Here is a 72,089-nt window from a genome sequence, read left to right as displayed (position 1 = left end):
GCACCCAGACAGCCCCTCCACCCAGCCCTGGTTCCTCTAGCCAGCCTACATCTATCCCCCCGTGGACCAAGCAGTGCCAACCTTTTGATTTTTAAATAAGACAAAAGGTCAGTCCTGGTCCTGCCCTGCCATCATAGTGATCTCCTTCCATGTACGTGACAGTTCCTTTTTATTCATGATGGGTCCTAATGTCTACCTTATTCCTGCAAGCTGAATGAATGATGAGCAAAGTTTTGGCTTTAGGTAAGATGTAAAGGGGGATTCACAGAGTCAGTGGTCTGAATGACTGCTGCAGAGCTACAGGGAACTGCTGGTGTCAGTGTATACTGCATCTCATCTGTGTTGGCCTCTCACTAACGCTTCTTCACCCCCCCCCCTGAGCTGGAAGCGCCTCATCACCTCAGAACACGACTGTGTATGAGCTAGTTGCTGCATCCACCCACAGCACTCCTTTTCTTCACTTCACTCCTTTCTTAGCTTTCACCTTTTTGCATCTAAGTCCCTGTGAGCATCGCTGCCCTCAGCAGTGGTCAGACAGTATAAGGTTTCTGTCTATCGCCACAATCCAGGGACCTAGAAATGAGAAAATTACTGATAGAGGCGACAGATCCTTTTGTCGGGGTAAACATGTGGGATTCGGGGTAAGCAAACTAAATAAAATAAATATTTTTGCTCACTTCAAATTTAAATATTTTAAAACGCACCGAATGTGGAACATAAGTGGGTAACTTTGTTTTATGTTTATGATCAGTGACGGAGTGCAACGGAGTGAAATTACCACAAATTATACTTCAATGCTATTTTTCGTTATTTTTTTTGTATATTTAACTTTTTTCACTCGAAAGAAAAGAAAAATATTCTGAGAGTTAACACAATCAGAATAATTTCATGTATCAATATTAAAGCATAAAACAAACAGAGGCGGTTTGACTTTTTCTGCTTTAGGCTATATTGCACGTACACATGCAGGCATTCATACTAAAACAAATGTAAAGAGTCATATCGCTACCTTTTTCTTGTCACTATTGCTCAATGCAGACCTTTCCTTCAACATAAAGAATCTATATTCATCTAATTTGAAAAATGATCATATTTTTGCAAACTGATATCATTCATGAGATCAGTTTGTGTTACTGACTTGAAAATATGGATGAAAGGGATCCATTGATGTTAATTAAAGGGGAGGATGGTTGTGAAGTAGAGCAGAGGGTATGGATTTGGTTCATAATGCTGGTAGAGTGTTTCACATATACATCTCCGCCCAGCTCTCCTCTGCAGGATGCCCCTGCCAGGTGGGGGGCAGGCGTGGGACAGGACTCTGCCACCAAAGGGATTAATTGGTGTGGCACCTCTTTGGTGCAAATAGTCAGTGCAATTAAATAGTGGCCTCAGGCCTTCAGTTTGTTATTACTAAACCAAGGATAAAGCAGCAAATTGGGTCTTTTTTTTTTTTTTTTTTACTTGTGCTCACATATGAGTCCATATGCCGATGAGATAAAACAAATTCTCCCTGTGTCTGCAGGTGTGCATGCATGGTAAAAAAAAAAAAGAAAAAGAGCCGCAGGTATGGCAGCATCAAAGCCACGAGGGAGATGAGATAAAGAGTGAGTTTCTGAAGAATAAATTCTTTAAAGTTTTTACCCTGAGCATTTGGGTTTTTTTTTTCCATTTTATTTTATTTTCCAATGTGTTCCGGATTCTATGTGGACATTTAAATGTATATGTACCCAGTGTAAACTGGGTTTGGTGGCCTTCTTATCTCTCCCATCGTCTCTCCCACTCCCCTGCAGCCATCAATTAGTAAGCTCGGGTGTGCAGAGGCCTTGTGCTCTTTCACACAAGCCTTTGTTGCTTCTTTCTCTTGCACTCTGTCTCCCTCATGTTTGAAGATTGAGAAAAAGACACAAGGCAGGTTACTGTAGCGTCTCTCTGGGGTGCTGGTTGCTGTCTGCCCCTGTTTAAGCCTGCCTGGGCACAGAGTCCTTTGAGGCTTCAAACACAGGAGGTAAACGCAGGCCTGGCCATGGTGAGTCAGCCTCCCTAAGAAAAGAATGGCTGTGTCAGATCAATTCTTCCAGAAATATCTATCACTCTGCATGTACAGTATATGTGATTTGTGAAGATACAATGAGGAGTACGAGGCTGACAAAGAGTGGACAAGGATGAGGGAAGCAATCAAAGAAATCTAATGACTGCGAAGGGCTCATATAGAGCAGCTAAGATGGAGAGAGGAACAAAAGAGGGATGTGGAGAAATGAGATAAAGAATAGCTGAAAGGAGAGGGAATAATGCGAAAAGAAAACATGATGGGGTGACAAAAAGAAAACAGAATTAAAAAGAACTGAATATGAGTAAAAGTCAAATATTGTCAGATTTTGATCTGTTGATTGATATTTTGTTTTATGCTGTTTAAGAAAATCAGGTGCCAGTGGTCTGAAAATAACTCTTAAGAATAACCTCTTTGGTCCAACAATAATCTGCAAATTCATCTTTGGAAACAACTGATGTAAAATATGCACGGCTGTACCAGAGCACTCTCTTTATTCTAAATATGCAATCACTTTTCCAACAAAGCACCGGTGTTATGTAAAATGTAAATGAAATCAGAATTCATTGATTTGTATTTGAAGAGAAAGTTTGTGAACCCTATACAATTAACTGTTTTTCTACATTAATTTACCATAAATTGTGTTTGGACCTTCATCTAAGTCACAATAATAGGCAATCATAAAGTTCTTAAGCTGATCATAACAATGATAATTTCCTTTATCTTTATTGAATATACCCATTAAACATTTACAGGGCCAGAGGAAACAGTCATTTAACGCCTGCCAAGCCTCCTTTGACAGCAATGACTTCGGTAGCTCCAAATGAGCCCTGGAAGTTTCGGGAGAAACAGAAATGCTTCAGCTCAGACACATTTAAAGGATTTCTGGTGTGAACTGCTCTCTTGAGGTCATTCAACAACATGTCTAGGGGGTTAAGGACTCGGCTATCAGACGATCGGGCCACTCGAAAAGATGGATTTCTTTTTTTTAAGTTATTTCGTGGTAGATTTACTTTGATGCTCAACGTTATTGTCCTATTGCATCACCCAACTTCTGTTGCGCTTCATCAGGCAGACAGCCACAGATGGGAGGGGGTTTTGATGTTGGTAAGCAGTTCTTCCTGAACAATTGAGTGCACAAACCAGTTTCCCAGTACTGTTGTGGATTGGTAAGGGACTCACATTTTTTTCCGGATTGCAGATTATGTGGTTCCTATACAGTATCAATGTCGCCTTCACATACCATGTGGGCTATTGTAACCATCACAGATGCTGGCAATGAAGAACTGTTGAGTAGAAATTAATCTCTTTCGTCTGAAGGATGCAGAGTGCATGTTTTCAAAGATAAACCTTAAATGTTCATTCTTTACACCACATGGCAATTTTCTTAATTTCACCTTACTCCATCTGTCCAGAGAAGACGGTCAGCCGATTCTCAGTGGAAAACATGCACCACATATGTTTGAGCATACCCACAAAATGTAGTTTAGTCGGTAAACACAAATTTCATTTATCTTAACAAATCCATATCATTTTTTTGAGAGACAAATTGGAACCCTTTGGCTCCTTTAAATAGACCATTGAATGTAGCCGGTGATTGTAGAGGGGTATACTGAATGCAAACACAACATCTTGCTCTTGTGAGACGTCGTGAGATCACAATGCATCTGTGGACTGTTGTGTTGTGTGGGGCGGCATCACTTGAAATACTGGTAGCTGTTGTAGTAATACATAAAGGCACTCACTATGAATATTTTACGTACTAGTATGTACGTTTAACTTCTAGCACAACTGATTCATGAGTGAGAACAAAGTACAAAACTGAAACTTGGGAGCAAAATGAAAAATATTGAGGAAAACTGAGCGTTGCCTGAGTGCTGTTCTCTGATGATGTCAAACATGAACATAATCATTAGTTCATGTATTTTCACGTGCCTGATCTTAAAAAGGTGTTTCAAACATGATGCTTTATCTTGTACTATTTTCAGATACTTGGTTAAATGTATATTTTAATGTATTTTCATATTCAGTTTAGTTCGCAACAAAAGCTGTGAATTACATAGTCCAATCTCTGACTTTTTCAGAGGCCAGTAGATGTAGATGACACACACACACACACACACACACACACACACACACACACACACACACACACACACACACACACACACACACACACACACACACACACACACACACACACACACCAACATCCATGTCTCCACTATCAATAAGCTGTAAATCTCTAGGTAGTGTAAAGAGTCAGTAGTCATAGTTGCAGCTATAGAACAAGACTATAATAGTTAGTCTCAAATATAGCTTGGTGGTAGATATGCTGCTATAGGCTTATGCTGCAGGGGGGCACCGACATGATCCGCTGGGCGGTGCCTCTCACCCTTCTTCTCCTCTCCTCTTCCCTTCCTCTCTTCTCCATTTCCATTTTTATTTATTATAAGTATCTCATAGCTATCATTTTTGTCCATCACTCCTGTAGTTTTTTGTGCTGGCCCCCCCTTTTTCTCTTTTGTGCATGTTTGCACGCCAGAGCTTCGGGAGCTGCATGCTGGCCTGCAGTCCCGGTCCCCCCCACCCCCGGTCATCCCGCTGCTGCTTCCACATGCCTGTGCCCCCCCCCCCTCTGGTCATCCTGCTGCTGCTTCCACATGCCTGCTGTGTGCTGCTGATGTCCCCGACCCCCCCCCCAGTCTGGCCTTCGGCAAGAGGGTCCCCCCTTATGAGCCTGGTCCTGCTCAAGGTTTCTTCCCTCCTAAAGGGGAGTTTTTCCTTGCCACTGTTTGGCTTAAGGCTTTTCTCCCACTAGGGGAGTTTTTACCTGCCATGGTCTCTGGAAAGCGTCTAGAGACAACATCTGTTGTATTAGACGCTATACAAATAAAATTGAACTGAATTGAATTGAACTGTTAGTTTCTGCAGTGCAATACCAGGTGTTTCATTCAAAACCTCACAGATACATTCTAAAATCTAAATCAGTTCAATAAAAATGGTTGTCAATTAAATGCAGTTTGCCTTGAAAGAAGAACCAGTAAATCAGCATGTTTTTTGGGAGGGGGCTCAGACATCCTTTGTCTAAGAAAATCAGCTGTTTTAACTCCCTGCAGCCCAGCTGTTCACCCCGTGTCTCCAGACACTGGTCTGGAGCATGTAGGAGGGAGCCAGACTGTTAGCCATCCATCACCTCCCTCTGACTTGCCCTGCACCGTTGAAAAGACCACGGTTATCACTCACCCCTGACACTGCCATCGATGTTTGCCCTTAAAAGTGCATGTGTACATGCACAAAGACACCGGAGCAGCACACATATTGCAGTAAGTCCAAAATATTCTGTCACATCTTGTCCTTCCCTCCATTGAACTCTCGTAACCATCCATCAATCGTCATCATTCACAAAAATGCCAACGCTCTCAACAGATGGCTCTAAGCCAATAAGACCCTGACAAATGCCAGGTAACTCCCGAGCAGGGACCTATCGCAGTGGCTTGCCGTCTCAACGAGGAAGCAGTTATTTCCAGCCCTTGAAAGCATTTCCACACAGCCAGTGTCAGCTTCAATCTAGACTGGTGGGGGGCCATTCTGCTGATCTGAGTTGGAGCGGTTACAACAGCTTCTATTGTCCCGCTGCCTCTCAGCTTTATTACATATGTATGTGTTGATTGCTGCAAAACAACAATAGTGGTGCATGGCATTAAGCAGTAACAATAACAGTGATGCTTGCTGCTCCTACTCAGCGTTGGATGTTTATCCAACGAGCCTCTGTGTTGACGCCCAGCGCCCAGCGGTGTGAATGTCCACCAGAGGAGCCAGCTTGGGAAAATCATGAATGGAAATTGTATGTATTTCTCTACAAATGAGGAATGAGAACAGTTTATATGTGATTGGCTGTATTTCTTTTGGTATTTATGCAATAAAGAGATCAAATGAAAAAACTTATAATGTTGTTTGTACCCAGATGACTTTTTTGTTGAATGCTAAGCTTTGGACAGGAACCGAGTACCGTCCACGTTGTAAAGATGTGTGAAATTGATACAAGCACAATGGACACGAATGAGAGAGATCCGTGGGCCCAAAGGTCACCTGGCCCACCCACGTCACTGTGGTGTAACAAGCCTGTGCGGAATGCCAAACCTTGGGCTTGCAACCCGCCCAGCCCTCCGAGCATCGTGACACACCCGAGCAGGCCAAGCTATGCGCCACCCCCGCGGGGACCCTGTTGTATCAGAGACCTCGCCACCCTTGTGTCCCATTCACACAAAAACCACACATAGGCGTACGCAGACAACAGCCATCTCTGATGTCCTTCTGATTCCCTCCGCTGGCATTTAGCTGGAGAAGTTCAGTGCGTGTGCGCATACGTATGACGGCCTATGCGCAAGCCTTTTGTGTGTTCGTTTCAGCACGGCCATATGCAGCAGGGAAGAGGGGCTGAGGTGACAAGAGTTGTGGTGCAGATTTCCCAACAGCCAGCAGAGCTTCATGAATGGCAGCTGTTGTGATGGTGACGGGGAAACGCGTTGGAGGCCTGGCCTACGCACGTCAGTCATCTGAATGGCTGGAATTCAACATGGTCGAAAAGAAAAGCTCATGCGTGCAGATTGGAAACAAAGTGGCCCCTTTATTACTTTTTCTCTGTATCTCTGTCACTCTCTCATCTTTTATTTTTTTATTATTCTGTCTCTGAGTTGTAGATGTAATTTTCCCACATACATAAATGAACAAATGGTGCTATATAAATGACTACAATTGTGAACATAGGAGAAAGCGGAAGGAACTGAGATGAAAGATAACAGAAAATTAATGGATCCTTAATACATCAAATGTTGATTTCAGTTTTAACAGAAAAGGGAAGAACAGTCTGTTGAAACAAAGCAACAAAGATTGATAGGAAGTCACGGTGTAATTGATTTGAAGTGGAAATGTTATGATTGATATATTGATTCGCTGTCTGGTGCCTCAGTCTGTCTTAACAGCCGACACACGGCTTTACTCGGGGGACCATGAAGTGTGGGCCTCCGGAGAACACAGGCACGCCACGGGTCGGTGTATTCACCGAGTGACTATAAGAACTATGAGAGAAAGGAAGGACAAGAAAAGGCTGCCTCTTTGAGCTTTGTCCTATTAAACATCTGTTCAGCCGGTCAAAGAAGATGATGATTGGTCAAGCTTTTGTGGCTCTTGAGGCTTTTGAGGTTTTTGTCTTTGAATTTTCTGCAATAAATCAGCATTTTTCACTTGAACTTCAGCAAAGCTGCAAGACAGGAGGAAATTGAACAGTATTTCTGTTGAAATGGGTGTTTTTGTCAAAAGTTTCATGTATTTACATAATATTCTGAACATTTGTTATGTCACTTTGCTCTGGCGCATCCTTCTCGTATAATTGGTCATCTGAATTGTTCTACTTCTACTATGACTTTATTTGACATAGCTGCAGAGTGGTGTGGTGGCTGTCCAAAAGCATGCATGTTGGATTGATTCTAATTTGTTCTTAGGTGTGTATGATAGCTCAGTTTGTTTTTGTGTGGCTCTGTGATGAACTGGCAACCTGTCCTTTGTGCACCCCACCTCTCACCCACCGACAGCCTGGAGAGGCTCCACCCCCCTCGTGGCCCTGAACGGGATGAGGCACGTATAGAAAATGGATGTATCGATGGCTAATTGAAAATACCTGGTGTGCTAGGTGCCAAGGCTGTTGTTTTGTTTTGGAAAACCAGGCCACGAAAAAGAAACTGCCCATAGACCTGTGAGAGAAAGCGTTTCCAAGACACTATCTGTGGAAGGAAATGTGTCCAGCTTTTTAAGAGCCTGTGAGCAGAGTAGCCTTCATTGTCCAAAAATGGAGAAAGGTTTGAACAACCTAAAGACCTCCTGGATCAGGCTGCCAGACCAAACATCCCTTAGTCAGACAAGTAATCAACAAGTAAAAAGTTGCATTTATAATATCCAGAGGCTCTTTTTTCTCCCTTCTTTCTTTTAAGCAGATGGGGGGATCTCAGGGTCAAACAGATGGTAAAACAATAGTCGTGCAGAAGCAGAAATAAAAGGTTTGAGAGGCATCACCTCATACAATGATTCCTATGGTTAAACACGAGGAAGCATCACATATTGTTCCTTGACAAGGACTGCCAGACTACTCAGACAGATGAGAAAACTTAAGCAGAAAACTACAGCAATCATGGGTGAAGACATTTGGAAAAGAAGGAAATCTGTATCATGTTTTACAATGACTTGAAGCATAACACCAAGGAAAAACTGGAGCTCCTTTGAGAAAACTGGGAAAATGGACTGAGCCAACCAGAGTCTCGATCTAAACTAAGTGGAGCATTTCTTAAAAAGCTAAGCTCTTAAAAAGACTCCAAGCAGGAATTGCTACAAAAATCCTAAATGAAAAGATCTAATTTTTATGTATTGGATTTGTATTTTTGTTTGTTTTGTATTTTGTTTGGGGTTTAAAACAAACAAATGTTTGTCTTTAATAAAAGAAAAACTGGAGAGGAATTTGTAGCAGACTGAAGACGCTTGTATGTTTGTACTCAAGCAACTTTGAGTGTAAAATGAAATGAATGTAACCAGCAGCATTTAAAACAGCAATAAAACATCCATCCAACCATTACCTGTACCCATGTCCTACTGTTCAGGGTCACAGGGATCTTCTTCTCTCTTCGGGCTAAAGGCAGCGGTACATCTTGGACAGGTCACCAGATCGTCGCACGGCCACATTTTGATGAACAACCACACACTCGGTGCAGTTACATGCACATCTAAATCAGGCTATTGACAACGATCTAGTGTTTTCTGAGAAATCCAAGTATACATGTTGCAAGAAGACAATGAATTGTTGAGTGAGGTGCGTTCAACTCTGCAATGTTAGGTGGCGCCACACCGTGATGATGTTCTGGCTTCGAGGTGTCGTCACTCCCGTAAGGTGGAGTCTCGGGGCAGTCACTAGCTCGGCTAAGCGTGGGTTGCGTATACATGCCGAAATAACTAAAATTAGGACTGCATTATCTGGCACTAAAAGCTTGATCTCAAGACCAAGGGCGTAGGTTTGCATAGGGACGGTAGGGACATAACACTACAAACTTTTCAGGAGGCTCAAATTGTCCCCACCAACTTTTAAGCAACATTATTTGCATTATATAATGAGTTAAGATATATAGGTAATTTAGATTGTCTTCCCAAATGTTGTAAGGATAGAATTGACATTATTAAGTGAAATATTTTCATTATATTCAGACTTACATTTACCGCTTTTCACTTGCTGAATTTGCCGGCCCATTTTTTTTTCCTCAAACGTACGTTTGATTGGCTGATGGTCTTAGACAAATGTTTATTTTTTTGCATTCTGGATAGTTAAGAGATTATTAATAAGTACAATTAATACATTTATTGTGTATGTTTGTTAATATAATTTAAGTTATGTTAAAATATTGCAATTTAAATTGCTAATAAAATCCTGAAACTTCGACAGGTTTTCAAAATGTTTCTTTAGTAGTTTTTGAAAACAAAGGTTTGAATGGAACCGTGTACCAGGTGAACCAATACACATGAAAGTTAGTATAAGTCAATACAGATTTATTTTGCATTGATCATTTAGCCTATAAATTAATTAGGTTCATATTCGGGACAAATGTAGCCCTGACCCCCGTTCACCCAATCTGTTTGGTCTTATTAATGTCCCGTGCCCAGAAAAAAGTACATGCAGGTTATTCTGTTATATCGTCCCTACCAATGTGGAGACCAAACCTACGCCCTTGCTCAAGACCTTCAGTTCGGTTCGACTACAGCCCAGCTAAGGTGTATACATGGCTTTTAAAAAAATCGATATCAGTTGGATTAAGACAACAATTCGACACACTCACTCTTAGGCACTTTAGAATCACTAAATAGCCTAAATAAAATAACTAAATAACATTCACACATTTTCACTGTAGGAGGAAACCGGAGTACCTGGAGAAAACCCATGCAATCACAGAGAGAACTTGCAAACTCCCCACAGACAGATTTTTGCACTTAATAGACCCACAGAAATAGTGTCTACAATTTCTAATTCTTTTTTTTTTAAATACTTGTAACAACTGAATTTATTTAAATTCTCAATATGTTCTTGAATTCATTAACAATTAATATCATTCTTAATGAATCGGGATATATAAATCTAACAATAATATTCAAAAGACAGAATTGGGCACAAGTAGAAGAACTCCAACAGACAATACACAGACAAACTTCAAAGCTTATTTTGAACATACACAGTGAGACAACAACAGTTGCGTTTCATAATGTGACGTATTAAAACCTTAGTTCCAGTCAATGTACACAAAGCCTCCTTATTTTCCTGTGAAGTAGACGGCCAGACGACACTGAAGCCCTTTATCCTGACTGACCAGCAGATAAATCACACACAGAGGAGAGATATACAGTAAACATCTGACAAGAGGGACTGAGAAAAGGATTCTTGTTTGAAGCAGGAAGGGGTTATTGTTCACTAGATGCCAGGGTGTGGGCATTCAGGGACAGATTAGCAACAGAGAAACATTATCTCTCTGGGCCGGTTTACAAGACCCAGTCTGGCCAGGCCTGGCATCGTTTTAGCCATCTAGGTACTTCATGTTCTGAGTGGCTCTTGTCTCCATTAGGAACAAAGTGAATGCTTGTTGGAGAGACCCAAGGGGTGAGTCCCGGCTCTCCTCCCACCTCCTCTCATCTTTTCTGGCCCCCAGAGCAACTTCGAGGCTGCCGGAGTTCAAGCACGGCCACGTGTTGCCCATTACACCCCCACAATGACCTTGTTGAGCTCAACATTTAGAGTCCCATAAAAAACATTATTGTCCGGCTCCTGAGATCATTTTGTCCACTACCACAAAGGCTCGGAGAAAAGCAAAATGTTAACTCCCCCCACCCCCTCACACGCACCCTCCCTCCTCTCCCACCCTCAGGGTTTGCGGAGGAACATTTTTCAGATTTTACCCCATCTTCTTGCTACCCAGCCACCCTCCTGGTACCACATTTCACCCACACTGACGTACTCGCCAGCGTTGCCCACGGGGCACTCCGACAGCAGCACATTCAGATGGGTAGAAGACAAAACGTTCCCCGAAAAATGAGCCATTTTGTGTTTTGCACTCCAGACGAGAGAAATTAAAAATACTACCCATTCTCTGTTGCATGTGTCACCCTCGTGTACGCTCATTTTATTAGCTTTGACAACAAACACTCCTATCTATCTGTCCTTCCATCTAGCCCTCCCTTTCCACATGCACAACTATGCACCCATAACAGCTAAAAGTCCCTAATGGTCATTTAGTCCCTAAATATGTCCATTTCACATCCTCTGAGTTCATGTACCTGCTTAGAGAATGGACAAGGTCGTGCCAGTCTATTAACCATATTAAAAACCAACCCATTATGATAATCGGAGAGGTCTAATGCATGTACAGGTTGCTTAGCACTCAGATATTAACTCTGATAGATGAGTCAGTGATTAGCATTGAAAGGTACGTTCTACTACAGCGCCGATGCTCGCCTCTGAGCTCCGAGTGCTCTGATCTGCGCTCTCAATGTGACGACCTCATCTGAGGACTTTTCTGGTCAGCTATGCACGAGCAAATGGTGGGAGCAGGAAATCAGGGGGACGGCTTTTGACTGAACCTTCATTATTCACAGTGACAATGACACAATCTGAACTTGAAAAAACTTTAAAGGTTCATATGGAGTCAGCTGGGAGACAAGGCAACGGTATCAGACTAGAAAGAGATAGCAACAAGGTGAAAAAATCAAGAAATACAAGGGAAGCTAAATACTAATGCCCCTTTTGCACTAGTACCACCTCAGCTCGGTTCTACCCGTTTTGCCCTTTTGCACTAGGGCTGAGACGGGTAGAGCCGCTCCAAGCCGATACTTTTTTCTGTAACCATTTCAGCGAGGTTCTATACGGGGCTGAGCCGGGACTATTTCCGACGTCACCACCCTCCGCACCAGTGATTGGTCGGGGGGCGGGGCCGTCAGACGTTTGAATCAGGAAGCGGGAGTCAGAGCGAGGCGACTCGCGACTCGCGGCTCGCTGCGATTTTATTATACAGCACAAACGTCTGTTTGGTGATCCAACTCTGAGGTGCAGATGTTCATAAACCTGGGGGCTGTCGATAAAAATTAAAAAAGGGATGTAGACGGGCTGTTTTTTTCTCAGCCGCTCGCGGCTCCAGCTGATTTCTTATCTGCGCCGACACAATCAAAGGTGCTGCGCAATCGAGTACGTCACAGCAGCTTCACCCCAACCCCCCCCACTTCTCACCTGGATGTGGAAAAACACACGGGTGGAGCCGCGTCGAGCCGCGCCGGGCTGAAGCGAGACTAGTGGAAAAGTGCCATAAATGGTGGAAAGGTTGGAAGACCTGATATTGATGAACTGGTTGAACCTGGATGAACCTGGATATACAGCACGATGCAGGATTTGGACTCTCCTTGATGAAAGATGACCGATGTGAGAGAACAAGAGTGATATCTTTGGTGGTCCTTCAGTGAAGTTGAGGCTTTGAGAATATTTTCACACAAATACCTGGAAGTTCATCAATAAAAAACTAAAATAAAGTGACATATAGTGGCATATTATAACCTATTTGTACACCCTACGTCACACCATTGCTCACCATGCTTATAGACTCCTATAGAGGATAAAAGAAATGTAAAAGGCTGCTAGGAGCGACTGTCTCTTATGGGCTACTGGGTCTTAAATTCTCGCTCAGTTTGCTAGTTATCAGGTAGTTTAATTGATTGACAATACTACACAGTTTAAAAAGCAGACAAATAATTGAATGGGGAAAGTTAAAGTTGTTAAATAGTAGAGTTGATACATGTGTTTAATTAATTAAACTCATAAGAGAAGAACCTTTCCTTGAGTAACCAATCGCATGTGGTTATATTTTACCAGCTGTCTTGAGCCGCCAGCATCCTCCCAGATCCTTGTCTGACTCCCAGTCTGGATATCCCACTCAGGCTCTGAGCGCCGCTGACTTGATCTCTCAGGGAAGGGAGCACATTCTCCTTTCATCCCCTCTTAGAGGACAAACATCAGTCCCATCTCGCTCCCCATCCATATTCATGAGCTGCTTATAAATATCTGATAGGAGCCATGCAACAGCTGTTTCGCAGTGAGAGCAACGTAAACCGCCTTTCATTTTACACACACATCTTTTTTTCTCCCCCCTGCACTTATCCACACGCTTAAACATGTATGCCAGAAGTCGTACTCTGTGTTCGACACCTACGTGTGCTGGTCTGGGGCCAGATCTCCATCTCATCTCCGAGGGACTCCAACTGGCTGGCCCCCTGATAGCATCGGCTCATTGCAGGGCTATCGCTCTCTCTGGTTCCCTCGCTCTCAGGGTTTTAATTAAAGCATAAGTGTGACCACAGAATGAGAGAGGAATCCTTAAGTACTGTATTTACCTTCCACCTGACAAGTCTCATGCTTATCAGTGGGGCTGGAGCTCTGGAGCCAAGAGTCAGGGACTTCTCAAAGGCCAGAGTAATCGCCAGGGTTCCCTGCTCTCCAACACGCACATCCACAGGCAAGCACTTACTCAGTCTCAGCATCATCAGTCTTATCTCCGTTCTTTTCCCGTTTTTAGGCAAATGGGACTAACATGAGTTCAACTGGCTCTCAATTATTGTAGAAGTTCAAATCATCTCATAAAACTTACATTTGCGTATAGAGTCATTGAGTTATATCAGCGTTAATCGTGCCTCATTACAACAAAAGTCTGCAGTTAGACAGCTATATTGATTTATTCCAATTGTTCCTCTCTTAAATCTAAACAAGTTCTGATACTTGCACTTTTTCCTTTGTCCCTAGAAATGTGTAACTGACAGACTGCGATTGTTAAAGCGCAAAAACTGTGAACAGTATCTTGAATGTATGACATAGACTGTCACAGGAGAAAGGAATGATAATGTTATGAAATCTTAGATGTTAAATTTACTAAAGAACTGGCAGGAAACTTCAAGGACAGAAATGTTGCAGCACAGTAACAGATCATTCCTTATCACCATCATATCTTTGCTGTAAAACATCATTCATTATGCCATGATTACATTAGTGAAGTCAAACGCTGGACTTCTAAAAATGACTATCTTTTTTATTGCTTTGATCAAGTTAAATCATATGCTTTGTGTCTCCAAATAAATTACCTGAACATTTTGATAACTGGTTAAATATGCATATTCGCCATGGAGTGGAAATCGATACTCTCATTTCTGTCTGGTAATTATTAAGCTGGAACCAGGAGAAAGTTTACATTAGCAGCCCAGTCACCCCACGGGCGAGGCGTCAAAACTGAATCTAACCACTGAACAGATATTTAATCAATATTCAAGAGATGTCTGTCGTGTCTCCTTTTCTGTACTTGTTCAGCTGTTTTATCCAGTAAAGCACTTTCAGTTGCACTTGTGTTTGAAGTTGTAAAGCGAAAAATTTGCAAACCTCTCTTCTCCAGTCTAGACATTACAAAAATCCCGACTTGATGTCATTTTAGTGTTTATGCGAGAGGAAAACCACATTTGATATGATGCTCCGAGTTGATATACTAAGTTGTCATTCTAAAACACAGGACAGGACGCTGCTAAAGGCTGGTGTGAAGACTTTGCTATGTAACGCACAATTAAACATAATTACATGACATATACTTAATTTCTACATTTAGATAAGGCACATTAAGTAATGCTGTGGGGCAAAGTAATCACGACCTTTGTATAATCAGAAATCCTTCATCAATCAAATGTCAGCGTTATAATATATGAATTTTTGAAACATCTTTATCTGTTTTGAGTGTGTATGTGTATGTTACCTTTTAAATTTTGGTGGTTTTTGCTTGTTTTTCTTTTGTCACCATATTTAATGCAATGTATTTTATCAAATTTGTATTTAATTTATTCACCATTAAAGGTCTAAGATTTATATTATCTAAATGTGAAGCAATACTCCTTGTTGTTTTGTTGGCTTTGTATTAATTGGGCTTATTTAGAATGAGTTAAACTGTATTATTGAAGCGCCTTGGGATGATATTTTTCAGGATTTGGCACTTTATAAACAAAACTGAACTGACGTGACCTGAAGGAACACACTTCTGCAGGATCAAGCATTGACTCGTTTATGTTTCCACAGCATTTACTGAGAAACACAGGATTTATTTCAGCTGTTAAATGCTTGTATCAATGCCTGGCTATACTGGCTCTGTTCAAATATGTGCTTTTTGTGAGCTAGAATAAGTCATGGAAAGCTCCACTAGCTCTTATCCATTGTTTCCTGCACCGAAGTTCCTCTCTATTTCTTTTTTCATTCAACACACTTCCACAAAAATCCTATTTGCATTCTCATCAGACTCCCTTGGAAAAGGCAGTTATGTGTATTTTATGAAAACACTCTGTGTTTTCTCTTATGTTCGACATGAAAATGCCTCCCCAAATGTTTCCACATATGAAGAGAAGAGTTACCTTACAGCCATTTACGATGCAGAATCCCTGGCAGTTGAATACAGAAAGGGTCTTTTTTTTTTCCTGGAGCTCCAGATTAGAGTGGTGATATGTACACCCCCTATCACTGCTAGTGGCTTCCTAATCACATCCCTGCGACTGATACTGAGGCAGAGACAATGTGAGAGAGCAAGTGAGAGAGAGGACAATAGGAAGATATAGCAGTAGAGAGAAAAGCAGCTAAAGGGACAATCTTGGAAATCAAATACCACGATCCACCACCAGCTCAGTGTGGCACTGATAAAGCAGCAATATCTAAAGGTGACATTGCAATAGGTGGACAATGCTGGCACAACTTTATTGCACTTCTGTGGCAATAGAAAACCCCAAACTGTGCTTCCGAGCACCGTTTCTGGTATTTCTGTTCTTACATTACATTTTTTTTCCAGTCATCCCTCTTTTCCTCCATCTCATTAGAAACATTAGAATTGCTGATGCCGGCAAGAAAACACTTTTGCTTCGGTCTGAAGAATGTCTTTGTTCTGTTTCCAATACAAATACACGGAGATTTAAATATTGCTCCTCTGGAGTGTGCCTGTGTGGCTTGAGAGGATGAGGAAGAGAGTCTGTGCATCTGAAGTTGAGCCGCGGCTGCTTGTGCGCACGAGGGCGAGCTTGTATGTATGCGTGGCTGCATATGCGTTTCCGGAGGGTATTTCTGTTCCTTGTGGGGAGTACAGTTAAAGTGAACAATAGGCAGGCCTGCGCTAGATGATCCTACAGCATATAAACAAAAGAAAGACTCCTGTTTTGTAGATGAATCTGAAATGGCTCTTGGTCAAATAAGTTGTCAAAATGTGAGGTTTTTCTTTTCTTTTCTTTTCTTTTTTGCCACCGAGATCATATAAAACTCACAGGAGTGACATAAAAAAATAAAAGAGTGATGGAATCAAACCTACAGAGATTGAGCACATTGAGGCCAAGAGAGGTGAAATGTAATAACTCAAAGGGAAAATGGTAAATAGAAGGTGGGGAATTGAAAACACAAAAGGGAAGCGAGCACTAAATCCGGATAACAATCTTCATTAACCATGCAGAGCATCTTGGCTCCTCTCCCACACCTCCCGGCTCATCATTGCCTGGGCCCTGGCTTCCAGCACACCCCCACCTCCGTGATTCCATCCCTCCTGCCTCATCCTTCCATTCCCAACTTCCCTCCCCTCCCCTCCCCTCCCAGCCCCTATAATCACACCCGCAATCACAGTCCCTAATTAGGTTAATTAATTTGTATCAGCCCTTATAGGGACTTGGCTGTGATGAGGCAGCCATGATAGCGCCTGTGCAGCCTTCCCGCAAGAGAAAGGACGGGGAATATGGCTCTGATGCAAGCCCGTCTTTGGCAAGACAGCACCATAAAGCACGGGGTCACGTTTTTATGCCCTACCCCCAAACATCTCCCTCGGCTACTATTTTCTCCACTCAAACCCCCACACGCCGCTTCCCCCTGCTCTTGTTATTCAATAGTGGTGACACTGACACCTAAACAGTGATATATATCCCATCATGTCACAATGGGTAACTCTGTCTACTGGAATAAAAACATTCTGCGTAATGATAATTAAACCTGCCTCTTGCCAGTGACGTGCCACCCCCACCCACCCTGCATTTTGAAGTGCTGTTTTCTGCTTGTTTGTTTAGGCTTTGTCGGTATGTCATGGTGTTCCAGAAGTGGGGAGACAGGGGGGGGGGGACGAAACAAAACATAACTACGATCGTGATTCTCCCGGCGGTTTGTCTCTGTGTTCTTCTGAGACGCAGATCGAAGCATCACATTACAATCAGCGGCCCTCATCGCCCCTCATCAGGCCACTGACGAACAAACTGATTAACGCCCCCATCTGATTACTGCAATCACCCAGGCTAACCACGCAAGAGCGCCGCGGCCTCCCAGAGCACACACACACACACTCATCCTAACACCTCAGTCTCAGTCAGACTACATATGAAGCAGTCGTGCACACACAAAGTAGTTCTCATCATGCGTCGTCACGGCGTTGCCATTAGAGAAGTCAGGGTTAGTAAAACACACCAGCAAATTTGATATGGGGAAAAAAAAAGTGCCCTGCCCAGGGAGAGAGTGTTTGTCTGAATTTTTAAAGAGTTTTCCAGCACTGAAAATCTAACACAGAAGTCAAAAGGGAATGTGGCGATGAAATGGAGAGTTGTCTAAGACTCACGGTTTACTGTATCAAACAGTCCACTTTGTGTGTTGTCAGAATGTGACTCCAATATGTTTCCAAATGCACAAATACCCACGCTCTATGCGTGAACTGGGAGCTCTTTATTTTGATCCGAGAAGACACATGCATAAATATACGTACGTGCAATCTCAGACAGACAATGACACAAGGGAGCTGTGCGACAAGGACAGATCCGGTAGTTAAAGCCTAATGAACACGTCCCCAAGGCATGCGCCTGGCATTCCCCTGAATGATGGACTGACAGTAATACCGGGGCAGATGGGTGCGCTCCACGCCCCGCTCAGCACCACACACACACACGTGTACACACACACCCTCCCCCTGGTGTATCTCGGCCCTCTCTCCTGCAGAGAGTTACCCCCCGTAGGTCTGATGTGGAGGTGGGGAGGTGGTGGGGGGTTGGGGGCCTAGCAGGGGTCCTGTGTGTGTGTGTGTGTGTATGCGTGCACCTAGAGGTGGGGTGCACAAGTATGAGGCCCCTATCATGATTTAGGCTTCCATGCAAATTTAATCAATTCGAGTACCTCTCGCCAGCCTGGGCTCATTAACAGCAATTTAAAAAGGAGGCTCTGTGATCCCCACCTCATTGCAAGAGTCAGACTTTCAACTCGCGCAAGCGCGCATACTCACACAAACACGCTAAGATACACATAGATATCCACAAATACACAAAAAAGGCATGCACATCAGGGGCACTGTCAAGGCTGTAAAGATTTTCCTTCAGACATCTTCCCCCTGGCATGAAGGAGACAGTGCCTCTCACCATCCCCTCCTTCCTCCCTCCTCTGTCCCTCATCTCTTTCCACCACTTCAAAAGCGCCATGACACCCGGCTTCAAGTTCAAGGAGAAGGGGGATCCACAGATAAAGACTACCTCTCATCCACCCAACCCCAGCATTTGGAGATACCCTCCCAACACTCAAACCCCAGGCTACCTCTCTCCTCTCTCCAGCTCTCCAGCTCTCTGTAATTGGGGGGTATCGATTAGCACTGTCCTTAACCATCCTTAACCCCGGATCTGTATGCAGCACAAGTTGGTGAATGAGGTCTACGGAGGTGCGGTGCTTGTGAGAGAGATCAAATACAAGGTTAAAATGGTGTGGGGGAGAGGCACATTTGTACTAATGTCTAATACAAGGAGAATGCATGTTATATATGAATAGTTTCTGATCAAATATTGTATACATACGTAAAAAAAAAAAATCTACCGCACTTCTCTCAAACATCACTCAGGTTAACCCACTGTGAACAGTTCTCACAGAGAGATTTCTGCAGTATGAGCAGTGTGGTCTCTAGAGGTCTCTCAAAAAGAGCTGTCCCTTACCAGTTTCTTATTTTCATAGTTTATTTTATTCTTTCCACACCTGCCAGCAGTAGAGATGATATTTACTTTGGTCTTATTACATTGGGATGGTGGACCGATTAAACTAAATACATGTATGTGCATAGGTCAAAGACACTTACCATAAACAGCTAAAGAAAAAAGGAACATTTCTTATTTGTAAACCTGAAAGAATGTACGTTGATTTCAAATGTATTGTAGTAACAGACAGCTGGGATTCAAATGTCCAAAATATGCCACTTTTGAAGAGATTTGTTTTTTCCTCCAGTCTCACTACTTAACTTGGAAAACAAAGCTCTTTTGTGTTAATTTCGCCCTTAACTAGGCTACACTTTCACTCTCCGACAGTTTCTACATATCAGGGTCAATGTCATCCCCTGCAGCTGTGCGACTGCCACCCAGAACTCCACGTCCAACCCCCCATTCCAAAAGTGACTATTCGTTAACAAACTTCAAGGGCCATTAAGTTTAGAGATGGCACATGGGGGGGACAGGATGGCCTGTGTGAGTAGTCAAATGAATTATGAGGCTTTAGACAATAGAGGAATGCCTGTCTATATCTTTAAAATCAGAAGGTCACCCACTGCCCACCCCGGAGTCCTGCCACTGCCCCCCAGCGCAAGAGTCCCGTTGCTGGGGGGAATGAAAGGAGAGCTTGAGGAGGAACAGTGGCTCGTCTGTGCTTGGGTTGCATAGTCAGATAGGGGTCCCGGAACTGCGCACACAGTGTTTCGACCCCTGGGCTCTCCTCGGTGACCCAAGCCCCCTCCGCTTACGGACCGTGGGCCTCGGGGTCCGAGTACACGCACTCTCTCTCAGTGTTGTGACGCAGTAGCGGAGGGCAGGGTGGGAGGAAGGCAGGAGGAAGGAGGGAGGAGGGAGGGAGAGCTGGCTGAGGATGTGAATCACTAATGTACACAGGATACAACACAGTTCTGACATGAACGGTCAAACACTGAAACGCCACAACAGGGTATTCTTGTGTGACTTGCACACATAAACATGCATTGTACTGTAAAGGCCTACTTGTGTGTACTAAGTGATGTGTCTCCAGATGTCTAAATAAGCATCTCATACTCAGAGGTGGGTAGTAACGAGTTACATTTACTCCGTTACATTTACTTGAGTAAGTTTTGGGAAATTTTGTACTTTTAGGAGTAGTTTTGAATCACTATACTTTTTACTTTTACTTGAGTAGATTTGTGAAGAAGAAACTGTTACTCTTACTCCGCTAGATAAGGCTACGTTGAGCTCGTTACTTTTCTTTTATCCCTTTTATCCGCGTACGCATCAATCTCATGACATCACTGGGTGATTCTTTGGGAAAAATGTTTGTTTTTGCATGTTTTGTCACATTTACACAGACTCAAACACACACAGAGTTTCTATGAGTTCATGGGCTTGTTTTAGTTCTGCCTGGTTAAAAAAGAAAAGTACAAAGGCTTGAAATTTTGTGCTACTTGCGCTTAATTTATTTTTGTATTCTGTTATTTTATTTATTTTATTATGTATTAAAGTACTTGAATTTACTTTAAGATTATTTTAATTTAAGCCATTTTTTTTATTAATTTTAATTTATTTTATTATTTTATTGATTTAATTTGCCTGAAGATGATTATTTTGTACTTTTGTCTGTTTGAATGGTTGTGTTAAAAAAAAAAAATCAGACGTTACTCAACAGTTACTCAGTACTTGAGTAGTTTTTTCACAAAGTACTTTTTTACTTTTACTCAAGTAATTATTTGGATGACTACTTTTTACTTGTACTTGAGTAATATTATTCTGAAGTAACAGTATTTTACTTGAGTACAATTTTTGGCTATTCTACCCACCTCTGCTCATACTAGAAGACTTTTCTTTCACCAGACTTTAGGCAGTTGGAACTGTTAGCCTTAATGCATTTCAAATGAAAGTAAGTAAACCAAAAGGACTTTAAGTATTAATCTTCCCGTTTTGGCTCATTCCGAGCTGTTGGCCCACCTTTGCTCTGGTCAGCAGTGTGTGAGCCAAGGCCCCTGTTCCCTCTCCCGCAGCCCCTTCCAACCTCGCTCTTCTCCTGTTGACACATTCATCCGGTTATCTCTCCCCGTTCCTCCCCTTCAGCGTCTCCCAGGAGAAGCTGATGGATGAGTTCTGTTTATGAAGCTGCTGCCACCGCAATGATCAATCAAGTGCGGGTCACTGCGATGTGCCGTTCGGAGGCAGATCCGGTCTATCCCAGGGTACGGGTCGAAGGAAACGCGCGCAGACGTCCACGTGCATGGCCACACAGGGGCTGATGGAGCGATACAAGCTTATTGGCTCACTGTGATTAACGCAAGCTAATGAGCAAAGAATTGTGTTATTGTTATCAGTGCTTGTTAATTGACAATTAAATCATACTTAATCTTAAGGTGTGCATCCAGAGAGCAGAAGTGTGCTGTGAGAAGGGCCTGTTAAGGGTCTGCTGCAGCAGGCCTCCTGCAGATCTGAGGGCTGAGCTGAATCTTTGCCAGAATGCCAGCTGTACCACATCCCCACATGAATGCCTCAAAACTATTAGGTTAATAATAAAACATTTCTTAAACAATGCATCAGAACGGTCAGTCATATGTTTAAATCTGAAGCCAACATTGACCAGTAAATATCAAGGTGGTTTCAGTTACAAATAAACAAGATGTGCGCTGAAAATATGAATAATAGAAGAAATGTGCATCTGAAGGAGCTCTGAAACGGAGCATCACAGCTTATTTCTGATTTCAAGTGCAGATTCAACATCACACTTTCTCCATCTACACAATCATTGACCTGTAGCACCCAAATGACCGATAGTTCATTCACATTTTAATAACCACAACGTACACTTTAGGTCTAAATGTCAGGTCACACGAGTTACCTCGAGGATTCTCTTTAGCCTTTTATAATTGTCCTGCGTCCCAGCGAGCATTTTTCTTTGGTATCAAAGAGCACCAATGCCCCCTAGTGGTTGTTAGAGGAACATGTTAAACCGTATCAACCACAGCGCAGCTCAGACGCTCAAAACACAAACTACAAACGGATCAAATCACAATTCAACTCCATTGCTCCCTGCTGGCAAAAAAACAAAAAATCCTTAACTCGTTAAACTATTGTTGAAATGCAGAAATTATACCTACATCGAGAAACCACATCAGTTTGTCAATTGTTGTTTTTTTTTATTTGAAAGAAATACAATTGCTTGAATATGTACAAAAATGCACAGCTGCAACAATGATGAGAAGCAGCCATCATCTGCTGACTTTGAGGATCAAACCGGTAGAAGTCCATGATTTTACAAGAATTCCAAAAATGATTTATTCTTCCGCAGTCTGCCCAGTAGTTCCTCAGCGTTTCCTCTTGGCCTCAAACTTGTAGTGAGCAGCAGTATTAGCAGTCTCTTTTTTTACCTTCACTTTCTTGGTCTTGTCCTTAAGTATGGGAAAAAAAGTTAATCTTCATCAAAAATTCAGACTGGTTTTAGCACAGAAACAAGAAAACATTTGTGATGAAGAATTCTGACCTGCAGGTCCTTCCGGGTCTGAATTTTCTGACTGATGACGAACATTTTCTTTTCTCTGTCGATCCTCTGGGACAGGATTTTATACTGATGATTCCTTTGCCTCGCCAGCTTCTATGGATGCAGCAAAAACACAACCCTCCTATCAGTGACTTCAGCCAAGGAACTTAATGAGCCATTATTGTGCTGATAACTTTTTGACCGAACGGTACGTTTCTCCCTTTTAAATTCAAAGGCTGCATAAAGATTGCAGATTTGCAACACTAACAAAAAAACAAAAATACTGTCATCAATGCCACAGACCTCTATTCTGCGTGGTTCCACAGCACCCTGGATGCTCTTCGTCTCCAGAGTTTTAAGAGTTGGTCTGTTGAACACTCTGTCCACCAACTCTGGAGCTGTGTCCAGGTGGTTTGCCAGGTCAAAAGTCTGTACTGAGGGCACAAAGGTTCAAAACATAAATTAAACCCCTCTCAGAGAAATTAAATAAAAATGGTTGCATTTATTTTCACTCAGAAGATTTTCTCCAGTGAAAAGTCATTCTGAATAAACACCAAATATTTGCATTTACCCTCCTTTTTGGAATCCACGAAAAAAGTGTGTTTGTTTTTTTCTTTGCTTTCGGCATCCAGAAGATGGAGCTCCCCTTTGAGTCTCTCAATTTTCTGAAAGCACAAAATGTTCAACAGAACATTACAGAACAAACTGTCGTGGAAGTTGTCAGTTTTGTTAAACCATTGTACGGTAGACACACGACGGAGCTCCTGTCATGTGTCTAACTACTATCGGATTCATCACTGCGGGCAACTGTGTGTGGGTCTATCATCATCATCATCGCCACCATCATCATCATCATCATCATGTTTACAACAATCAACATTAACTCCAAATTGTTATTGGTTAAGTCGCCCAAGTGCAACACAAATGGGTCTAAGCAGTCATTGGGAGGAGGGTCACGAGGATGTTGGCAGCAGAACTTTTCTGAGCTTTTTTGATATTTAGAATGAACTAACAGTGAGTCTGACTTCCTCTTGCAATCAAGAGGGAATTTGAAGAGTGTACAATTTATTGCAAAGTGTTTCTTCCAAAACAGATCTCCATCTAACAATGACACCTTGAACAAATACAGCTCGACTGCCTGAAAGAGGACGCGTTTGGTCAGAGCCTGCTTTGCTTTCTTTTGCTGCAGAAATAAAGACCAACATGTACGTCTGTAGAAGTACAGTCTTGATGTAGAAATCTTTTCATACCAATTCCAGCACTTTGGTACCGGCCGATACCGAGTTCTGTTCTGATATCAGTCTTTTGATTTTGATTAAGATTAAGAGTTACTATTAAACAGTTTTAGAACTACGGACTTGGGATACTACCACCCTCCAGATGTTCAATTACACAGTGAAATTCAACATTTTCAATGAAGAACAGGCGCTGGTAATCTGGGGAGACTCGTTCTACAGTTTTGCTCATCATCGTCGTCGTTGTTTTTAATTCAAAAACCACAGCTTTGCACAAGGAGCATGTCACAGTTTTCTTGGTAGGATTTTCCAACCCATAACGCCATAAAAGGTACTGGATGATGCACAAACATAAATACTGACTGATACCCTCATTTTTTGAAGTATCTGCAATTATTTCCGATACTGGTATCTGAGCACCTCTATTTTGATGCAGTCACCAGCATTTAGAGCTAAATCTTGTTCAGAATAAATCCAGTTTTATGGTGTTTTTGTTGGGTTTTTTTTTTAGCAGTTTTTGATTCTTATCCTTTTGTTTGCTTTTAGAAGTTAGTTGTTTTTATTTTATTTTTATTCTGTAGCATTTTGAGACTATTGTCAATGAGAGGTAGTTTATAAATAACCATTAGTTGCCTACTTACTTCAGAGTTTAAGAGGTAGTTTAGGAACCCAGGGAAGTACAAGATCTGTTGTTATTCATGTGTAAACAGTCTATTTCATACATCACATGACAGTAGAGTCCAGGGACATTTAACAAACCTTTGCCTCTGCGACCCTTTTCATCTCCACATATTTGATATCCTGCGTCCTCATCACTTTCTTCTGTTCTTCTGTCACCTCCACCTCCTCGTTCTTCTTCTTCATTACATGAACTCCATCCTGTCAACATGAACCATTAGAAAAAGGACAAAAATTAACTTCTCAACTAAAGTCAACACAGAGTGTAACGCTTATGATAATCATTGATCATCACCTCCAGTTTTGAGCTGATCATGTTGTGGTAAAACTCATCTGGGTTCTTTTCCAGGGCTTTCTTTCGCAGAGCAGAGAGGGTGTTTTGTTTCTTGTGGTAATCACTGTAATCACAGAAAACTAAATTAAAGCAAGTATCCCCAACCAACATTTGACATCAACAATGAAAACATTGAAATCTTGACGTGTACTCACTCTGCACGCAGTTTGTAGTCTTTCTTCTTCTCCAGGAGTCCCAAATGCTTCCTAAAACCAGGCTGCAAGACAAAACGTAGAAGTATTGTGATTATTATCATCATCATCATCATCTCTGGGCTGACTGCTAAGCTAACAAGCTAACCAGCAAAACAGTGAATAGTTTACCTGAGATCTTTCATGGTGGTTTCGCTGACGCGATTTCAGCGCTTTTCTGAAGGACGACATGTTTGAAAACCCTCTACACGCGTCGTAACGCCAGGATAGAGTCAAACCAGATGATTGTGAAGCTTTTCTAACACACACAGTCACTGAAACTTGACTGTAGCTTCCCTGAGAGTTGAACACGTGGTTTTCTCGCCGGCTTCAGAGCGTCACGTTTTTTTTTCATCAACGCAGATTCGCCACTCAATACTCACTGAAAACACTCCAGGAGCGGCAAACAACTAGTGAGTAATATTATTATAAAACTTAAAAATTATGTAAGTTATTTAAACAACACAAAAAATACATTTTCCATTTATTTAAAAGTCCTGGATGTTATTCTGCGAGTTTAATATGAGCACATGAACGCCAGAGGGCGCTGTTGCAAAGAAAATGTTTTCATGGAGAAGTCACTGACCACAGTCTGAGCAACTTCTTATGTCAACTCATCAAAAATTCTCATTATGGCCAAACAGTTCAATTTTAGTTGCATCAGATCACAAGACTTATCTCCAGAAATTAAGGTCCTTGCCCATGGGTCCGCTTGTAAACTGTAATTTGTATTTTTTTAGATGCCTATTGGAGGACAGGCCTCTTCCTTGTTGAATAGCCTTCAGAATCAGAATCAGAATCAGAATCATGTATATTTGGCCAAGTCAGGTAAAACAAGAAGGGAATTTGACTCGGTTATTTTTGCTCACTGTACAGTAAATAGACAAATGGCAGCTCTAATTAACATATATATATATATTTTTTAAGTGAAAGTTGCAGCAGTATGAGGTAGACATGGTTATTGAAAGAAATCAGAATCAGAATCAGAAAGGGGGTTTATTGCCAAGTTTGTTAACACACACAAGGAATTTGTTGTGGTGATTGGTGCAATACAGTAAAAATAAAAATAAAATATAAAAGCAAACAAATATACGGAGATAAAGTAAGAGATATAATAAAGTAAAATGTATAAACAGAAATAAACAGAAATGTACAATATGAGGATTAAAAAGTTCCGGATATGAGTCTTTACAAAAAGTGACGTAGGATGACAGATGACAGATAAAAAGTATAAACAGAAATTAACAATATAAACAGAAATGTACAGTATGGGGGTTTTAAAGTGTCGGATGTGCATTGCAAAGGTGCATTGTTATAACATATGATTGAATGATGAGAGTTCATCAGAGCAACAACTTGGAGGAAGAAACAGCCCATGTCAATACAGGGATTCACTGTGGATGACACTCTCTTTCCAGTTTCAGGCAGCATCTTCACAAGATCTTTTGCTTTTGTTCTGGGATTGATATGGACATTTCACACCGAAGCAGGTTCTTCTCTGGAAAACAGAACCAATTTCTTTCCGGAGCAGCCTGATGGCTCGACATTCACATGGTTTTTAGACATGCGTGTTATTGTTTGAACAGACGAATGTGGCAGCTTCAGGCGTCTACAAATTTTACCCAAGGATGAAACAGATTTGTGGAGGTCCACATCACTTCTTGATATCTTGAGACTCTCAAAACTGTTTTGAGACATAGTCATCTTAGTGTATGTCAACTTCTGACTTTGGAGAAAGGTATATCAAATTTGTTTTCTCTGTCATTATTCTGTCATTTAGCAAACAGACATTCATTTGGTAATTCTAATTGACCTAACACAGAAACGTTTAGTCTAATTTAATGTCAGACAGTGAGTTATGTGTCTTTTTATAGTATTTTTATAGTGTATGTAAACTTCTTTCAACTGGTAGAGGACAAAGTTAATGAGAAACAGTGATGAACTGATTGGTGCTAACACTATTGCAAAACATATTTCATCAGTTCTTCTTAAGTACATTCACATGTACTTTATTGTTTTGTTATTGAATTAGCACTTTCAGTTCATAGAAGGGGTAAACCACTTGGACCGTCACTGGTATTTTGAAATGAAGCATTGAGTAATGAGTTAGAAATGCATTTTGAACAGCTAAGTAATTTAATTTCATGGTAATATATCCTATTTAGTAATTTTATATGATTAAGATTCAAAGTTCTTCAGGTGACTTTAGGTACTATTGACTAAACCTTGCACGATAGGGCTTGCTGACAAGGGAAAATGGGATGAATCTTATTCAATTAGAACATCAATGCTTTTAGTGAACTGACTGTCTCAAACAGGGCACACTGCAGGCACGACACACGAAAACTAAAACAACCTAAAACAAGTGAGCATCACTGCAGTCCCACTGGCTTAATGTTCACTAGCTGCACACTTTAAGCATTCAATTATTTTGGTTGTTAGAATGAAGGATAGTGATTGCCAGATTGCACAATAACACTAATTGGTAACAAGTTTATGTTTTGTTTTATGTCAAACTCTTTGTTTTGATTTGTGTCCAGGCCAAAAAATCCTAAAAGAAACTAAATAAAGCCTTGTAATATGTCATAAAGAAACTCCCACACTGTCAAACAGAAAACAAATTGCAAATGTCTTTATGAACTCTAAACATTTTGTCATGTAAATCCCACAGGTCTGCAAGCGTCATAATGACTTGAGTCACATGAAAAGAAGTGCAATGCATACACCAAGAGTCTCTGTGCTCTTTTTTTTCCTCGTCTCCATTTGGTGAGTGCTGCAGGACCTCAGAGGACGAGGGTCACTGCTCTACCCTGGGAGAAAACACTGTCCACTTCCTGAGATGATATTTACAGGCGAAGAGAGACAAAGCCCAAAACCACAGCGGCACCAGTTCCGTGATCTCACCCAGACTCCCAACTCTTTGGGGATGTGAGTAGCAGGCAGTCGGATTGATTGATATTCCACTAAACAACCAGTTTCCCCCATGAAAGCTCACTATCCCTCGCCGACCACAAGGAATTTGTTTTATATGTGTGAGATTTGCCTGGCATGCACAATGTTTTGTGGGCGTTGAGACCTATGAATGGGGTCAATGTTTCCACTTTATGTCACTGGCTTGTTTATCAGTTCAATGGCTAATGACCCTGTTTTCTGTAAAGGTTTCAGCCCAAGGCCTGACTGATCCACTCGCCCACTAACATGTGTTTAACTAGGCAAACATACACAGTAGTCAGGATTTACGGGTCAAATGTCTACACTCCGCCTTACTGGGCTTTGTGCTGTTTAATTCATGTGAGTGTCTATCATTACAAGTGAAATGCCTGGTGAGCCACAGCAGGGGTAAATACTACTTTAGAAATCAGGGGCTTGTAACAAGCTGATGCAAGAACAGGAGTGCAAGAGCTTGTGGGTTTGTTCAGGGTCAGCAGTGGAAGAATGCCCTTGTGGAGCAGATGCAGAGCCATTCGGTTCGCTAATATGACCCTGTAAAAATAACACTGCTGACATATTGTAAGACTTGTGCACTTGGGCTGAGCTCAGGACTTTGGTATGTCTCCCCGGACCATGGTTGGTCCTCATCTGGAGCGAGCCGCCAGGCCTGCCCAGTCAAAAAATGCATGAGCCACAAGTTCTTCCCTAGCAGTTGTTAAGCTATATCTCCTTTCAGCGGTTGTGTAGGAAACACGTTATTTAAGCTTTGAGGTGCTTGTACTCTTCTTATTTCAATTTTGTGTTACTTCGTATAGTTTCATTCCAGTTTCTGAGGGCTTTATTGTGCTTTTCACTCTGATAATGTTTGTTTTGACAGCTACAGCCGCTGAACTATAGCTGTCTCGGTTAAAGTTTTCACTCCAGCAGTTAGAAATCCACTAAAAACACATCTCTGCCTCTGAAAAATGGTACATTTTGACTTTTCCCCAAAGAAAATAACCACATTCTCACCTTAAAGTGACTCAAAGAAGTATTTTCATCTCAAAATATCAGTTTAAATTTCATTTGAATGAATATTTGACCGGTCTCCCATGCCTACTATTGGCAAAAACCAGCAAAGTATCTTTTGGTGGTTCCCAATGTCACAGATCGACCACAGCGATGCCAGCTCACAGAGCTGCAGTGGACATCATGGCAGAGTTGCCTAAAAGACAGCAAGAAAGTGATTAATGTAGAGAAAACAAGAGTAACCAAGCAAGACACCGAACAAGCATGAGACCCCAGTCCCTCTGGTCAAATCTCACACAGTGGACGGATGTGGATATGTCCTGTCTCTAAGTACATGTTATACTGCACGTAAGTCACACTGAAACATATTGACCCCTTAGGAAATCTTGAGTCATTTTTTTAAGAAGTGAATTTCTTGTTTTTTTTGTGTGCAACACAGTGTTTCATTAAACAATCAACAAAGGAGTGGGAGTCAGTTTTAAAAAGTCAAAAAAAATCCCCAAAAATGGTTTCCAGATTCATCTGATGTTAGAAAAAGGTGGCCAAAAGTATTTGTGATCAACTTGTTTCTCCTGAACTTGTCAGAAAAGTAAAATGCTTATTCCATAGGGAGGCGTCCGTTGTAATAATCCAGTTATTATTATTGTAGCATCTGACACAGACTGAGACCACTTACTTTTGAATGTTCTTGCTACATTCTCCTTCCTTATCCCAGTACAGCGTGGGAGAACTTCAGAGTGGGATGCTTACCATAGATGCAAGCTAAGAAAACCATACGGGAACTTAATTGCATATAGACACAATTAAGTTCCAGTATGGTTTTCTTAGCTTGATTTTGAAAGCGGATATTGTGCAATGACTGGGTTTATTGTGGAAACAATCACAGCAGCAAAGTGGTGAGTCAGGAGGAATGAGCTTTTCAGATGATGCTTGGTGCTGTTTTTTTCTTTTTCAAGATCTTGTTTTATTCCTTGATTGTTCCATTGTATATCGTGAAGCCAGAAAATTAGTTCATGTGCCCTTTTATCTGAACCAAATGCATTTACAGTACACATAACCCTTCACTGTGTGGTGATCTGAGCAAAACAACACTCTGTGGAGTAAAATATTTTATCCCAGCAGGTCAAAGTTTCCACTTGCCTTCACACATGTGATGAAACGCGTTCATGTTACTAGAAGGGAGATCTAATTATCACATAAGTGCAGCATTTAACTGTATAATTGCCCCATTAGTCTTGTGCTCAGGAGCATGATGCTCATTTGAGTTAATTTAACTCAGGTGTCTCAAAATCACATATAAAGAAAAAAGAAAGAAAGAAAGAAAAAAGCTTAAGATTAACGGTTTAGCACCAAATTGAATTTCACTATGATTCTTTTAACTTGTTTTTCAGAACTAAAACAGAGACATGTCTCATTTAATAGGTAAAGTGTTACTTCTGACTTTCTCAGAAAAGAACGACTGAGTGAAGGAGTCATCCGTCCATTTGCACTTCGATGAATTGACAGGCATGTATCCTTTAATTTGTTGCACACAGCCTGCAGGAACCACGCCTCAGAGTGTAAAATTAGAATTTATAATTAGGGTGTTGCGGGGAATTGAGGGGTCAGACCAAGGCACACCACATTCTCCAAGTTGTCACAGGACCATGAAAAACAAGTCACAAGTTTTAGTCAACATGTATTTAATTAACACGTGTAAATAGATAATTTTTCTTAGGTATTTGAAAAATAAAAACTGAGGTCAGTTAAACATATATTGCACAACAAATGGTATTTCAAGGACATTGCATATAAAGAAATAATGCTGTAATATTTTTCACCACAGATTTTCACAGAAACATCTCATTTTAATAAAATAGAAAAAAAATAAACCTTTCCCTTATATATATTTAAAATTCTGTCCATAAACGTATTATAACAGAGTTGTTGATTAGGTGCAGCTCTGACGAAGACCATCTCCAACTTGCTACCAGCAACGCCAACCAAACTCTTGCTCCGTTTGTAAAGGGACTGAATGGCTCATCGCAACAGACCCTGATATTACCATCATAAACCTCAACAGGAATCCTCAAGGGATTCAGTTGAATTCCTTCTCCACAACGAAGCAAATGTAGACATGTTCTGCAAACTCCCATGACCCCTCCAGGACCCTAGCGAGGGTATAGAGTTGATCCAGCGTTTCACTGCACCTTACCAGGGCGGCTGAGGAGTGTGATTCCCCTGCACCTGTAACAAACCCTCCAGCATCCGTCAACGGCTTCAATCAATGCAACTGGACTTCCTTTTCTTAGTTCTTGAAGAGGTTTCATCTTTCATACGGAAGGCAAGAAGGATGGTCCCCCTTCTTGAAAGTGAAAGCTGCCACCTCAGTCAACCAATCCAGAGACATTGCCCTTTATATCGATGCGTTATTGCAGTAGCAAGTCAACGAAGACATCCCCGGTACATCCAGGGCCGCAAGGAACTCAAGGCAGATCTCATCCATCCCTTGGAGCCTGGCCCCTGTGGGCCTTTGTAACTACTTTGGTGATGATAATTAATAGTTATGAACAAGTCCATCATTATATTCACAATTTCCTCTTACTTTCAACTTCTCTCAGGAAGATGTTTGACCAGGAGCCACTATTATTGACAACTTTTTGTTGTTGTCCTTTATGTTAACTCAAAATAACACCAAAAAGAATATTAAACAGAGTAAGAGATTACTGTGTCAGTGTTTGACAAAAAGGATACACTTTAAGCATCATTTTTCAAAAGGCAGGTTATTCGGATGGACTTCATGATACACTACCACACCGGTAGTGTATCTTAATGTTTCTAGTAAATGCTATGAAGCTGCAAAAATGGAGAGCTTGTTGGAGACGGTAGAAATGTGCCATGTGGTTGAAATGCAACTTAAACCCAAACCACAACATTTTCCTAAAACCCAACCAAACTATGGCTGAAAATGGAAAATAAGAAATCAGAGTAGAGCTGAAGTGTAACAATAAGGGTGTCACATGCTTTTGAATTTCAGGCTGCTATTAAGACTCTTGTGTTGTATTCTTTTAACACAACTCTGACTTCAAAACCAATTTTTAACAAAGAAAATCTCCTGTAACAGGAGCATACGACCAGAGATGTTGGCAAATTATGCTACAGGAGAACACAGTGTTGTGATGGGAGGTTGTGATTTGTGGGTGAAAATGCATTAGTTAGTATACTTATTGCAATGTCTTCAGAGTTGGGAATCCTGTCAGCTAAGAAACGTCAATTCAAATCCTTTAAGAATTCTCTTTTTCACGTCGAAAAAACCTTTCGGGGTGTTTTCAAAGGTAAATTCAAAGGTTTATGCTCCACCGATACTGTGTCTGATTGCCGAATAGGGCCCGAAAACCCATCACCCCACTCATTTGATCTTTTATGAACCTATTAGTCCAGTATTCACTCGCTCACTTCACATTGCCACATATACTTACATCTTGCAACGGAAACTATAGTTTGAAAAATAAAAATCCGTCTCCCTCGTCACAGTGCACCATTATCTACATTTCAACCAAAACGATTTCATCCAGTGTTCCTCTCTGCAGTGACGTGCTCTTCAATTGGCCTCCTTTTGTAGTTATCCTTCAATTATTGGGTCTTGCTTATTTTGGGTGACATAGCCAGACACGATTTTGCTTTGCACAAACTAAAGCGAGATCACCAAACCGTTCACCCATTCATCGCATTCACACAAGAGGTATGGCTGATTTGTGTTTTCAGTTTATTATGAACTACTGTTACTGAATAATCTGGTGAGGTGAAGTTTAAAGAGCAACAAAACAGTTTCCTATGAGTAATTACAGTCTTGGTATAAGCCTGCAAATCTTCTCGGCCAGACTGTTTTGCTCTGCTTGAGCTGTTGCAGATAAGACTGAAAAACACCAACTACGAGAGGAAGTGGCAGCTGTTGAGCGTCATATCACTCCTTAAAGTCATTAGACACACAAGAAGAATGCTATCTATCACAAGGGGAGGTGCTTCTGTCAACAATACAGTTTTTTTTTTTAATGTATAACTGACTAACCGTGATGAGTCAAGTCCCAGGTAAAGATCCTTCCAGGAGTGACAAAATGGTAGGCCAGCTGCATTCAGGCTAGACGTCACTCCCTCTTGTTGAGTCATGACAAAAATGAAACATCGGGAATGGAGACATTGTGAAAGGGAAATGTCATTTAATAACTGGGTTAGTCTTTACCCTGTTTGGTCATGTTAGGCCATACCATGATCAGCAAAGGATGTCAGCGTCTTATTTAGTTTTTCTTTTATTTCTAAAATAGTTAAGTATGAAAAAGTGTAATTAAGTCTCCATTAGGAATGAGCGATATTTTACCGTTCACGATAAACCGTCAAAAAAATTCCTCACGATAAGAATTTGTCATGTTGCGGTAAAAACGATAAATTCCCGTTGATGATGTTTTTGTGTAAAGCTGATTTTTGGAAGGAAGGAAGGAAGGAAGGAAGGAAGGAAGGAAGGAAGGAAGGAAGGAAGGAAGGAAGGAAGGAAGGAAGGAAGGAAGGAAGGAAGGAAGGAAGGAAGGAAGGAAGGAAGGAAGGAAGGAAGGAAAGGGGAGAAGGAAGGGAGAAAACAAGGAAAAGAGGAAGGAAGGGAGAAAAGAGGAAGGGAAGAAGGAAGGAAAGAGCAGGAGGAAAGGAGGAAGGAATGGAAAAAGGAAGGAAGGAAGGAAGGAAGGCAGGAAGGAAGGAAGAAAGAAAGAAAGAAAGAAAGAAAGAAAGAAAGAAAGAAAGAAAGAAAGAAAGAAAGAAAGAAAGAAAGAAAGAAAGAAAGAAAGAAAGAAAGAAAGAAAGAAAGAAAGAAAGAAAGAAAGAAAGAAAGAAAGAAAGAAAAATTCCCGTTGATGACAAACATGGCGGATCTGAGAGCGAGATAGATTCATAGTTAAAAAGGTGGAGTTGAATTGGTATTTTTTTTATCGTCATTTTTATCGTTATCGGGATAAATGCCAGAAATAATCGTGATACATTTTTTAGTCCATACCGCCCATCCCTAGTCTCCATTAGAAGATGGACAACCACTATACTGAGTCACCCATTATGTGTTATTTACATTAAAAGGGACTGTTGGTATAAGAAATGTATCGGTTATCATATTCTATTGGTTAATTTGCTAATGGGTTAAGAAATTCAATGAAAGGATCATTTGAGAAGTGCCCAAGCAGCAGCCAGCCCTCACTTATCCACAAACCTTATGACATGCAGGCGTTTACAAATTTAGCACATAAACTCCACAAAACTTAACACCAAATTCTATTAAATCGGACTTAAACAGACTGTAGCAGACACAAAGGGCCCTGTAGGAATCCAGTCTCCTGCCTAGACTTCTCTCTCTGCTCCCGTTTGAAGTCGCTGAAAAAAGAGGGAGGGAGGAATGTTTTTTGGGGGGAGGCGGGATCTTGTGACTCACCAGCAACTTCCTCAGTTGTAGGACAAAAGTAGCCGGCAAGCTGCATCCCTTTTCGCCGCAGAGGTTTCGCTACTGTCAGATTAAAACACACACACTCACACACACACACACGGGTGCAGGGAGAAAGTTTGACGGCTGGAGAGCGACGCTCCTAAACCGTGAGAGGAGCGACCTGATCTGATCCAGGCGAGATCTGAGCGGCGCTCAGCGCAGGAGGCGGGTGACCACATCAAGTTGGAAAGGTGCCCCCACACTTCAGACATTATTACTCCTGGTAAGACCTTCATATCTGGATATACTTTTCTTTCTCCCTTTTTTCCCCTTTCATCTGTTTTTTCCTTTACATTGTTTCCTCGTTGGTCTCATCAGGACACTGTTTCCCTCAGAGACGCATCTAGAAAGAATCAATGGACCCTGAACTTGTGAGAACTTCATATGTTGAGATTGCAACCAATGGTATAACTATTTACTACAATAGATTCAACATATTGTTGTGTTATATGTGGATGCAAAGATTGGGCCAAAGGAAAGGTTAAAAAAAAAAGATAAATCCAGTTTTGTTTGTTGTTTAATTGTTTTTTTTCTGGTGATATTTATTGGAAGGGGTAGAAGAGGATGAACAGTTGGCAGGCCTAGATACACACCATTCAGGATCCTTCTGGTCACATTTAAACATCGCTTTTACCTACATTTAGAGAGGTTTCGCTGTTCAGTACAAATGTGAGTGAAAGGACTGGTCTCGGCATGACTTTATGACATATTAGTCATTTCCTGGACATGAGGCTGCAAAGTATGAAGCAAACCTTGAGAGCAGTCAGGGTGTTATCTGGACATTTCTCTTTTTGTATGCCGTTTTTGTTTAGTTTGTTTCCTCGGTGCCTGTTTTCTTAGGTTTCCTACTCACCTACGCTTGTGCTTCTCCATATAAGCACATATAAGCCAGTAAGACAAACGCAAAAACATCCCTTGGCTGAAGAAACTGACTCTATTAGCTTGTGCGACCCCCTGAACTGTGTGTAGGAATGATTAGAGAGCAACTGTTGTGTCACATAAGCTCCCAGCTGAGAACTGTGCGTGAAGCCTGTGCAGAACAAAGTCCCTCAGGCTAAACTTGTCTTTTCTCTGGCAGGGGGAAGCGGGATAAGGCAGCGTGCATCTGGGATGGGTGTGTCTGTGCGGCTGCTCCTGAAGTTGTGTGGGCTGTGTACACAACTACGTCGTAGTGCGGCGCGTCTTGTCATCATTGTGACGACAGTTTGGCACACCTGTTGCGTCATGTGGGCACGGTGGGAGAAGGAAGTGTTCAGGCTTGTCAGTGAGGAAAATTTAACAAAAGGATAATACATAGAGAGATTTTTCCCAGTTCATGCAGAGTACCTCTCTTTTTTTTGACTTGGCTCTAGTTGGAAGTGATTTGAAATGCATAAACAGATGAACAGAGACCTTTCAAGAATATGAAACCTCTTTTGATCCTCATTCCAACAACACACTAAAGCTGCAAGCTTGTATTATTACAATCTGAGATAAAGTGAAGTCCATGATATGAATCTTTACCAAAGATTTGGTCAGGTGAGATTCAGTGGGAAGTCCACACGTAACGGGATTTCTTGATTCCTTTAGCTTGCTATAACTGAGCTTTTAGTCACGTGGGGACAAAAGAGACAAACTTTGGGCATAACACTGACCAATCATTTCCATAAACGGTTAATATCATGAACTTGCAGTTTCCTGTTTACACATCTGGCAACAACAGCACAAATATGTTGCTACCACAGTCCCTTTTCTTATGGCTTAGGCTTGCACCGTTGACATCTGTTATCCACTTGAGCATGATCTTCTACCTAATTCTAACAGTCAAGTTGTAGGCAGTGAGGGCATTTAACATACATGTATCGAAGGTTTCTGGTATCAACGTTTACCTGTTGGGAATAGAGTAAATGTGGGCAGAGACTACCACCAAAATAAAGTTTTGTCTTTTGTCCATAAATCAAACAATTTGATCCATTGTTAAATCATTTAATGTAATTTGAAGTGCAATGAACAACTGAATTAAGATGGTAATGATTTCAGCAAATTGAGTCTTGAAGAATGCATATTTAAGCTTGTCATTCCAGTACATTTCTTTTCTGCGTTTCTGCAGAATTAAAACTCTGAAGGTCTCTTTAGGAGTCTTGCTATTCTCTTACCGCTGACAGATCATTGTTGTGCAAACCCTTTGTCACAGTAAAAAGCAGAAATAATGCTCTAGCAGTTGTTCTAGTTGGTCATTCTGTCCTATTTAGCATTTGGGATGTTTGCCTTGACGGAGCCCACAGGCTGTATAATGTATTTGTTTGCCTTTTCTTTTTCCTCCCTCCCTCCTCATTTCATTGACCATGGTCACATTCTTTAGAGGTCTCAGTGTTTTCCAAAGGTTAGCCCTGCCTGGTGGTTGGACCCCGGCCAGTTCTAAACTGCAGCGGGACTGCTGCTAAATGATTCGGACTGGTTGTGGCTCGTTTTATGTGTTGGCATCATTTGAAACCAGTCCAAGGATAATGATGGAGGAATCGGCGGTCAAGTGTTTGCAGGTGGTTGGGGAGCAGAATTTAGATTTGTGTTGAAATAGTTTTCTTTTGACATTGTGTAGCTGTGGTGTTTCCAAGGCCTTTGGGTACAGTTTGTATGGTAATTGTTTTGTGCCACATATTCCCAAGAGCTTCTCTCAAAAAGCAGCACTCAAATTGAGAACGTCTTTACTCACATTGGAATATATGTGTATATATATACATATAATATATGTATATATATATATATATATATATATATATATATATATATATATATATATATATATATATATATATATATATATATATATAGTATAGCCCAAAGGTCTGGACACACTTCCGCATTTGTTTGAATGAGAAGGTGTGTCCAAACCTTTGGTCTGTACTGTATGTATATATGTACATATACATGTATATATGTATATATATATATATATATATATATATATATATATATATATATATATATATATACTTCCTACTGAGGGGGGACCCGACTACCGACTACCACAACCTAATACAGACAGACACACGCACACACATATATATGTATATATGTAAAGATACACATATACATGTATATGTATATATATATATATATATATATATATATATATATATATATATATATATATATATATATATATATATATATATATATATATGTATATGTATATATATATATGTATATGTATATATATGTATATATGTATGTATTCGTGTGAGTGTGTCTGTCTGTATTAGGTTGTGGTAGTCGGTAGTCGGGTCCCCCCTCAGTAGGAAGTGGGGGCGCGTGGCTGTTCGCAGTAGTAGAGTGTCTGCATTCCCTGAAACAGGGGAAATGACCTCAGGTTTCCTGTGTGGGGATAGCCAGGTGCTGCGGTATTATTGTGAGGCTCACAAGACTTCCTCCACGGATGCTTTGTTGGTAAACGTCTGAAACTCGATCTCTTGAGCCAGGGCCCCTGTGGGAGGTAATATGCCCTCCTCACAGTCCAGTCATGTTGCCTCACTTGCTTTCTCCTCGTCCTTCTCTGGACTCTCTGCTATAGTGTTGACTCCTTGCTAGATTTTATTTTAAACAGGCATGAATGTTATATATCAGATAGATAGCAGATATAGAGTGTGGAGAGTACCTGCCGCTGTACTAATGGGGTAATTATGTTTCTCTAGGGGTACAATTACATGTCTACACCTAGCATTTACCTGCTACACTCAAAGCTCTTTTGGAGGAAATACCAAATTGTGGGCATAGAATCGCAGATGCCCCGTGACAACACAGTTTAATACAGACTAATTACATGTCATGAAAGAATGGGCCCTCAGTGTATGTTTTGCCCCATTCCACCTCTCGCTCTGTCTAGTCCATGTTATCACATCTGTTCATTGTGTTAACTACCTTGTCATTGTTTTCTCTAAAATGTCTTACATGCAGCAGATGTTGTTTGGGTGTACAGATCCTGTCGATTCACTGCTGAATCATCACATTTTGCCTTACGATGAAAAATTGTGTGAGTCAGGCATGACTGTTTCTCTGCACCCTTGCCTAAAGGGCAGAGGGTAGGGCTCTAACAGAAGTCTGTGGCACATGCAAATTAACAAGAGCTGACGAAAGATATGCTTGCAGCAGATACCAGTTCTACCGTTATGGACCTAACATGCCTCGTTTTGTTCCGTAGAACAGGATCCCACATAAACCTGTCTGTATTCCCAGTGAACTCCTTTACGTCTGCTCTGAGGTAAATGAATGAAAGCGTGCGCAAATCATTTTGGAATTGCGTAATGTGACTTTCTCAATATGCTGGCACAGGTACGAGATGTTATCCTGGGGAAACGGTTTATTTTTATGTGGGCAGATAATGTTGCAAGTCCCATTGAGAATCAGGGACAGAGGAGGACTGAGGGAGAAGGACAAATTTAAAGTCTACCGACAAATTGCAGTGGTTTTATACAACTGCTCATGCAGCCTATATTATAACTATGAAAACAATGGTTTTGTCGGGATGTGGCTATATCGTAGGACAGCCGATGGTTAATGGAGGCACTTGATGAGAACGTTGAGGGGGGTGAATTTTTCCTGCACACTAGGTAATAAGATGTTATTCCATCCTAATATGACTCTGCTTTGCAGACAGAATAGCTAACACTTTATAATGTGACACCATATCTTTATATGTGGGGTAAAAAAGAAATTTTGCTCTGGATGATATTACTATTAAAGGAAGCCGTGGTCCTCTGACCTGTAATTATCATGGCTAATGTCAGAGATATGTAACTATTAAACTGCTCTATTCTAAACTTATTGCAGGCTTTGTAAAGAATTTAATACCAAATCTTTGACATTAACTGTCACCCCCTACCCTCAACTGTTCAAACCCCATTTCCAATAAACTTTTTCCAAAATGCAATATAAACTTAAAACAAGTCATTTCTTTTAATTTGATGGAACTTTTGTTTAAAAGACACAAGTATAAAGGAAATTGTTTTCTTTATCGACCAACTATTGTATGTAGAGAACCACTGTACTCAGAGATTACAGACAAATCGCGAATCTGATGCCAGGAACATACTCAGACGGACTTGAGAGAGACATGTGCCTTCCACCGTGTTATATCACCCTTACTTATATTTACTCTGTGAGACAGAAGACGCTAATTGTTGCAGTTTTGCAATAGTAGTCTGTCTATTCTTGCTCAATAGATGATTTTAGCTGCTTAACTGCTAGTGATAGGGATTTGATGCTCCTCTTTATACTCAAATACATGCATAGCTAATTTTGGATTGCAGACAGGACGTTAAAAGTAGCAAATGTCTCTAAAATTCAAACGTATCTGGATCACTATCGCTGTATCATTGGTAATCGTGTCCCATATACTAACCACCCATGCCATGGGCACAGATACAGACCCATGACATCGCACAGGTTGGCTTTTGCACCTTTCGTTGTCACCACTTTGATGATTTTTCATGTTTGGTATACCGAACCTGAGTAAAGTCCAAACATGAACTCATCTGACCGCAGAACTTGGGACCTCTGTCTTTCTGTCCTCTTTAGATGAGTTTGTGACCAAAGAATTCTGCAGCATTTCTGTGCAGAGTTGATGGATGACTTCTTCCTTGTGTAATAGAGTTTCAAGTTAACGTCTCTGGGTGCAGCGGTGGAATGTGTTGAGTGACAATGGTTTTCCAAGGTATTCCACAATCCCGTGGTTAGACTCGTCAAAATGGCATGAAGCATTTCTTGTTAATCAGCGGTTGCCAGCATTGGATCTTTTTTTTATTTATTTATTTTTTATTATGCAGTGTAGACAATGATAACTTAAGCTCTGTGCAATTTTGCACTGGTAACTATTTCTATTTGAGGCAAACAATGAGTGCAGGACAATTGGTGCGCTTGAAAAATGGAATCCTTTCGGTGTATATTTCTTTTACCCAGTCCTGCCACCCTCACCTTTTACTGTTTAGACTGTTGAATCTTTCAGAATGGTCTTGTATAATCTATAAACCTTTCTGTCTCTTATTTCTTCTTACCCAACAATTTTTGAGCCCTTTGTTGGCATCGAATTCTGGGGTTGTTTATATTTTCTGAGGCAATGGAGCTGGTCAATGAACATAATAATTTCCTTTGTTAAAAAGTTCAAATACATTTTGCCTCAATTACAAAATGCTTTTGTTTCTGTGGAAACAACAATTGCAGTCATCTTTTCTATTGGATGTTCTGGTACACTGACATAATTGTGCAATAAATTGGGAGCACGAGCATGTGAAAAACAGTCCTTAAGTCTGCAGTGGTGCACAGCAGGAATCAAACAAGGGGACAATGCCTCCAGTTCAAAGTGCCACCTTTCAGTACTCTGTAAGTTCTACAGAGAGTGGGACCACAACAACACTCTTGTAGGACTCTTCACTGATGACAGTTGTATTGGACGTTATTAAACCTTGGCTTTGATGACATGCATTGCTTTTCCTCCATGCCACTTCTGCATCTGCATCTTTATTTGCCTTGTTAATGAAGTTTCCAGCAATGCCAACTGTATCAGGGCTGATTGCTTCCCTAATACTTAATAGAGCTGGAACCCACATCTGCAAAGAATAAACCCAGGCCATGACATTACAACAGAGGAAGTGCAGTCAAAAGAGTTTGGGTGTTTAGCATTTTTATCTAAATACCCACAAAGGCACTTTGTGTTGCACAACTGTCTTCGAGGGGGATAAAAAGCAAAACAGAATACAATGACCTGACATACTGGACAATATGAAAAGCTGTTACTTGTTCAAATTACAAGTGTATTAGCTTGTCTATGATAAATAAGGCAGTGTTTATTTGGAGTGCAGCTGTTGGGGGGAGCATTCCCCTCTCTGAAAGTAAACTGTATAAATGTGTGCTCTGCATGATGAAACTAGCAAGTCGAGAAGAATGTGACTTCTTATCCAGAATGCCATTTGCTGTCTCGCTCTCTCTTCATCGTGTCTTCTGTTCGTTAGTATTTGCAAGCGTAGACTGATACATGTTGTGTTTCAGCCTCTAACTTTTGTCTCAGTTGGAGAGACAATAGTCTCCACTATAGAGACGTGCTGAGACAAGCCAGGCTTGCTAGATACACCGGCGTGTTGACTTATGTCTGTTTCTCAACTGAACTGTATGACAGCTCTGTGCTTTTTAAATCACACAAAGAGGGTGTCTTTGGCACTGCATGGGCACACTTTGGCCCTAATTTAAAATCTGTCAAAGATCCACTCAGAAGGACTAGGAAGTGGGGAGGATGTATCTTGGCCTACACTGCCTCCCTGTCTTCTCTCACCTTGATTGGATGGGGTCTGGCTCTCATGCAGAGGAGCCATAAATGGCAGAAAGTGTCCTTCATATGTCTATAAAAGGACGTCAGTGCCTCCTTGATAAGATTGAACTGATGTTTGATGGCGACGACTAACAGGGAGCTAAGGAGGGCTTTTGTGCCTTCTTCACATCGGTTTAAGAACGAGAATGAGAAGACAAGATGAAGAGGTGTGGCTGGAGCACACTGTTCATGCCTTCCAGGGCATCCGTCATCGGGCTGTCTCAGAAACATGTAATCGGAGACAAGTCTGCACGGTGTTTAGTTTACTCGTTGTTCCGCATTTCTGTGTTGGTGTCTATTAATCTGCAGAAATTTCACCAAGTATTTACACTCATCACGACAAATGAGGACAAGACCTAGAGCATGCTGTGACTCCTCCGATACACCAGCTGTCAGGCCCTTTTCACCTTTTGTAATTTAATTCCATGAAAGCTGTGCACTGAGGCTGCTATAATAAAGTACTGCTTTGTTTGACAGAGCGTCTGCTACCAGCAGATCAGCGCAAAGGGAGTTACATTTAACAGAGTTGCTAAATGATTTGCAGATTCTCGGTACCAGATAACTGCCCCGAGTGAAAAGTAAAAGGATTGTAACAATAATATAAACTTCTGCAACATGTTCAGGTAATATCATTTTGACACAATTACATGTTCAGACATTAATATATTGTTATCTGACACTTGGTGTAGCCTTTTAAAAAAACTGGGAAACTGGGAAACAAGCATCAGTTTAATCTTCATCAGCCATATCGATTTTTTTTTATTTTTTTTATTGTCTGGAGCATTACAAAATAAACGACAGGCATTCTGTGTTCATGTGGATGTCATCTCTTTCAGTTGACCACAGTTTTTGCACGTCGTATTAGAGCTTTAAGCGGTACAAGAAAGTTCTGTTGATGTAGGTTATGTGTCTCAGTCAACGAAACTGGCTACAAAATGAAAATGTAACATCTTTCATAACATGTAACAAGCCATGTTAACAGAGATGCTGAAGAAATGAACATGAAATAATTATTTCTGACATGATTGAGACCTCAATAATTCCTATATATTACAATTTATCTTCCAGTTTTGATTAAATCATGTTAGAGATGTCGTCTCATCTAGGAAAAAAAAAAAAAAAATTCAAATGTTGTAACCTTTTGATGCCAAACAATAATTCAAAACAGCGTCCGACTAGAATGGAAAAAACCCGTTAACACCACGGATGCAAATTCTGTAGCCGTAAATGTTTCCACTGCACCGAATGCCAATGCAAACTGTACTTTTTGTTTACTCCAGTTCTAGCGAGTCTGGCAAACGTCTCCCAGTTGTTTTCTTCTTAACCTGTCTGAAGGTCCACCACCCGTTTGCAGTTTTGTCAGTGCTTTAATGAGCACAAGCATTCAGCTTCAAACGAGGCGAAAAAGCCAGTGTTGGCAATGGAAATCAGATCAATAGGTAAAATGCAGGCGGAACAAAGTAAAGCACTGCACAAGGCCAGTGACACAAGTACCATGACTTCACTGTGGAAGTATTCAACCCCCCCTGAAAACCCCCAACCCTCAACCCGCGGTGTGCTTTCTCAACGCTGGTGAGGGGAACCGTTTAAGGTTTAATTATAGCTAAAAAAAAAGTAATGGGGGGGAAAATGGTCCTTAAATATAGAATGTCATGCATGATGATGATGATTGGTCATCCTGATCCTGTCCTGATCATGAGGGGAGTAGTACAGAGCCTCTGCACAGCATTACGTGCCTTTTCTCAGCTGCTGCCACTGGATCCTTCCAGTGCAATAATCAAAGCAAAGCCATGTATCTTATTAATTTATACATGCATGACATGCATTTACACTTCACTTGATTGATGAAGAGTCTGTGGAGCCGTGACAAGAACCTTGTGGCTTCAGTTAGTCTCTCTCTCTGTCTCTCTCTCGCTCTCTCTCTGATTGTCTGTTTTCTGTTCAGTGCTCTTCCCAAATCCTTCTAAACAACGAATTCTCCCATATCGGAAGGAGGAGCAGGGTAAAAGCAGGATGAGGTCGGACAAGACTAGTGGTTAATAGATTGAAGGCGATAGACAGGCCTGGACTGGGAAGCAACATAATTCAACCATGCTATCAGTGTTTACCGAAGCACCTGTTTTCACGTTGTCTTTCTATTTAACAGTGGCAGCTGGAACTTTGCATTTTATCACTGATAATGAATTAGGTGGGGAAGATGAATGGTGTTTTGCATGGATGCATGATAAAGAGATCCCAGTATGTGACACTAAGATAAGACCTGACGGATTGCAGCTCTCTTCTGGCAAAGTCAAGTAACTAGCTGTAGGATGTCTGAACTTGCAGCTCATCTCTAGGCTTAAATAAAGCACATATAAATCCACTGAGATCTGTTGTTTATCAAAAGTCTTTTTCCAGCATGTGCTGCTTTCCATTCATTGATCAGCAACTGAATATGTTAGTGACATGTCTCGATAACCCCACACATTTCCCAGTGACAACTGAGGTGTTGCAGCCGTACAATTAAGAAGTCATGAGAATAACATTGACTGCTAAGAAAACATAATAAAATGTAGAAAAGTTACACTTTCAGCTGCTTGCGTCCACTGTTGCTACAACAAAACACCCACTACGCAAGTATGTAATCAGTTAATACGCAGTTAGCGTGCTAATATAAATTCGTATGGCTACTTGACAAGAGATGAAGAAACTGTGACTCTCTGAGCACATTTCCACTGAGCAGAACAGCTCATATCAGATTTGTACGGTAGGGTAAGCCCTGATCTGGGTTGTATTTCCACTGCCGGATGACTATACCTATGTCAGCTGCGTAACAGCAGGACTTTATACCTGTGCAACACAGCTTCTTTCACCAATCAAGGAAAAAAAATGTAAATAAGTTAAGAAAGGACATCCAGCATATTAAATACTTTCTTTTTGGGATACGATGGTTCATTAACAGAAAAAGTCAAGCTTCGTGTGAGAAAAGCCTTAAAACTGGTGATGCACCAGTTTGAGGTTCTTTTACCATGTTCCACAAAAGTGATGATTTTATTTATCAACCAATCAACAGTTTGTTTGTTTGTAACATATTTTGTACCATACGACTGGTTTTGGAATACTATTGTAGTGACTAGAACTGCTCCATGCAGCTTATTGGAAACTCAGTTTATAAGGAATCTACTAGGGCTGGGCGATATGGACCAAAAGTCATATCTCGATATTTTCTAACTAAATGGCGATACTCGATATATATCTCGATATTTTTTCTGTGCCTTAATTGGGGTTTCCCCCAAAGCATTATAGCATAGCATCTCTGTTAGCATCTCTGTTAGCTTCATTTTTTTCTGAGGCAAACCCTTAAAACAACAGTCAGTTTTAATACAATGCCTCGTGCCAAATGTCACACAGGTTCCTTTATTAACAGAGGTCTGCACAATATCAACATGTATAAAACAAATGAAATAAAAATAAACTGCCTGCATATATAGAATAAAAATGCTTCTTGAATAAAATAAAACAAATATCCCTTTCCTGCATAACAATTAAATTAAAATACACTGTGCAATTAATACAATGTAGACAGCAACAGGCAGACTTTTCCACTGAGACTGACAGTTGTGCAAATAACAAAACATTTGTGCAAATCTCAAATAAAACATTCAAGTCAATTTGTCACAAAATAAGCTATATCAAAATCATAAAAAAAAAAAAGTAAAGTTTTTTTTTTTTTTAAATCGATATAAACGATATTGTCTCGTACCATATCGTGTTTGAAAATATATCGATATATATTAAAATCTCGATATATCGCCCAGCCCTAGAGTCTACTATGCTTTTTGTGTAGTCGTGCATTAATGATGAATACCTTGCACGTGCATGTCATTATCCAACACTTTTCCAGCCCTATCTGAGCACAACTATAAGAAATTTAAAGGCAAAAGTGAGTCTGAGTAAATGAATGCTGTCACTGAATAGGTTGATTAAGCCGTTGATGTTAAATATTGCATGTCTAAAAAGCGGTAGGGGTTATTTTGATAGTGGTACCAATCAGTTTTCGGTGAGCCAAAGTGTATATCACTCTTCAACTCTTCTGTTCCTCTATGACTGCTGTGGGTTAGCGACGAGGACGTGTGGATCCGAAGGCGGAGGCAAGCCTGGATGCATGGCAGCATGATTTATGGATACCTTTGAAGTGAGCTCATTGCAGCCACATAGGCTGCCTGCTGCATTTCAGCGCCGAGACATTCTCCTGGCAGCATGGCGAGGGGGATGAACCTTTCGGTCACTAACCTCCATGAACGTTCCGCTCACATTTACTTTTCCTCATTTTATAGCAGTTCATCAGTGTGCTGTTGGTTTCCACCAAGTATAAAAGATCTGCCAGGGCAGCCAATGGATGTATGACTCGCTCCTCGGTTACTCATTTGAAGGTCAAAGAGAACAGGAGACCAGGAAGAGTGGAGGTGGTCTTTCTGGAGTGTAAAATGAGGTCACCAGAGATCCCTTCCTCCACAGTTCCTCTTCTGCATCAGTATGCAGAATTATGAGCAGAAAGTTATAGTTTTGACTTTTTTAAGTTTAAATCCATCCAGCAGTCTTACAAATGATGACATCATTGTTTGGCTTCCACCATCCGCGTACGTGGAGGGTTGAAGTCAGAGGAAGGTTAACCTGCAGCAGGCAATCCCAGCTCCTACGTCTAATCTGAATTCATCCTTTACTTGCCATGTCTTAATGATTATTACCACGATCTACCCAGTCTGGTTGAAACTCATACCGTAAAATCTGTCTGTTTTTGATCTTATCAGCGTCATTTATGCGAGCAGGAAGGCCAGGGATCATGAGGTAATTACATTTTACAGGAAGTCCCCACAAAGAGAGTCAAACGAACTGTGAGTGTGTGCAGCGACTCGCTGTGTCACGCGTGCACAACATGTCAAGCAGTTTGGTTGCAGAGCTTATTTTTTTGTTTTGTTTTAAGCACGTCACTGTAGATGTGTGACAACTCCTGCAGCCCTTCTGCAGGACTGTGTCTCTGTGTTTTGACATAATATATGTTTTTCATTGTGACTGTGTTTGCAAATGTTTGTGACCATCTTTTCTGAGAAGTCCCAGAGATGGTTCTGTTTGCGGTAACAGGAAGAAGCGCAGAGGGAGTGCATACTGTCTTAGACATTGTTATCAACCTCATGCTGGTGGAAGGGGTCATTGCCCAGCAGGAAATGAAGAGCGAGAGACTGAAGGAAGAAGATATTGTATTTTTATGGCGAGGAAAATGGTGCAGAAGGGTGTTTCAGAGGTCAAAGCACATTATTACATCTATTTATACTACTTTTTAGACGATGAAAACACACTTAAAATACACTTTTAATAATAGTATGTATTTGACATACTGCCGAGTCCTCAGTTTTATTTTGGGTAATTTTAGAGTTAGTTTCCACATGTGTATTACAGGCTAGACTCTAGAAATAGTTAGGAAGTCTGAAATCCCCAAGTCCCTGATGGGTACAGTATTTTTATGGCGTAGCACGTCAGTTTTCACATTTCCAAAGCATCCCCACTCACCGCTGTGCAGGATGAATCGGGAGCTAAACGTCATCACCAAAGGTTTATAGTCTTGGGGAAATGAGGGCACTGTTTACTAGTTGCCACGGAGATGCATCCGTGAACGGAAAAATCGACTACATACTGGAAATGACTTCTAAGATATTCATTCCAGCCGACTCACATTTGGCAGGTCCCTCTCGATTTTCTCAGCCAACGCAATGCTTTTTTAACTGTGAACACATCTTCTCAGGGTTACAGAGTCAGAGAATCAGAGAGCTGAGTATTTTGGTTTGCTGTGGTTGAAGAAGATAATTTGTGCAGCTGTTCTTAAGAATGTGGATTTTTCTTAATGCTTATAATTTGTAAGACTTATAAAAATCCTTTGCACACACTGAGTAGAAAAAAAAAAAAAACACCTGCTGCTTATAAAAACATGTCCAATATTCATGTCTTGGGATGTTGGGATTGATGTTTATACAGAGATAAACATAAAGATTTTTCTCTGGGCCTTGACTTCAGGGTCAGGTGCCATCCCTGCAGCCACGAGCCACAAGTCTGAATGAGTTATAATAATCACTCGCAGTTGTGGCTCCTTGCTGCACAAGTGTGGCACGCTTATAATGCTGAGTGTGCGGCTTGTTAAACCTTAGACTGACTCCTTGATGCTCTGGCTAGTTATGTTGACTCAGCATCATTAAGAGACCTCCTGGGAATGACCAGGAATCCAATGGAGCCATTTTGTGTTGTTGGGTTCACAGTAAAACTTTGTGTGTAGTCTCAATGTGTAAATAACAGTCATAAAGCTGAACACATTTAGGTCAAAATGTTGATTCAGTCATAGTAGCTATAATCTAAATCCACACCAAAGTTAGTTATTCTCACCAAAAGAAGAAGTTTTCTTTCCCTCTTTCATTAAATGTTGTCACCACGAAAAACTTTTGCACAATCCCTGCCTGCAGTGAGTAGTTTTGCACATTTCACACCAGGAATGAACAGTTTTGCACACTACAACTTTTAGGCAAATCAGAGCATACAGGAACTGTCAGTACAGTTCCTGCAGAGACAGAAACTCAGTCTGGGATTCCCAGACTCTAACGTGTCGCGGATTGCCATTACTGGAAACATCCTCGCAACAAGAATTTTCGGGAACTTGTACCTGGCTGAATCAAATCCCTGCCCTGGATTTAATACTTAAGCTCCACAAAACCGCTGGCTTTGGGATGGTGTTGACTTGATGCTCACTGGTAATACTGTGGGCAGAAGACGACATTGTTCAGCCGTGTGAGCTGTCTTTTCTCGTTCATCGCCATCATTGCAGAGCATCCAAAAGGAAACAGAAAGGAAGCTACCATTTCAGTCCCCCCGTCTCTTGGCGTGTCGCTTGCACGGTCAGACCCGTTCCAGTCGGTCAGTATTAAGGTTTTGAAACCAATTAAATACCATGGTTATCCGTCCATATTCATCTGTGTAATGTAACGCATGATGCCCTAAGAATTTGTAACCACATGTCTCAAGAACTATAGAGCATTATTGATCAGGCGAGCTTACATTTGATTGGCGAAGTAAGGTTGCAATAAGACGATAAAGAGTGCGTTATGTCAGGAAACGTCTTCAAAATTGATGTGCAAATAAATGTGTTTTAGATTTGTAAATCTTTTTGAAAATCTTATTCTTTTCTTGTCAAAGATTGCAGCTGAACAAACAACTGTCAAGTTCAACACGTTAGCGTTAACCATACTAAAAAACACAACAACAAAATAAAACCTTCATGACAAGTTTTATGTTCAGTCAACAAGCATGAAAATGAAGGTCAAAATATCTTCGAACTCTTTTGTCTTCAGATTTCATGGTCTATAACTCCATAACAGTATGTCAAAGGCACGTGTCTCCAATACCAGAACGTGCAAATAAAGAGGGTTTGCCAAATTTCCCCCCTAAATTCTGTGGCTTTGATGGTTGAGAGGAGTTGGCTTTAGTTGTTTGAATCGTGGACTTGAGAGATATTTGCTGAGTCTGCCTGGCCATGAAGCCAAAGCACAGAGACAACAACAAAAAAGGGAGTTATATGTCTGTCTTGCCACTGGAGTTATTGCATCAGACTGGCTCTTTCTTTTCCCCCTCTGGAGGTTGGACTTATAAATACAACATCCTCTCTTGGGCCATGCAAACCAGTATCCCAGTCACCAAAATGGCAAATGACAAAGAATTTCCTCTTTTGCATTGATCTGAACGGACTCTGAACCGTGGTAAACATGTTGAATATATTGTATGTGTAACGTTAGGCTTTTTCTTTTTTTAATGTCTACAGTTATTAAAAGAAAAACCCTGAGCAAAACAAACCAGGTGTTAAAACGTAAATGGTGCTGAACTGAGAAGCAGAGGCATCACATTTCAAAGGGATTCCCTCTTGTTTGGATCACAGGGTTAGCATGACAAGGGAGGATGTGAAGATAGCAAGACGGTGACTACAAATCACACACATTTGCTATGGGAAACTTTGGAGTAACTGGGTCACTTAGATCAACAGCTGTTTATTCAAAGGATAATAATATACGAAATCCTTCCAGCCAACCAACTGCACAGAGCTATTAGAACAATCTTATCTTAAAATTATTTATGTTAAAACTGACCAACACCTCAAACCTTACAGTGGAACCCTAGATAGTGCCATTGGTGAGTTTTCAGCACTTCCATTGGTTTAATTTTACTTCGTACAACATGTCTGTATTGTGAAAGAACAACTGTTACCAGCTTTTATTGCTTTAATGAATTTTTTATGTCTCACAAAAATTAGTTGTGCATTTGTTGCATTTGTTGTGTAGTCAATTCCTCACCTTCCTCCCCTGTTGCCACTCTCTTTTCAACTTTAGTGTACCCATAGAGCATCTAGCAAAAGATTTGCTTTGTCTTTTCTCACTCTTGCTCTAGTTTTCCCTCTGCCATCTAAACATTTACCGGCAAATACCAGCCTAGAGATAGGAGGGGGGGAAAAGACCTTTCTAGCATTCTGCAGGCAGTGAGTCTTCAAAATCTCCATTGGCACGTGAGAGTTAACTGCATAGTTTCCCCAATGCAAACCAGATGTGAAGCGCTAATGTATAGCAGCATTTTTTTTCTTCTTTTAAAGGAAGACAAATGTAGGCCAAAAATGTAGTCCTGCTCCATCCACTCGTGATGATATAGAAATAAATTCAGAGTCATTTCAGTTCCAAACTTTCCCTCATGGTGGTTGGGTAAGTACTGTATGATTTACAGTAATTGCAATGTTATTGTTGAACATTGGTGGAGTATTGTGGAACATTGGGATGGGGACAGGCTTATGGAAAGGGATGGATGACATGAGACGCTTGCATTTCCAACTGAGCTCTACTCCAGAAACTTTGCACACAAATCCTTCTCCTTGGCACATCCTTAAGCCGCAGTTTGCCAACAGTCTGTCATATTATGACAAATTTATGTTTTGAGTATAGCTGAGCAAATGTCAGTGGAATGTGTGATGGACTTTTGATTATCTTTGTACACAGTTAGATCATAGTCCAGTGCCTTTGATAAATGAGGGCTTTGAAGGTTGTTTTTTTTCTTTTTGTTTCAAACGTGCTTATATTTATTTACCTGTAGCTTTCCTCCAATGCTGCAGTGTGCACCTCACTGCAGAGTGAAGGCTAATATTAAAAGACATCAAGTCATAACCCCACACTAGCATGGTCATTAAAAGTTGCCAAGAAAGGACGAATTACAAAGACTGCGGTGACATTCTCTGCTACAGGTAGTCATTTTCCTCCTCTTTGTTTATGATGTTGGCTTTGATTTGAACCTTCTGTCGCCTCCCACTCTACACTAGGCGGTGTTTAAATGCTCAGGGACAATAACAGGTTAGTGTTCCAGTGTCTGGTCCTGCAGCCTCTGCTCTGTTGTCAAGTCTGACCCAGGCTCCGCCGGCAGAACCGTCTCAGGTGCATCTGCAACAATCCCCATCTGCCCCCTTCCATCCACAGCTCCGGTAGCTGCATTCAGCCCTTCGCTTTCTGTTTTTAATGCTCTAATATTAAAAAAATATGGGTGTTTTATTTTTTGTTTGTTTTGTTGACTTGAGCAAGACAGAGAAAGTGGAAGAAATATGACATGCACAGCAGACCCGCTGGTTATTTACCAACGTCAACTCAACAGTGGCTGACTCCCAGCACCATCTTAAAACTCTGATGACCACAGATTGCTCAAACCCTTTAAATGTTATGAGGATGATTATAGTTTTAGTTTTATAGCTTAGAATAAGTGTTATAGCTACAATGAACAGCGTGAAGTTTAGACAAACTCGTGATGTGTTGATGTAGATGTTACTTGTTCCATTTATGCAAGCAAATTGAATGCTCAGTATAATTTTTTTTCTTTTTTTTTTAGAATAAGCAAACTTGTTGAAATAAGGGCATGTGTCTTTGAATAAAGGGTAGCATTATCTCTCCCGCAAGCAATTTCCTCCTCTTCCTGTGATAAGATTCATTGCCTTTGTGTGTCCTTTCGATTGCTCGCCTGCATTTATCTGATCCAGAGAAAGTCAACAGCGCATCAAACCTTTGACTTAATTATAGAAAAAATATATATTTTCAGTTTTTTGCTGAGCTCTAAATGAAAGCGATTTATGTTTGACAAAAACATTTAGTCACGTTGATGTGATTAGTTTGTGGTGTGACTCGTCTCTGAGAGTATGTGAATCTGGAGACTTGTCCCAGAGTCTCTGAAAGAAAAACATTCATGCAATTCCTCTGACATTATGTTGTAAAGTGAAGCTTTAAAAAAAATAGTCTTTGTAGTGTAGTTCATGTGTTTGTCATTGAAATTAAACTTTTCCTTGGTCACAAAGTGCTGGAAGAAATTCCATGCAGCATCTCCATCGGGCTCCTTTCTGAGACAAATGAATATTTCTGAAGTGTGTTTTTGATATTGGGTTGTATTTTTAATATCCTCAATCAGGCTTCGAAATGATGCACTCAATTACCCAGTGGAGTACTTTTTCCACATTTTAAAGCCAGCATGGAGTTTTACTGTGTCTGGAATATGTCCAGGCACCAGACAGGACACCGTGGGATGTAGCTGTTTATTCAAATGCAGCCATTCCACTTTAACTCCCATTTAATTTAAGACTTTTCTTAGTTTGAGATTCAGCTTTATCATGCATTTTTGTCTTCACTACCATCCTATATTTCTATTTTTATTTTATTTAAACTTTTGGCTTTGTCAATGGCCTTTAGAAAAGGAAATAGCCATGCAGTTGAATGTGATTTGTCTGAACAACACACTCCTCGCTCTGGTTTGTGAGTCCGAATCGCTGCCAAAATATCCAGACAGTTAAAGGTGATCAAGAGGTTTTGTAGCTGCTACTTTTTAAAGTAAATCAGATCCGAATGCGCGCAGTTAAATCCACACTTGCTCAAGTACCCACTTAAACTAAACAGCACGCTATTCACGATGGAGTTGTTAAAGGAACCATTTTCCTTATATTGTAGTAGTTTCTTCTCAACTATAATGCTTCCAGTCCTTTTTTTAACATCAATTCCAACCCTCCTCCTTCTTTGTCCTGACAATAGCCCACTGTGCTGGGCCAGTGCAAGATCAGCCAGCTTTGGATTCGCAGATGCATGATTTATTTGTAGTCTGGATGTGGAGAAGTGAACGTCTCCTGCTGTGACTACAGCTGAGAAGGGCTGCTAGAGGATTTGGCCACCTGAAGCGCTTTTGTATGGGTTTGGGGCCCATAGTAGCACGGGCTGCTCGCTGAGAAGAGTGAGAACGATATAAGTCTTCATGTTAAGATATACAGTCTTTAATGACCCCTGAAAAAAGTTGATAGATTTCTCTCTTTTTTGAAAAAAGGAGTCTGAAAGTGACTAAATATAGCGACTTTGTTGCTAAGCTGGGAACCCTAACGTCAGCTCACAAGCTGAAACTTCTGCTCTAACTTGAAAGTTCAGATTCTTCCTATCTGACATAAACTGTAGCTGTTAACAGTGAAACTTATTGATAGACATAAATAGACATAAATTCATAATGTAATGAAGTGAAATAAAAATGTAAAAAATCTGATTATTTTTCCACCGGATCATTTGGACATCACATGATTTCTGATCGCGTGATTGGATACATCACTAAAAGCTACACTTAAAATGTGCCTCATTTTTTGTTGCTGTGAAAAAAAAAATACTATCTCATTTAGTCACAGGTGTTGATATATAGTTTTGAGGCATTATAGCTACGCAAAGGGCGTTGGTCCACCATTGCGTTAAAAACGAGAAAACGAACTGTCCCTCCTCACCAATTCTGCGTCTCTTAAATGCCAAATGTATTGCAAATCAAAACCAAAAATCTGAGAATCAAAAAACTGAATCTTTAACCAAGAAATCAAAGTCTTAACCAAGAGTGTATTCTCTTTCCTCAGTTACACTTTTCTTTTTTCCCCATCAGTTCTAAAACCATCTTGGTTTCCAAAACCGCCTTTTCAGTTCAGCAAATCTGAAACGAGTCAAATCAGCAACATGTCAATCTACTGTGGGCAGACGGGACATAGTCGAGAATCAATAAATTTGGCACTGAATTAATGCCATAGTAACTTGACTTCCTCTACCATCAGAAATGTGTAGGGAAACAAATATTTAGCATGTTTACTTACCAACCTAAAAGAAGCATTGCAAGTTCAGCATCAATCTTCATTTATTTGCTGTCCACAAGCTTTTTCCAGTGGGGGGAATCATTGCCGATATTTACTCTGCTTTTAGCCCTGTTTTTATCTGCTCTTTTTTCCGCTTCTGAGTGAGGTTTCTTTGTTCTGTACCAGGTGGTTGAAGTGGTGGTAAACTTCTCTTCCCGAGAGCTTCAGCCATTTCTTTAGTGGACATGAAATATGTTCGGACTTTATTATAATGCTTGGACAGAGCACTTTTAAAGATATATTTCCAACTTGGGAAACTATGATCACCTGGATCTACAGATTTTTTCTATAAATACCTTGGTTTCTGGCTTTCTTTGAGGAATTTTTGTAATTCCTGAAAGGCTTCGCCCAGATAGCTGCTGTGGTTCATCGGTATTTTCCTTTAAGTTGATATATATATGCTTTTTCATGCAATGGCTCTTGAAATGGTTTGTACACAGTTGCTTTTTTTTTAGTTCTAGCAACATTTGTGCCATTGCTGGAAACCACAGCCTTGCATAAGAGCTTGTCAGTTTTCCTGGTGGGATTTTCCAACGCTGTATTGCCTTCATATTGCTAATACTAGATATAGCTAGCTCAGCCCAACAACACGGAACACATCAGGGGATTTCAACCATACTTGTCTAGATGCAGCCTTGAATTGGAGCAGAACTGAAGCTGTGACTGATAATGTTTCACAAGTACACATGAGCACAAGTAGAGACAAGTATGCATAACGCCTTTTGTCTTGTTTTTCATTCCTTACTTCCTGATTTGTTGTCATTTGTTTGTCCTGCTCCCAGTGTAGCTTCCTTCAGTTTGTAAAGTAGATCACAATCAATTTGGGTAATTTCCCTGTAACCCTGACATAGATATTGTTTTTAATTATGTGCAACAGAGTTAAAAAAACAACAACAAAAAACATAATGTTTGATATGATGTTTGATAGCAGAGATATTAAATATTCTCTAATAACAGGAATACTGTTGTTTTCTTTAAGATAGTGATAAATGTTTGTTAATGTGACATACTACTTTGTAGTGTAGTTACTCATACAGCCATCTGCTGTGGTCACGATGATCTTTCTGTGGTGTAACATGATGTCAAGTGCTTTGTCTAGCCTTAGCAAAAAAACTCTCTGACGAGCCTATTCCAGTAACGGACAGAAGCAAAAGGGGAGGTGGTCAGATATGTTCCCAGCTGGCTGTTTCGGACTGTTCATTTAGATTTAAGCAGAGCGTAAACAAAGTTTGGGTTAGGGATTATCAGGCCCGCCAGTGGGAATGGACTGGACTGGGTATCTGCTTGCCCTTCTGTAACCAACCATGACTCTGTTTCCCAGCGCCAGCTTTACAGTGGGCTCGCTTGCATCCGTCTGCTGCACTGTGGAGTCTCACAGTTGGCCATGAATCTGACCCGCTTACGCCAATCAGGGAGTGTTGTGATGACTAGAGTGGAGCCTTGGCATTCCTTTTTTGTCATATACAGTATCCGGACGTCTGAAAACAAGTGAAAAGTCTTGAGGTCTGCAGAATTTCATTTGGTTGCATTCACATGACTTGTTTTCTGTAAACTGTAAACGGTCGAACCATTTTCAAAGTTTCTGTCCTGGTCAAACATGTTTGCTTCAATGGAAATCCTCCAAGAGTCCTTTGGGATATACTCACAGACAATTTCACTGATTAAAAGCACCATATTACATCAATAAGATTTTGACATTTGTTTTTTAAAGGAATGTTGTCCTGATTATGTGGCTAAAGGCCCACGACAAAGGGCTCAAAGAGACATTCATCTGGCAGCGAATTCCTGCAAAAACCTCGCTTTGAACATATTAATCTAATGGCCAACAGCATCATTGTCCAGCCTTTTTATAGGGGGCTGTAATTGATGCACTTTATTTTCATCTCTCCGTGAACTTGAACTTCTTTAGATAATTATAAAAAATGCAATACTGTTATCAATATTTAAGAGAGAATGTTTATTTGAGCAGCAACACTGCAATTCAACCCAGGGCAAGCTATTTGAAGACCCTGACTTTTCCTAAGGGGCTGAATTCAGTCACAGTTCTGGTATTTGGGAGCATTGGATAGCCCAGAGTGGAGTTTTTAGTCCCTCTGTACTGGATATGAAGACATGGACCTCAGCAGAGAGCCAGCCCTTTGAGAGTTATGTCGTCATGTCTCGAAGCTCTTCTCTTCTCTTGTCTTCTCTTCTCTTCTCTTCTCTTCTCTTCTCTTCTCTTCTCTTCTCTTCTCTTCTCTTCTCTTCTCTTCTCTTCTCTTCTTTTCTCTCATCTAGGTGCTATTGGGCCAGCAGTTTCTGCATGGAGTCATATCTTAACTCAACACCCCGGGGTCAGCGCATTGACGTCATGGCCTTCTCTTAGAAACAGTGTACCTTCAGAAGTTCATAACAGAGTTTGCATTTGCCAAATATCAAAATGGTGAAGGGAATTTCTGCAGTGGAAACTAAAGACACACCAAAAGATCGGTTGATGACTGTAACTGGCCAATTTTCGTCCAATCATCAGGTGAAATAAGTATCTTTTTGGTCCGTAAATCTTTGAATTAATCATATGCACAATCTTATGGAGCATCAGCTTTTCATCTTCGAATCCTGGAGAATATGATTCCCTCCCTACAGTAAATGCATCATTATAATTCATGGGAAGCGTGTCGTTAAAGTTTTTCACTGTGAGCTCAGAATGGCAAAGAAAGCTATTTGCACCCCCAATTAGGCAAAAATAACTCATGGAGGGAGCAAAAACCAAAAGATTTGAGAAAACAAACGTAATCTAACGCTTGAAATAGCATCACTGCTGAGCAGACAGCCTTCAGAAAATTGGTATCATTCTAAATCAGGATCGGCCGGGCAGACTTTAAAGAAATCGTAATTCGGAATGTGAAGAAAATTGCTACCGCTGCATTTCTAATGGAAACACCCTACATATGTGGTAGAAGACAATATGCATTTTCTCTTGTTTTTGAAGTAATATAAATTTGTCCATTAGGTTTGAAAGTAGTTTTTTCTCTTAATCTTAATTTGACTTACATAATACAAGCTCATTAATGTTCAAACCCATTCACAGATATTCAAAGATGTGGATTACTGTGGATTACCCATGAGACACAGTGCATACAGTACTTGTTTCAGAAGTTTCATACCTTTTTTACCACTGTTACCACATTTTTGCTCCCCTTGATTCATGGATAATGCATCTACATCTGGATAAGATTATACATACTGTGATTTGCTTGGGAAATTATGTCTGACATCAGATGTCAGAGCACTGGCTTCCTGTCTCAGTGAGTCATGCCTCATCTCGTCCGCTCACCTGGCAAGCAGAGACAGCACATTCTGTACCTACTTACCTGGCAACGCAGAAAGCATTCAGATCACGTGCTCCTTTTTGGCTGCTTACTTTAATCTAATCTATATATGTAGTAGTTATGTGGCCTGATGATTGTTGGTTTTCTGATGGATGGTTTGTCAAATGTATTTAAAAAAAAAAAAAGAAAGTGTGTTGACACACAGACAAGCAGGTTCAAGGCCTTGTTGTACCATTCGCAGACCAAATACAGCTGCTTACTCTGATATTTTGCCATAACCTCCAGATGGATATTACATTTTGGATCATCCAGTCTTTCTAATGTATCCTTCAAGTTATAAAACACAGGGATGTTTCAGTGTAGTGCGAGCAGCACTACTGTAAACACGTGCCCACAGGCCTGTGAAGAACTTATAATTTACATTTTTAGTCACTGGGAAAGGGGGAAAGCGCCTCTGGGAAAGCAGGGATATACGACACCACTGTCGCTGGGTTATATATAAGGACAGCGAGCAGGTGAGGTCCTGACTTTTTCACCCTGACTCATTAAGAGCTGTTGTTTCTCAGGGCTGAGGTGGGTGAAACGTGAGAGAATCTAGAACTTAAGTTTCCTTTGATGATGGATCATGTGGGATTTGTCTTTCTTTTGTTGCTTTTCTCTGTCTCGGGCTGTTTTGGTGTGGGAGTGTGTTTACATGCTTCTTGTATGCTTTGTGTTTTCATCAAGGGCCGTGCGTTTGCGTGTGTGAATGTGTAAGACAGGCAGGCAGCACACAAGCCCTGCTTGAAGCGTGACTGATTATTGTGTCAGTGATGATTATTATTACTGGGTGCTGGGAATAAAACGTCAGTTCATCCTTCTGGAGGACTGGATCTCCTGTCAATGGGCTGTCCTCCAGCCGTGCGGTAATGCTTTGGAAATCTGATATCGTTGCTATAATGTTCTCACAATATTATGCTGTTTCTTTGTTGTGTACTCATTAATGATCAAAAGGTTTACGGTGAAGACCTTGACCCCCTCTGTACTGTTAGCCACCTGCGCAGGAGTCATGCTCTCTATTAACTACATCCCATTGCTTGCAAAAGAAAAGAAGTGACACCTTTTGCCCCCCTCTCTCTCTGCACTCAGCAGACTTTCATCACAAAGCAATCAAATGTATTTGGCATTTTATACCTCCCCTTTGTTACTCTTTTTCCTGTGCTTCTCTCCTTTCCACTTGCCCCCACTTGTAGTGAGTGTTTTGCATGAGTTCAGCTCCATCGCTAGTATGCGTAAAAGAATTTATAACATAAATATTGGCACAAAAATTCAGATTGTTGTCCAACTGCTGTGATGAAAACTGCAACTGAATCATTTGTCAAGACTGTGCCTGATTTACTTTTACGAGATTTTGTCCTCTCCTGTCTCCTCCTGTCCTCTTTTGTTTTTCAAACCCTGCTGACCTTAGTGTTTTCTCTCCTCTTTACTGTGTTTCAGATTAGCAGAAAACCACAATGGCTGACCGATTCGACTGTGACAGCTGTAAAGAATCCCTGTACGGCCGTAAATACATCCAGTCCGACGACAGTCCCTATTGCATCCCCTGTTATGACAGCCTCTTTTCAAACACATGCAATGAATGCAAAGAGCTGATTGGCCATGATGCGAGGGTAAGACATTCATTTTGACAAGCGCAGATGTGCAGTCAGCTGTGTGCTTAATATAACAGTAACAAGCCAAACACACCCAGAAATAATGGGCGATGCATGCTTACAGGAATGAATCCTACATTTAATCTATCTTGTTCCACACTGCGCACCACTTATCAAAAGATTAAACGACAATGAAATCAAACACATCAAAGAACTACTCTAGCCCCTCAGCCATTTTTATAATGTTTTGACATGGCTTTGAATAGCTAAAACAGAAGTTATGTCATGTTAATGATGCATAATGCATTCTAAATGAGGCATGTTCTATATATTTTCTATGGCAAGACACTGCAAAGGCTAATTTAACTTGCAATTACACAGGCAATTTCCTCAAAGTCCACATAAGCCAACAGACTAATTTTGTCTAAGATTGTAAAAATGCAGGATGAGAGAATGTCTCCCTCTGCACCACAAGTTAAAATTTAATCTTCTCCTAATGGAAAACACTAACATGAATGGATTATTTAAAAACCAACATGTGCTCCTTGTTGAAGTTTGTAGACTGGGGCGTGCTGCAGTGGTTGGTAGTTAGCGCGGTTCAGGAGGCCAGTGAGCTAGCAACACCTCCACGTGCTGCGGGCCATAAACGGAGCCAGCAATATCTTGACCTAGTCCCCTGTTAACCGTCAAATCTGATAAGCCTATCAATGTGCTTTTTGTCACAGTTATTGTGTACGCAGACGTGCTAGCGTCAGTTTGACCCAGACTGATCCAACACTCCTCCTATTGTAAACATGTCACCAGTTGTGGAAAAACAAAAATGCAATTTTTTTCTGTTTTAACATTTTATGCATCAGAGTTTGATAAATTAATAAATAAATAAATAATAATCTGGTACTCATCGGACCATAAGGTTAAGAGCACAAGCCAAATCACTGTGTGTTCTCACTCTTGAGGAAAACTAAACCAAACTGCAGAAGCAGTGTGTGAAAAAGTAATTACACCTCTACAAACTGTTGGTTGAACAGTAGCTTGTAGAACCAACTTGAGCAGCAATAACTTGAAGTAATTATTTTTCTGCCTGATGCCATCTTTCTTTCATATCATGGAGAAGGAATTTTGGCACACTTTTCTTTCACTTTTCTTTATGGCATTCCTACAGTTCATTGAGGTTCGCCGCAATTCAGTTTCAGTTCTCTACTGAGGTCTCTACTCTGACTGCGCCTTTGCAGCAGCTTGATTCTTTTCATTTCATTCATTCTGATGTAGATTCATTGTGTACATGGTACATTGTACATTGTCTTATTTCATATTCCAGTTTCAGCCAGGCTTTAGCTGTCAGATATATGGCCTCACTCTGGGCTTTATAATACTTTGCTATAGAAAGGAAATCATGAAAATGTCATTACTGTGAAAGCCGTAGACTCAATGACTCACTTTAGAGTCAAATTGTTTGGAAACTTTGTTGTAACTCTTCCCAGACTGATGGGCAGCAACAGTTGCTTCTCAAAGATCATTGCTGGTGTCTTGCCTCCTTGCCATTGTGTTAACACACAATTGACTGTCCCAGAGCAGACAACTATAAATCAAGTCTTTTTTTTTAAATTCAAGTCTATTTCGACATATGGTAAAGATTTGATTAGATTTTTCTAATTTATTGGCACATAAAACCTTAAATCTGTAATCTGTATGATGGAAACACATCAGAGTTAAGGTGAATATTTATGGGTAGCATTATTCAGCTGTATAAAACAACTTTGTTTTGTTTTTTGTGCTGTCAGGAGCTCTTCTACGAGGACAGACATTACCACGAGCACTGCTTCCGCTGTTTCCGCTGCGATCGCTCTTTGGCAGATGAGCCCTTCACCAGCCAGGATGATGCTCTGCTCTGCAACGACTGCTACTGCAACGAATTCTCCTCCAAGTGTGTAGCCTGCGACAAGGTTGTCATGCCAGGTAAAAGGGGATAAGGGTACTGGAAGGTGTTTGTGCATGTAGGCACTTCAATGTTGATTTATGCAGGTTAGTGTTTTTTTCCCATTTGTGCCAAGAATTTCTCTTTTTGCACCTTTTTTTCATTGTTTGAGCTCGTAGTTCTGTTATTGGAGTCACCTGTTAAACAAAAATTAGGATGAGAAAATCATGAATCTTGGATGAGGGAGTTGATTTTCCTTGAATAAAACAGAGTAAGCTTCTTGTAAAATTAACTTGAACATAATGTTACTTGACAGAGCCTCACACAGTGGAGCTTTGCTCACCCACAAGGCTTTATCCTCATTGTTCTTCATTTTCTGTGCCGTGCAGCATACACAAATTGAGACGATAATAGGCCAATGACTATGGAAAGTTATGGCATGGCAAACACTAGGGAAGAAGGGACGAATGCAAGTGATGAAGTAAGAGGTCAAGCAGATGGACACAGGGAATAAGTTGTAGAAAAATAGTTTGAAAGAGTTGAATGCAAGGGTCTCCAGTTGAGCAGCAGCTGAGGGTGGATATGACAAAGTAATTGCCTGTTTGTTTGACTTAGTGTCTGTAAGGCAAATCCCCAGGACTGGAATCCTGCCAGCAGAGCTGATGATAATAAGAGATAGGAGAGTTTATTATCCAGCATCCCTGCAGCCACATCCACAGTCCTCATAAAGCCGCAGAAATTTCCAGGAAGAGCACAAGTTCCGCTTTCATTCCTAGTGTACTCAATGTGATGGATTCTCACTCTCTTGCAACACAGGGTTTAGTGTATTATGTTCAAATGAACAGAGAAATTGTTTAGAGAGTGAGCGGAAGAGAAGCATCTTGCCATCAGGCTAGGAGATATTAATGAAAAAAGAAAACTCATGGGATTATAAAGGATAAGAGGATCATTGTGTCGTCCGTGATACAAGAAAAAAACTAGTGAGGATTCCTCCAGTTTAGTTTCAAAGTGCACATTTTTCAAAAAAAAGCTTCAGAACTTTTTTAGATATATGTCTATTTAAGTACAACACGAGTCTGAACTGCCACTGTGGGTTCATTTGGAATATAATCAACTGTTCAAACATTTCTACTTCATTGTAGTTGGTTTTTTTTAGATCCAGCTAAAGCTTCTGCTCTCTGACGTAACTTTTTTTCCTCCAACTACTCACATGCAGCGCTGCTTTGTTTATCACACTCACATCATCACTCGTTTCTAGCTTGATTTGATTAAAAAAATACATATTATTAGAAACTTGTAAGGGAAAGTAAGTTCACACCGAAGCCATGTAAATATATTCCCCATAAACTGTTTGGGTTAACAAGATTGCTCTGATAAGGCCTCGTAAATGCTCTCATTGTCGGGTTTGGAAGGGCCAGCCAGATGTTTTACTGTTGTGAACACGCAGACAATGGTGCTCTTGTTCACCCTGTTTACCCTGCTGGAAAATCCTTTGACAGGCACAAGTTATGTTTCTGTTACTGTTCACTGCTATCAAGCATCTTCTTCTGACTTTATTGTGAAGCTTGTAACTATTTGACGAAAAAAGACCAAGCAACAGTATGTACAAGAATGGCATCGCGCTACACGCAGAAGACGTGTGAGTCTTGTTTCCAAGCGTAAAGACTGTATTTGGAAAGACTGAGATACATCAGAGAAGTAAATAAATTCAATCAAATAATCGGATAAAATTATAGAAAATACTTTGCATAAATGCTGCTTTTTGTGATGAGATCTTGTGCTTTATTTTTAAATTTGTTGGAATGTTGATGAAACTACAACCGGCTCCTTTCTTTAAAAGCACTGAATCTTACATTCCAGCTTGTCTGTTTTCGTCACTTGTGCGTGCAGAACATTTGATAATGTTCGCATTGTCCCACAGTGAGTCCTGCAAGCTTTGCTATCTGTGAGGGTTTTCAGGGAATGTTTCTGTTATTGATCAGAGAACAATGCAGCACGCCACCTGGAGCAGTGAAACGGAAGTGTCCTCCATCACTGATGAATCCACAAACACGATCGAATGAAACTGATGTGTTGGAGTTGTGAAATTAATATGTAAATAAAATAAATACGAGGTCAACATATGGAGTTTTTTAATCCTTTACAAAATTCTGATGATGAAGCCACCCAAATAATACCACAGGGATCTTGATGGCACTGTAACGACATGTAGATATCATATTTTCCATCCTGCTTTTTGTCTCCTCTCATTCCTCTTTTCCTCTGTCATTGTAGGCACAAGAAAGTTGGAGTACGGCGGCTCCACATGGCACGAGGGCTGCTTCATCTGTCACAGTTGTGAACAGCCGATTGGCTCGAAGTCGTTCATCCCCGACAAGGATGAGCACTACTGCGTGTCCTGCTATGAGGAGAAGTTTGCCCCACGCTGCGTGCGCTGTAAAATGGTCAGTCATCAGTCTTTCAAATAAATGTACTTTTAGGCTTTGAAAAACTGCCAAACAAGTGTTAGAAACAAGGAGACGGGTGGGTTTGAGTGATGAATGACAGATCTTTGCGTTACATTTTCTTTAAAGGCCCTGGCTAAAGGTGGCGTGACCTATCGGGACGAGCCGTGGCACAAGGAGTGTTTCGTGTGCACCGGCTGTAAGACACAGCTGGCAGGTCAACACTTCACCTCCAGAGACGAAAGCCCTTACTGCCTCAAGTGCTTTGGCAGCCTATATGCCAAGAAGTGCGAGGCCTGCAGCAAACCCATCACAGGCAAGATTACGTCACTGTTGTTCCGTTAATTAAGACTCATATAAGCAAAATGATTTATCAGAAACGTCTTGAAGGCGTTGGAAAACCTTCGATGTACATATGGGTTATATCTAGCCGGAGCTTTCAGGCAGTGCCAGATCAAGAATTTTTCTAAGTAAGGGGCTATCAAGAGATCACATTTCTCACAGAAGAGTATTTGTCCACCATCGTTGCACCCGATCCCTTTTTGGGAAAGATATATTTACTTTTCAGCAGCCACACCTTGGCCAAACATTTAATGTAATAAAAGAAAGCTTAGACAGTAAAACTCCATCCCAATTTTGCATTTATTTTCACTGTGCTTAGACAAAATACTTTCAAACACACAAGAGCATGTGAGCATCTCCCAGCAGCAACAAGCTAATATTGATGCGTAAGCACAAGTAAATTACAGTTGACCAACAGTTGGTGGTTGTTTCTTGATTTAATGTTTGTCAGACTTGAGTTGAGCAACAGCAGTGAGGAAATGTTTCACATATTAATAACAGACCTAGAGATTTCTGAGCAAAAAAGTCCACAAAACATTTACAGCCATTTATCAGTTTTCCATGTAATTTTAATCTCACGAAGGCTAGTTTCCAGTGCTCTTTTGCTGTTCAAACATTCATTTTCTTCTGTTAGCTTTATTAATGGCCGACATTCCTGTTTAGAACATTAATGTCCTTTAATGTTTGAGCATATAATTACATCCGCTTTTAATCTGATCGCCATTCTCGGACAAAGGACAGATGAGTGACAGGACAGGCGCACTCTCCAAGACGGGACCAATCAGATTACAGATGTGGCCCCGCCCACCCTAGCACCGCCCATGCATGCTCATCCCCTGAACGTCACTTTATCAAGGAACACTACGTTCTGAAGGTCTCCAAATTCATTTTAACAACTGAGCCTAGAGCACCCAAGTTCGATGTAAACAGTGAAACAGCTTCATTGCATCGTCACAGGCCAGTTAAAAGTGAAAACTCACAGCCTCGACCTGTTACTTTGAAAGTCTGACAACATCATTGAGAAGAACTTTTCAGAAATGGTCTTTCTTGTACACATTTAGATTTTTTCTGGGCTCAGCCTTGTCATCAGCTTCAGCGCCTGTCTTCAAGTCTCAGATAAAGTGCAAAGGTCCCTTTATTTCCACAAGGGAGGGACAAATGTAGAGTGATGTTTTCATTGTTTTGATGGTACATTTTAATCTGACAGCCTTGACTGTTTATTTGAACAAAAACATGGAGGAAAAACAACCTCTGAAAATTATAGAGGAAGAGACGAGAAGGAATAGCAAGAGTTAAAGTAAAGGAAGCGTTAGCGAGTAAATGTTTCTGCCTTCACAAGAGAAACTTTCTCAAGACTGTGCTTTGGTCTTCTGTCATTGGACTGCCAGGAGTCAAAATGTTAATGGAATACATGACTGTTTGTGAATTAAAATTGTGAATTAAAATAGAAAACAATCACAGCAATTGAAAGAATAAACATGGCAGTTGATTAAGAATATGTTAAGCCACACGCCGCCTTGCTGACAAACTAAAGTAAAGAAAAAGAGAAACTCAAACTTCATTATCCTTGTGGCCAGCCCATCCATAGTGACTGTGTAAGCAAGATAAATGCATTAAAGACAGCCAATAAACTAGGCAAACCCTCATAAAATAAAATTACCTTGATTAGAGATATTTAGGTAGGTGAAATTTAATTACCTGCTTAGATTACCTTCATGAAATCCACGCTACCGCTTTAATGTCATCAACTAGTCTTTAAGTTATTGTAATTGTATCACTCAGTGGAAGTTTTACAAGTTTACTCTGAAGCTTATATACTTAGCAACTTCACTGAGTCGATAGTTGGCCGACACACTCTAAAGATCAACTTTGTCATGCTCAATGTTTGTTTTTCCCAGGTTTTGGAGGAGGGAAGTACATCTCGTTTGAAGAACGCCAGTGGCATCAGCCGTGCTTCACCTGCTCCCAGTGCTCCGTGTCACTTGTGGGCGCTGGCTTTTTCCCCAACGACGACAAGATCCTGTGCCGTGACTGCAACAGCAGCCTATAGAGCGCCCGTTTACCATCATCTCATCGTTCTTACAACTCACTCTCTATCATAAGTTTCCTAAAACCCCAGGTTATTACCAAAGACAGTAACGCAGGCTTAGAAAAAAAGAAGCTGCCTCAGGTGATTTTTACAATAAAGACATCAGTTCCTAGACAGTCCTGTCTGTACACCATTTTTATCCAGGAGTGCACAATATCCTGTTGGTGCTGCGTTGTTTGCATGAAAGTCTTCCTCTTTAACCAAAAACTTACATTTTTTTTTTTTTTTTATGGAGTGCCTTTATTAACACCATAACTTGTACATTATATATTGTTAACGCAAAGAAAAATTCAAAATGCTTGTCACTTTGCCAAATTGTGTTGTTTCTTTTTGTTGTTTTTTTTAAGAGAAAAGCCACTTCAGGTAGAAGTCAGGCTCTGAGGAGAAGACACAAAACACTGATTCAGTATAGTAAACCTAAATAAATCTTACGGCCTGTGCTTTATGGTTGAGTTACTGTTTTAATGCTCTTATAACTGCAGTTTTATGCATTTTGAATGTTGCTTTTCATCACACGTCAATTATCAGTCTATAATCCATTTCTTGCTTGATGCATCTTGAACATGTTACTGTATACTGTATATTGACATAGAAAAAAGTATGACACTTTGTTTATAAGTGGACAAAATTTGACATTTTTCCCTTTTGCTATATAAATCAAAACACAAAAGTGAAATTGAAGATATTAGCTTTTGGTAGTCAGTACATTACATTTCATTTGCACTTTGGAAAAATATGTTTTTTTCTTACCATGTTATGTGCACATAAAAACACAGTTGAAAGACATGGCGCAAGACATAGACCACTTTTTTTTGTTGTTGTCATGTATTTGCCTGTATTGAACTTTGCCATGGTGCCTATTTTATGTAAAGTTTCACCTCATTCTTCTTTAATTTTTGCAATGTATCTCTTTCTGATCAGTTGCAGAGAGTCAGCATTTATAACCTTGAAGAAGCTGAAATAAAATGCATATCTATTGTGCAAGGCAGAAATATGCATGTCTTCGTCTGCCATGATTTCCCTCAGTAATTTTTCTGTTACTGTTAATGCTGTTAGTGTTTTATCTTTTGATGTTGGTTTGAATCATGTCAGAAATGTTATTAAAAAAAATGCCTATGGTAATTTGATTATTTCAGCTTTGATGCTGGTGAGTCAGAGTTGGCAAATATACATTCGGAGATGGAAAATAGGCCATCAAGAGGATCGCCATATGAACCCACTGTAAATCAGTTGATTGATATGGTTGAATGGTTACTTATGTTTTTATTTGAAACCTTATTAAATAAATTGACACTGATCTTTGCTGAGCAGTTTTTATATCCCGTGTGTTTTTGTGGTTCTAGTGAAACATCTATTACTGGTTTAAGAGCGCATGGCTCTCTGTTGACTAGTGTTTATGGTCTAAGCCGGAGAAAACCCCTTTGGGGTGTTTAAAACGTCTTTCTAGGAAAGATTATCGTGTGCGAGTGCGAGTGTGTGTAATTCCGGAGGGAAAGGGGAATAAAAGTGTGAGAAAACCTTAGAGAGAAATACTGTAAAAGGAGTCAAATGTGTATGTGGGTGTCATTTTTGGGAAATTCTTGTGCGAGAGTGAAAAACATCTGTGTTTGTGAGTGTGAGTGGGTATACGTATAGCCCTGTTTATGCTGACTTGACTGTTTCATGGCCTCCATGGATCACACATACACAGACCACCAGATACACTCTCTCGTCGGCGTTGGTGAAATGTCCTCCTCTCAGCCTCTGTTTCAGATTTTTTCACCAAAAAAGGAGATGGAAAAGTTGCAGCTGCGTGGGGGAGGGCGGCAGTAGAAGTAGGAGAGAAAAGTGTGGGAGACAAGAGAGGAGAGAGTCAGAGAGGGGAGATGTTCACAGCTGGAGTTGCTCCATGGCACTTTCACTTGTGGGGGGGGTCGTCAAACACATGGCCCCCTTTGGATTTATTAGACAAAGAGGACAGCAGGGCAGTTGAGGGCAAATAGGAAGAGTCAGAGTCAAACCTTTAACTGTGTTGTGAGGTACTCGAGCTCTGTGAACATGTATGACCTTATTGTGATGAGAGGAGAGATATACTCAGATCTTTTTTATTTAAACTGTCAAATACGTGTTCTAACCATCACACAAAATAATTTTACCCCAAATAAATGTGAGAAAGTAGAGCCTTTTGTTGCTTTACACTACTTTATACCCACAATTTAGCAAGTTAAACTAACATTACAATATTACTGTAAGTCCCTGAACATAGCAAAAGAGGAGATCACCACTAAAACACCTAAGACCAGATGTGTAAACAGCACACACACACACACACACACACACACACACACACACACAAATCTTACATACTCCAACATGCTCATACACAAACAGGTAGTTAGTGGGCTCGGGAATGCTCCTGACGACACGTGGTGCTGTGGGGCGTGGCGGCCATGTTGGTAGTTACGGAAGCAGATGGTGAACAAGTCAAGAGACAAAGAATCAAAAACCAAGGACAGAAAGCAGGTTGATGATCAAACTGTGCACAGGAAGCAGTAAAGTGTTATTTGGAACTTGTGTGGAGCTTTTGGTTCGTTCAGATCCATACAAGATCCCAAACAAAGAGCTGGCTGGTGTTTTTACGACCTGTTCATCGAAACACCCTACCATGGCCCGAAGTGCAAGACAGTCTTTCAATTGTGAAACACCTGTCAGTTTGTAGGTTTTGATTTGACAACATGTAAAAATGGAGAGCAAAAGCCTGTAAAGAAATGGTCTGTGAATGTTAAAAAAAGGGTTGTTAGACATCATATCTCAACGGCGACTGACTTAATCCACATAGCACTTTAACATTAAGCACAACGCACTTTTACTGGCAGTAGCTTGGATATTTTTAACTGTACACCCTATGTATGTATGTTGTCTTTTAATGCTGCTCCTTATGCCTTTTAAATTGCCCCTCAGGGACAAATAAAGTGTTTTGAATTGAATTGAATTGAATATGGTATGACCTTGGCATGACCTTGGCATCGTGCCAAGACAGGCCCTAACTTGTAGGCGCCAATATAAAGTTAAGGTGTAAGTTTATATTGTGTTGCTATACTTTTACTTTGTTGTTTAATGTCACTATTACTTGTTAATGCAAACTCTTTAACGGAATTAGTCATTAATGCTTCCCATTAGTAGCCTATACAGTACCTGAACTTGGCACTACGCATGCTCAACATAGCCTACAGTACTGGCAGTTTCTTTTATACCCTTATGTTGTTCTACGCCTGATTCTATTATAGTTAATAAACCATCATTTACATCTGAGAACACCCAGGGGATACTTTCATGGATTGAATCTGAGAGAAGTTGGGATATATGTGGATGGAAATGTAGCGTGGATGTAGCCGACTGCGTGGAAAACATGCAAAACTATGACCCGACTCTTCCTCTCACTTTGGAATAGAGACAGTTCATAGGCGTCAAGTCCATTGATGCCTAATAACTCAAAATTAAGTTTAAGTTTACCCACACAAGACTTTAAAAGTATATCTTTACAAATCTTCTGGGGATAAAAAGTCAGTTTATGGCACTGTGTGTACCTACCTAGTTTTCCCTGTGAAACTGGGCGAAGTTGAACACATCTGGCGCCAGGACTCATCTCTGCTGCAGCGTGTAAATTCGTCAGAGTCACCAGCCTCAATAATCACCAGTTACTCACACCTCAGATTAGAAACTGCGTGGATGCTTTACAGGCTTCAAGCGGCACACTAATCTCAACATCAACTGTTTGGAGGATGCGGCGCGAGCCAGGCCTTCACAGTCAAGTAGCTTCAAAGAAGGTTTTACAGTGGGAGGCCAATTAGAAGAGGAGAACACACAGTACAAGAAAAAAAGAGGCCAACAAGTGCTCAATGTGTCTGGGAATTCCTTCAAGTCTATTAAGAGAAGCATTCTCGGAGATTTACTCATGAAGTTTGTTGAGAAATTGCCAAAAGTGGGAGCAGCTGTCATTAAAGGTGATTCCTTTTAAGGAATGTAAAACCTGAGATGTCAGTTAGTAAGAAATAATGGAGGATTGAATGCTCTTTCTCCTGCGTTTCATAAGCTGATGTTTAAAGCAGACGTGGATAACAAAGCCTGAACCGGCTGAGTGGATGTGACTGTTCATTGACATTTTGTACAAAGTGTAAATACATCCTTTATTATATTTGACCACTGTGAAGCGCTACTCTTCATACGGCAGCATGCATTTCAGTTACCAGCCATCGGTTTTATTCTTCTAATGCAGCGTTGGTGGCGACTGACACACCCGGTGGGAAGAGCGATTGTGTCAGAGGTGTCTCGTCTCCCGATTACCGGTTGGGAAAGACACTAGTGGAGTGAAAAGGTGCAGAACAAGTGATTCATCTACAGCACTTGAAGAACTCACAAGCTGCTCTGAACGATCTTTCCAAAACAAATCCAAACCTTTTTGTTCCTCTTAATCAGAATCAGAATCAGAATCAGAAAAGGGTTTATTGCCAAGTTTTCACACGAGGAATTTGTTTTGGGGATTGGTGCAACACAATACAAATATAAAAACAAATATATAAGAGATAAAATTAAATTAAATGTATAAACAATAAAAAGTATAAACAGTAAAATAGAATGTAGACCGGAAATGTACAAAATGAGGTTTTAAAGTGCCGGGTGAGTCTGTACAAAAGTGACTTAGGAACTTAGGATAGGTAAAAAGTATAGACAGAAATGTACAATATGAGATTTTAAAGTGCCGGATGAGTCTGTGCAAAAGTTACAGGATTGGAGTTTTTACGTTAATGTAACGTAGAGTGGGATGGGGGGGCAGTATTAATAGATACTGGGTTGGTGTTCAAACCCACCTGCAGATTGCAACAAATGGTTATCAGCGTTAGTCTGACTTTTGTTCTGCAAACAAAGAAACACCCAAATGTCATTACTTAGTACATCATTTTGCAACCAGGCCAAGTGATTCAACTCAGAAGCGTCCGGTGTCGGATGACTCAACAGTGCCAGATCGAAAATAAGAACTCGTGTCCTAACTCCCATAAAAAGAAGGACCATAATGAGCAGCACCTGCCAGCAGGCCATATAAAGTTTTTTTTCAACCTCGTTGTCGTGTATCATGGGGTGTCAGCAGCCCACTTACATGCAATGGTGCAATGAAAGTTTAAAATTAGAAAATAACACAGGTGAATGTCTCTTCAAACTCATACCTGCTTTCTATTTTGAGTGTGTGAGTTATTATGGTGATTAAATATGATACTTTTTTTTGTAGTGTTCTGTGCTTGAGACTGGGACAATCATGTGGGAAAGAACCATAGATCTTGTCAAAAAAAAAAGAATAAACTGTATTCATGTAGAAAGATTATTGTTTTTCAAAGTACTGCATGGAAACTGCCACATGTGTCAAAAAGCAGAGCCCCTAGCCATTAAAATGCCTCGTCATGGTTTCTTCCTGCTCTCAGCCGGCCTCTGTAGGCTACTATACGGTTTAGTGTCTGGTGTCCACTTGACGAAGTGTGCTGGTCCACCAGAGTCACGTCTGCAAGATGTAACCTCAGCAGACGAGGGTTAACCCAATGTCTGAAATGTTATACTCTCACTGGCAATTCAGTATATTTTACACCTACTTAACTGCACGTTTGCTGCGAGACAGGTCATTTAATGTTGTGGTGCAGAATCTGAAGGGGTGAAAACCAAAAATGTACAGTTTAATTTAAATAAAAACCTCCTTATTGAGGCATCTTCATCCAAATAAGACCATATTAGAAGTAAATAATAATTATATGAAGACATGTGTCATACTCCAATCATAGTTGCATTACTGAAGTAAATTCCAGCAATGGAATTTTTTTTCATTATTCTTCAACACTAAATTATTTTTACACATGGGGTGATTGTGACGTTATGAACATGTATAGCACTAAAAATAAGAAGTTACACTTTATGCTTTTGGAAACTTTACGCTTTTGGAACAAAATATTCATAACGTTGATGAACTTGAGTTTGGTAATATTGGATGACATCTCCAGAGGGAACGATGGAGGTTAAGGTGCAGGGCCGTAAGCGGTGTCTCATTAACTGAACTATGGCTTTTAACATGAAAAACTGGAACATGGAAGTAATATTCCAAAAGTAGCTCCTACGGCGTGGAAAGTTCATTTTTTATATACCGGTACACATTTCAGCAATAAGGTAATTAAAGATGCTTAAAACTTCAAAAATAAAGACAAGACAAAAACACTTTAGTCAGAATATTGTATTATTTAGAATAAGATGACTCATAA

The 72,089-nt window shown here is 40.6% G+C and overlaps 2 protein-coding genes across 2 annotated transcripts; one reads left to right on the top strand and one right to left on the bottom strand.

The window, feature by feature from the left end:
* Positions 1-22,292: 22,292 nt before the first annotated feature.
* utp11 (UTP11 small subunit processome component) lies at positions 22,293-25,392 on the bottom strand. The gene is made up of 8 exons (XM_061718480.1): positions 25,217-25,392; positions 25,049-25,110; positions 24,855-24,957; positions 24,641-24,760; positions 23,218-23,311; positions 22,950-23,080; positions 22,650-22,760; positions 22,293-22,557 (listed from the first exon to the last, which is right to left on the bottom strand). The coding sequence occupies exons 1-8, from the start codon at positions 25,274-25,276 to the stop codon at positions 22,474-22,476; spliced, it is 765 nt and encodes a 254-aa protein (XP_061574464.1). The 5' UTR covers positions 25,277-25,392; the 3' UTR covers positions 22,293-22,473.
* A 9,091-nt stretch (positions 25,393-34,483) lies between these two features.
* Positions 34,484-67,121, top strand: fhl3a (four and a half LIM domains 3a). Its single transcript, XM_061717277.1, has 6 exons — positions 34,484-34,743; positions 58,870-59,042; positions 60,806-60,980; positions 63,214-63,383; positions 63,513-63,699; positions 65,624-67,121. Exons 2-6 carry the CDS (start codon positions 58,887-58,889, stop codon positions 65,773-65,775), a joined length of 840 nt encoding a protein of 279 aa, XP_061573261.1. The 5' UTR covers positions 34,484-34,743; positions 58,870-58,886; the 3' UTR covers positions 65,776-67,121.
* Positions 67,122-72,089: the final 4,968 nt, after the last annotated feature.

Source organism: Cololabis saira, chromosome 3, assembly GCF_033807715.1.
Source record: "Cololabis saira isolate AMF1-May2022 chromosome 3, fColSai1.1, whole genome shotgun sequence".
Classification (NCBI taxonomy): Eukaryota; Metazoa; Chordata; class Actinopteri; order Beloniformes; family Belonidae; genus Cololabis; species Cololabis saira.
This window is presented reverse-complemented; position numbering and strand designations above follow the sequence as displayed.

Excerpts from the sequence above, each read along its gene's own strand:
- utp11 (XM_061718480.1), bottom strand. The coding sequence starts at position 25,276 with ATGTCGTCCTTCAGAAAAGCGCTGAAATCGCGTCAGCGAAACCACCAT. Across the intron at positions 25,111-25,216 it reads ACCACCATGAAAGATCTCAG|CCTGGTTTTAGGAAGCATTT; the intron begins GTAAACTATTCA and ends TTTGTCTTGCAG. Across the intron at positions 24,958-25,048 it reads GACTACAAACTGCGTGCAGA|TGATTACCACAAGAAACAAA; the intron begins GTGAGTACACGT and ends CTGTGATTACAG.
- fhl3a (XM_061717277.1), top strand. The coding sequence starts at position 58,887 with ATGGCTGACCGATTCGACTGTGACAGCTGTAAAGAATCCCTGTACGGC. Across the intron at positions 59,043-60,805 it reads TGATTGGCCATGATGCGAGG|GAGCTCTTCTACGAGGACAG; the intron begins GTAAGACATTCA and ends TTGTGCTGTCAG. Across the intron at positions 63,700-65,623 it reads CTGCAGCAAACCCATCACAG|GTTTTGGAGGAGGGAAGTAC; the intron begins GCAAGATTACGT and ends TGTTTTTCCCAG.